Source organism: Caretta caretta, chromosome 13 (genome assembly GCF_965140235.1).
Source record: "Caretta caretta isolate rCarCar2 chromosome 13, rCarCar1.hap1, whole genome shotgun sequence".
NCBI lineage: Eukaryota > Metazoa > Chordata > Testudines > Cheloniidae > Caretta > Caretta caretta.
Window position 1 is genome coordinate 14,278,612 of NC_134218.1, and position 72,089 is coordinate 14,350,700.

General features: G+C 42.7%; 2 protein-coding genes across 2 annotated transcripts; one reads left to right on the forward strand and one right to left on the reverse strand.

Moving 5' to 3' along the window:
- Window positions 1-8,538: 8,538 nt before the first annotated feature.
- On the reverse strand, window positions 8,539-12,108 carry PFDN4 (prefoldin subunit 4). Its single transcript, XM_048820355.2, has 4 exons — window positions 11,966-12,108; window positions 10,852-10,959; window positions 9,588-9,731; window positions 8,539-8,965 (listed from the first exon to the last, which is right to left on the reverse strand). The coding sequence occupies exons 1-4, from the start codon at window positions 11,987-11,989 to the stop codon at window positions 8,834-8,836; spliced, it is 408 nt and encodes a 135-aa protein (XP_048676312.1). The 5' UTR covers window positions 11,990-12,108; the 3' UTR covers window positions 8,539-8,833.
- Window positions 12,109-31,893: 19,785 nt separating this feature from the next.
- Window positions 31,894-41,688, forward strand: CYP24A1 (cytochrome P450 family 24 subfamily A member 1). Its single transcript, XM_048820546.2, has 12 exons — window positions 31,894-33,224; window positions 33,425-33,615; window positions 34,313-34,406; window positions 34,890-34,986; window positions 35,601-35,692; window positions 36,487-36,598; window positions 38,150-38,295; window positions 38,847-39,013; window positions 39,221-39,299; window positions 40,098-40,292; window positions 40,414-40,525; window positions 41,507-41,688. The coding sequence occupies exons 1-11, from the start codon at window positions 32,949-32,951 to the stop codon at window positions 40,522-40,524; spliced, it is 1,560 nt and encodes a 519-aa protein (XP_048676503.2). The 5' UTR covers window positions 31,894-32,948; the 3' UTR covers window position 40,525; window positions 41,507-41,688.
- Window positions 41,689-72,089: the final 30,401 nt, after the last annotated feature.

Here is a 72,089-nt window from a genome sequence, read left to right on the forward strand (position 1 = left end):
CCTCCATTCTGTTGCTGGACTTCTGCCTGCATTCTCTTTTTACTCCTGCAGCTGGTTCCTTTGTTGTTGTGTTGTTTTTATCAGGGGGTGTTTTTTAGCTTAAGTTTAAAGAAGTTTAAGGAATGATAAGTGTATGTGGCCCCCCCTCTGCCCCACATACACACACACCCCCCTGAAAAGTCCCTCGCAAAACTCCCATTAGCTGCTCCTGTTCGCTAGCTCCTGAAGAGCGCCTTCCTGGGGCATTGGAGCAGAGCCCCCCCACCCCACCCCACCCCACCAGGTAACATGGGATGGGAAGGGGATAGGGAGAGCATGGGGCACCCAGGCTGGGGGTAGGGACAAGTCACATGGGGGGGTCATGTGGGGAGCTGGGCGGGAAGGAGTCACATGAGGCGGTCATGTGGGGAGATCACATGCCCCCCTTTAGATGGTGCACCCTTTGTGTCCCTCCCACAAGTCACCTCTGCTTGTGAAGATATTAGAAAGGAGACAGAAAGCTGACTGCCTAATGGGACAACTGGGGACTCCTTACAGATAAGAAAATCCCAAGACAGTGCAAAACTGGTTTAGCCAATTCTATGCCACCTAATCCCACCACTTCTCCAGGTTGGGGGATTACCAGGGATAGTAAAGGACATCACCAGCGTGATCAGAACACTAGTTATCCCTAGATGGTGGTATGGTCCCTACAGTTTCTTGGGGAGGAAGGATGCAACAGTGACTAGGGCAGTAATTTAGGAGTTGAAGACCTGGCTTCAGTTCCCTCTTCTACCACAGACTTCCTTCAGTGAGCCTGGGAAAGTTATAGTCTCTCTCTACTTCAATTCCTCATTTGTAAAATGGGGTAATTAATAGTATTGCCATACCTCACAGGGGAGTTGTGAGGATAAATACATTAAAACAAAAATTGTGAGGGGCTCAGATATCGTGGTGAGGGGCATCATATAAATACTTAATTTAGACAGACAGGGAACTGTTACTGCATACATTATTTAGAATGGCCCTTAAATTGCTCTAAAATATACCAGAGACCAAATCTGCCAGGATCAGGGAAGCAGAAAGAATGGCTTAGAGACGTTTCTCCGAGGTCCAAACAAAGGACATCTTGGCCAAACCTAGGAATCAGTCCTATTTTTTCTAATATTTTCAGTATATTAATTTGGCCACTCAGTAAATTTACCAGGGGCTGTAAAGAGGACAGTAGGTAATTTCTGTCTATGTTTTCTGTTGTTCATGAGAGATAAATATAGGTAATAGTAAATACCTTAATTCACTACTCTAATTGCCCACACAAATCTCATAGGAACCCATAGTGACCGGGCAATTTTAGTACATGCAAGAATTTCCCTGTGTAAAAGGTATTAGTCCTCAGACCGTCTGAGGTGCAGCATGGGCCACCAGTGGGCTGCTCCTGCCCTACTCAGAAATAATGCCTTTAGTCAGTGCTCCTTATGGGGTGCATCTCCTCCCCAAAACAGTATGACCTTAACTGAGCCTTTAGCTTCTTCATTTGTTGCTGACACTTCCCAATCATTCATGCCTGTATTTTATTTTTGCAGTGCACTGTGTGCAGCCTGAGCAGGTACTAACATTTAATTGCAGAAATCTTGAATTTTTCATTATGACTCATGCAATCAATACAGACTCAGACCTCCCTGTAAAAAAAATTCACCCAGGCCCTATGATGTCTATGTAAATCCAAGTGTTTTCTTTCATGAATCAGAATCACATTATCAGAATAATCTCCGAGTCATGCAAACTAAACTACTAAAAAAATCTGTCGATCTTCTAGAAAATGATTCAGTCCTCTTCGTGCTCTTTGAAGAGACAGTTAATACAGCAAGACCATTTACACATTACTTGTGCAGTTTTTACCAATTATCATTAACCATATTTGATGATAGAATATAACAAGTACTTTATTTTGTCATCCAAAAGTTACGGAATGGATGTGCAGCTGGACCTGATGGCATCCCACCCAAGGGGTTCAAAGGTGCCTTAGAATCAGCAAGAATCAGCCTGTATCAACTATTCTTATAAGTTTGAGCATAAGGCAAAGTACCAGCAGAAACGAAAGACAGCATCAGTGTCTCTGAACAAGGTGAAAGGATCTCACATCAAGTGTGGCAAATACAGGATAATCTCATTGTTATAGGTCTCTGGAAATATATCTTTTCCCATGTTAGACTTGGAAGGCTGCAGCAATTACTTAACAGACTTTGTCAACCACAGCAATCATGTTTCACTGTCAGGCAGTCAATAATGGATGCTATCCTTACAACTCTGGCTTCTGTTCTGAGCTGCATCGAGAATTTAACTGCCTGCTTCACGTAGCACATATTGACATCAAAGCAACTTTTGATTTGGTCAAGAGGTCAACACTTTGGCTCACACTGAAGCAGTTGGTGTTTCAGATGTTCTGCTAAATCTGATGCACAATCTTCATACTGGTACCAGTCCAAGAGTGCGCAATGTTTCACAGCTTTCACCATGTTTCTACACAACCTCAGTCATGCAGCAGGGATGCATTCTCACCCCAGCACCATTCTGTCAAGCTATCAGCTGGATATTAAGACTTGCCGCTCCAGGTTGGTCAAAAAGCATTTACTGACCAAGACTATGCTGATGCTGATGCCTTGCTTTTGAAGATGTCAGAAGATTTCAGCCCCTCCAAGGTCTTCAAGACTCCATCCACACGATGGGGTTGAATGTCTCATAGAAGACCAATGTCCAGAACCTTGGAGCTGGGCCACCAAAAACCCCTGGTCAGATGGGATGGAGTATTGTGGAGAGCACTGAAAAGTTCATCTACCTAGGCTGCAAGCAGAGTTCAAATGATCATATCAGATCAAACTTTCTTCAATTAATAGGTTCTGCTGCCTCCTGCATGAAGTCCATGTCGGGTTTATGGACCATCCTTGTACTGAGACAAAGTTCAGGATCTATCAAACCTGTGTACTACCTGTACTCCTATACGGGTCAGAAACCTGGACCCTCTTACAGGCGGACTTGGAGCAGTTAGAGGCATTCCATGTGCACTGTCAACACCAAATCTTGAGCATAAAATGGTTTGACTTCATGCAAAATGTCAGCATCTCACAAAGATCTGGCCTTCCTTCAACTGTTAACCAAATTCAAAGGCAGGATTGCAAGCACACCAGACTTTCAAACTCTCCATCGACACATGAAGGGAAACATGCACTGACACTGCCTGGTGTCACTCACAGGGTTGTCTAAGAGCTTCATGGATTCACAGGATTGAGCCACATCTGGGAACTTCACTACATGATGCCTGGTGCAATGCCATCAACCATGGTCACTCTGGCTGATGCAAAGGTCCTTAATAGACTATGCATGTTTGAGGATGATTTTTTCCATCAACAAACAGTTGCTCAATTAAGATTAAGAGAATATTCCACCCCAATCCATTTATGATATTGATTTTCTTCTAAAACTTGTAATTATATTTTATTATTACTGGCTATTTTTATGGCCCATATGTTCAAATACACACAAGTGTTACTACATTTCTAAAGTGCATGTGCAATTATTAATTTTCACATACAAATAAAACATGCAATTGCCTCTACGCTATAAAGAGTTATATGGGTGAATGTCTCATAACAAAAGCTGTTAAACTGAAACATGTTCCCATAAAACTCTGCAATGATACAGGGATACAATTGTATGTTATCTTACAGTTTTATACTGTTGCCCATCATCATAGTATTTAAGCTTCTTCCATGTAAAACATACGAACAATAGCAAAGTCTCTTTTGGACTGGGTATTCTGGAGATGATTCAGTGAAAGGTCTGAACAGGTTCCACATCTGGCACTATAGCTAAGCTAGAAGGTTTACACAGAAGCACAGATCAACCATTCCAGCTCCTTGCAAATAAAGGATTGCAACCTAGTATATATTTTAGAGATTTATCCAGGTTAGTTTGAAAAGCTGACAAGTTATTATCTTTAAAGCCAAAACTTGACAGATGATAGGAGCCTATACTGACCACAAGGAGTTTGGAAATGCTGAGCTAAAGTACTTGAGATACAGTGAAAATGTCAGTGGTTACAAGATATCATGAGATTTTAACCCCCCTTTGCATCATTCATTGAATTGGATTGACCTTTCATTGTCTGCTGCTCAGCTACCTTCCCTAGGGCAACTGCAGAAACAAAAAGAAAAGCAACCTCCATTGACATCATGACTAACACTAAGATTTTGTCATGGATATTTTTGGTAAAAGTCACAGACAGGACACGGGCAATAAAGAAAAATTCACAAAAGCCTGTGACCTGTCCCTGACTTTTACTAAAAATATCCATGACAAAATGAGGAGCTGGGCAGCTGAGGGGTGGGTGGGCACTCTGTGGGCCCTCACCACCTGTGGGGGTTTGGTGCTCCTGGGTCCCCCTCCACCCATGGCTTGGAGCTGCAGGGGTCCCCCTGCCTCCCCGCGACCGCTACCTCACAGCTCCCTGTTACTGTGGGAAGCAGCAGGGCTGAAGTTATGGGGGTCTTTCGAAGACATGGATTCCATAACAAAATCGTAGCCTTAATCATGACATGCAGAACTAAAACAATATGGTAAGTACATGGAAATAGTATTAATACTGAGCCAGAGCTGGACAGCTAGTTCAATCACCCAAGAACTAGAAGTCTACCCCACTAAACATAACATGCACAGAAAGCCCTTAGATTAAAATACTCCTTAGCATTTATACAGTACTTTTTATTGGCAAAATGTTTACAAATGTGATTCACTTGACCACCCAGAGAATGACAGTAAACAATTTGCATTCTGACAAGGATACTGAATAATAAATATTGTCAAGTGTAGCTAAATGATTCATGACATGAGCAAAAGTACACGGAGGAGCTGGGCTTTCTAAGGGAGCATGGTGGTGGTTTATATTCATATTATCTGAACAAGACAACTCTGAGGCAAACATTATTACAGATAAGAGAAATTTCACATCTACATAAAACTTACAAGATGAGGAGTTAGTTAGAATATATGCCAGCTGAAAGCCAATTACATATATACACACGAGAGGAAGAAAGATATTAAACAGACAAATAAGGGTCTAGCAAATGTTTCCAAGAAATCACTAAAGCTCTGTATTCATTTCTATATTGGCAATTTAAAAAAAAAAGATCTCCCACATATTTTATTTTATACAAATTTAAATCAAGCTATAGGCAGGGGAAGTATAAAAAACTCAGCCTGATTTGAAAAAAAAGTTAGATGCATAATTGCCTGACTGATTTGCAAGCATGATTACCCACACTGCATGAGCAAATTGGGCAATTGTGCGTGCAGATAGATAGATTTATGGCAGCTCATTTTCAGATTCACAGTGATGCAGAGCATACACTTTACATACAAAATAACATCATACCCAGATCTTCAAGCTACATGGAAATCAATTGAACTTCACAAGGCTTGAAGCAGGTTTGCTTTCCCTTTAATTGGCCTCAAATATTCCAACATCATGCTAAACTGGCAAGTAAGTCATCGGTAAAAAATGATGCAGTACACAACATTAATTAAAGCACCACCTAGCACAGAAGTTGAGCTCAGTAATCCCTAAAGCATGCAGAAAATAACTTCTGCGCCCACAAGCATGCTGTGATTTTTTTATTCTAAGGGCTCGAGCAACAACACAGCTACAAAGAGAAACTAATTGGGCTACTGCCATTCTATTAGGACCTTGCAGAATATTAGGAAAATTGTGGCAACACTCTTGGGTATACAAAGATGTTTGGGGGCTTCATCTGTTAAAGATGTGGAAGGTTATCATCACCTCCAGACAGTTACAGCATTAGGGTCTCTACAGTTCTTCAAAACTTTCATTGGTATTAAATATTTGACCCTTATTAGTTGCAGTTCTCATTTTTGAATGAGCCATCCCCACAGAAAGGCTACTAACCTGGAAACCACACTATCATAATGACAGGTTTCAGAGTAGCAGCCGTGTTAGTCTGTATTCGCAAAAAGAAAAGGAGTACTTGTGGCACCTTCGAGACTAACAAGTTTATTTGAGCATAAGCTTATGCTCAAATAAATTTGTTAATCTCGAAGGTGCCACAAGTACTCCTTTTCTTTTTACTATCATAATGGTTATTGCTTAAATACCCAAAGCCTGCAGGCTTTAGTACGATGAGTACATTTCTGACTGCAGAGGCTGCGCACAGGTCAGGGCTGTGCAAAGAAAAGATCTTCACGCTGGCAAATAGAGCTCATGACAGTGTCAACACCACATCTAAAGTTTTATTTTAATAAATTAACCTAAAGGCATTGTTCTGTGTCTTACTGTGAAGAAGGATTTTTGGCACTTCAATGCCATCTGCTGGATAGTTATCATTATGGTCCAAACTCCATGACTAATGAAATCAAGCTCTCATTCTTTCCAGTGGGGAATACCATGTAGCTTTAGAGATGTAAAGACAAATTTATTTGAAACACCTGCTTAAAAAGTCCAGTTGCTTTGTGTCTCTGTTCATAAAAGGAACTCCGTACACTAGCATTTCCTTTATCTGCAACCTTGCTCTGTTCAGCTCTCAAACGGCAGTATGTGTTGGATAGTAGCTTTATTTGTATACTGCAGATGCATCTATTTGTCAAATCCTTATTGTGATATACTGCCTTGCTTTACAATTATAAGAACCTTAAACACTACATTACAATCAACTTGAACAAAATTCCAGATTTTAAAGATTAACAACTTAACTCTTTACCGTTTGGATATAATACTCCAATTCTCAGTTAACACTATGCTAGCGAGATATTGCTGAAGTACATTGAACAAGGAGTCCAATATTTATGTTTATGAATAGTACTTAAGTCTAGGGAAACAGAAGCAATTTTTTTTTCACTTTCGGGTAGCTAGGAACAGAGCTGTACTATGCAACTGGGATACTCGTTTTATAAAAACACACCCATCCAATGCTCCAGCCAACTGAAGTCTCTCTGCTTCCCCTGGACACCTCAGAAACCAGAGCTCTCTTACACTTCCTGCCTGGAGTACACAAAGGTTATGCGATATAACCTGGAGTTCAGTAAATCTAGGACTTTAAAGACTCCTGACTGTAGAGATCATCCTCTCATTACAATGCTCATCTTGTAGTACCATCATGGTTTAAACACTCCACCGGCTTACTTAAGTGCCTTAGAAGAGAGCATTATAGCAAGAAAGAGGTGAGCTGAAATAACAAGGGCCCAACTAACAGTGCAACTAACTCTTGTGATTTTATTGTAAGTTTTGCATATTTTGGCAAGTTTGGCAAGCCCAGCTCCAGGAAATATGGCCCCAATCAAAAGATATGCAGTCACATTGTATGCCTCTAAGTCCCTACGTCAACCGTTTAGCCCTCACTGACACTTTCAAAACCACTGCTCAGCTGTTGCCTAACCCCACAGGTGCCTAGGAATGTAGGCACTTACGTTTCCACTGGCCAGAATTTGTAAAGCCACCCCACAGCTGCTTTGATCCCTAGCTCAAGCTGAAGCCCCAAAAGTCCTGAAGATTCTCAAACTAGGTGGGAGAACATCTATCTCACAGCAGAACACAATCCTGAAGGTGCATTCTGAGCATGCCGAAGACATGATACCTGTCAGATGCTGCAGGAAGAGGGCTGGAGGCAGGCCACCAACAGGTGGGGGAGCAGCACAGCACCACATGAGAGACCCAGGAGCGGAAGGAAACATAGGCTGAGTGTTACAGATGTCAATTGTGATCAAGAGACAAACTGTTTCAGTTGCTAGAAAATGGGTTACTGAAGCTGCCTAGGTGCCTACGCCCCTTGACTTGCCATTTCATTTCTGGTTAGTTTAGGAGGGTCTGTGCTGAGTTTGCCGGCTTCTGACGATCTCTCAGGAGGCTGGGCTTAAATCAGGGCTGAGGATTCCCCTAGGATGAAGGCCACCAGCTTTGAAGCTCTGGACGGATATGATTAGGTGAGACTCTCAGCTTTCTCTTTGTTTTTTATATTAAAGTAAGCTTCTAGTCCTCCAGGCTATAGAGAAAAGCTTGAAAACATGACTCAATGTACCCTACGGGCTCAAACACCAGAATAAAGTTTTTAAGGTAAGCCATTATAATAAAAACTAGATATTTAGTCTAAACAAAATGAAAATTAGTTTCGAGATAGCATAAGTCTGAAAGCATTGGATGGGCTACGGTGATTTTGGCAACTAAAAACTTTCCTTAACCTCAGTTGCCTCATCTGTGAGGTGGGAATGATACTTAATTTTTTATGAAGTGCTTTGTGATCCTTGGATGAAAAGCAGCATGTCATGGATTAATAAACGATCGTATATTGTGCTTTTCATCAATAGACATCAAAGCAATTTACAAAGCAGGTAAGAGCATCATTAAACATAATCATACTAAAGTATTATAGAACAATTGTTAACCATTATTGTCAGTGAGGACAGATTAAGCCAATATATTTGACTGCAGAAATTTCAGATTTTTAGCATTTCACACACTCTGGATAGTAATTTCCACAAACAAAAACAAGGGAAAAGTATGATATTTGCTTGACTTTATTATTATTTTAATAAAGAGAACGTAAAGATCTCAGTCTTGATGTGCATCAGCAATACATGGAAGGCTATTGCTTTTCCTGAAACAAATAAATAATTGTAGGTAAGCAAAATAAGAAAGCTTTCATTATATAGGTAGAACTCATGACTGGAAAGCTATAAAACAATAAAGGAGTAGGATTTTTTAAAAAACATTATTGGAAAGAAGAGAAATGTCAAGAGTCACATTTAATAAACCAATACAAAAAACTACATCCTGTGTATTTAAAAAAAAAAATTAACTGTCATCAGCCTCAAGGTTTATATTGTTTCCAAATTTTGCATAAAGCTGAACCTTCAGGTCAGATAATACCCTCTGAATTGATTCCACTCGAGATTCTAACGCTTCAATTTCTCCTTGTAAGTTTTTCTGGAAGACAAAATATTGGTTAATTAATACCAAAGCATGAGAAGCAAAGTTTCTCATTTGTTTACCTATAGATTACATATGTCAAGCAAACTATATTCCAATTATTTAAGAGGATTCCTGGACTGGGAACAGGACAGAATTCAGAGTTTTCAGTTGCAAGTTCAAATCCACGTCAGTAGTGACCAGAAACAATTACTCTCCACTAGCTGTTCTCGGCCACACGTTAAGTTTGTTGGTGGCATCTCTTCAGTTACTAATAGAGAGGTAGATCTACATCAGAAAATACGAGTGCATGCTCAGCAAAAGCCAAAGACTGAATCATGGCCCAGCACCCTTGTATATAGTCCCATCACTCCTCCAGATCAGCATAATACACGCTGATGAGGCAGCAGGGGGAACAATTGCGCTGTTATTGCCCATGCAGCACTTCTTCTGTAGCTAACTTGGAGATTTCAGACTAGAGTCATTATTAATATTTAACCTGGTACTATGTCAAAGATATTCAGAAAGAGAAAGGTTCTAAGCGACAGATGAACAGCTCATGACCATCAGAACACCCATCCTAATGCTAATCCTAATGTAGCACTGAATATATCAAAGGGACTTTCCCACCCTCACAAACCTTTGCCTCCTCCAGCATCTCTTGTGTCTCATCTTGGGAATGACTGATAAAGACATCACCAATCTGATAGGGTATCAGTATGGAATCATCATCATCAAGCATCATCATGTCATCGCATGCATCCTCCAAATTCTGAAGTTGTTTCTGTGAAGTCAAAACACAGTCAAAAAACTGGTCACCTTATCCAATGTGATTTATGCATTAACATCTACTTTATAATCAAAGCTATTCTGAGCTGTAGAGGCATAATCTGGAGGAGGATCAGCAGAACTGTCAGGTATACTTGGGAGAGACAAGGTAGGTGAGGTAATATATTTTATTGAACCAACTTCTGTTGGTGGAAGGGACAAGCTCTTGAGAGTCACAGAGCTCTTCTTCAGATCTGGGGCAGGTAAGGAAATATTTCTCTACAAACTGCACAATCAACTTGTGGAACTTGTTGCCATGGGATGTTGTGAAGGCCAAAAGTATAACTGTTCAAAAAAAGAAATAGATAAGTTTATGCAGGACTGGTCAATCAATGGCTATTAGCCAGATAGTCAGGGACATAACCCCATGCTCTGGATGCCCCTAATCCTTTGACTGTGAGAAGCTGGAACTAGATGACAGGGGATAGATCACTCCATTGCCCTGTTCTGTTCATTCCCTCTGAAGCATTGGCCACTGTCAGAAGACAGGATACTGGGCTACACAGACCTTTGGTCTGACCCAGTTATGGCCCTTCTTATGCCTGAGCTAAATACAAGCTGGGACAGATTGTTAAACATAAGGGGTTCACATATACTGCAGTAAGGCCACTTCAAATGAAGTCAGCAATTGTGGATTAGGATTTCAACGGAGTAGCACCATCATAACTCTAGAGTAATGCTGTGGGGAGTCTGGCCCAGAAAGTTTAGCAAAAGGTCTGAATAATCCTTGATTAATCCCCAGACGCACACCTATAACCACCTTTTTCCCCATAAATGACAATTAAGGGGTTCTAAGCATTGCACAAGTAGAAGATATATTTATCTTGAATGTGTTAGTCATTTGTGCTTCTCGCAGCATTACTTCCTATACCTAATCACTTTTTCCATCTTCATTTCCTTTAGCTATTTTCAAACTGACTTTATAGACAGACTAGACTCCAAAAGCAAAGCCAGAACCAAAGTTCTTCTACTTATAGTGCCCTCCAGCCCCTACTACAGATTTGAACCCCAATTCTGAGCTGTATCAAAGATAAGCTCAGTGCCCCTGACAACATGTCAGTAGATAGCAAAGGTACCTTTTTAACTTCTATTTCTTCTTTCAGCTCTGTGATCCTACTGGTATTTCTTGCAAATTTGTTAATTTTCTGTTGATCTTCAAAAGTAACATTGACATCTTCAGCAGCCTGCACAGGGGGGAGAGGTTACAGAGAAGATTGAATTGTTATATAATGTTTTTAGGGAGAATGAAGATGAAGTAATACTGCCAAGATTGTTAACTTTTAGGTAAAAAATGACAAACTTTATATTTCTCATAGTTTCTTTCCTAAGGACAGGTCTATACTAGAAAAGATTTGCCAGTACAGTTATGCCAGCAGATGCTCCTCCTCTGCATACAGCTTATATCGGCAAAAGAGTGATTCTACCAGTATAGCTTATACTCATTCCCCCAGTAGGATACTGACAAAAGCACTTTTATGCTGATTTAAGCGCATCTACACTGGGGCTTTTGCCTCTTGAGAAACATCAAGAAACTAAATTGCTCCCTCCCAATCATTTTTAGGCCAAGAGATTTCGGTGTAGACCTGACAGTAAAATAGTCAGTTACCTTTTAAACTGACCAGCACTGTGGAGAAAACATGAACGGGCACACGCAGGGACTAGGCCAAGGGACCCCCACCAAGTTGAAAAGCATGGGGGGGGGGGAGGGGCCATTCCTGCCTCTCCTGGGGCGGGGAAGCCAACAGGGAGCCCCAGCGCATACCCAGGGGTACCAGGGAAGTGCCCGTGGGAGCACACAACACACAGAGCAGCAGGAGGGGAGCGGCGGGAGGGATCAGTGCCGCCCCCCCAATGCCGGGGAAAGGATTGAGGCTCCCCTACAGACCCAGCACTCCCCGAGGACAGGGAGCGCCCAGCCCGAGGACAGGGCGGGCCACAGGGCGAGCCAGCGGTGCCTCCCGGGGCCGCTCAGGCAGCGCCAACCCCGCGGAGGGGGGGGAGGGGAAGCCTGGGGGGAGGAGGCGCAGAGCAGGCCCCGGGCCCCTCAGACGAGGGGGGAGCAGAGCGGCGCCAGGGGGCCCCTCGGACGGGGGCAGGGAGGCGGCGCAGAGCCGGCCCCGCAGCCGGAGGGGGACGCAGAGCGGGAAGACGGACTCAAAGTTTCCCGAGGCGGGTCCCCCCCGCGCTCACCGCTTTCTTCATGGTGGCAGCCATGTTGGACTGAACTACTGGCCCATCTGCGGAGGGGGAGATCCCAGTTACCAGCTCCCTCGCCCCGGCCTAGGTCGGTCCCGGCTCAGCCGCGGTGACGCTCCTCGCTCACTCGGCCGCGCTCGCCGACCCCCATCCCGACCGAGCTGGGAAGACCTCAAATCAAATAACGTATGAACAAGAACCTCCACACTTGGTACTTTCCGCTTAAAGGCGCTGTCAGCGGGATACTTATCCGCCGACAGAATAGGGGGCCTTAGATGCCGGCCGTGGCAGTTGCCGCTAGGTGGCGCTACGAGCCAGCACATGGAAAGAGGGAGCCCAGGGTAGCGCAGGAGAGCTTTACAGTAGTGTTCCCCCTCCCCCGCAATGCGCCCATCCACACCTGGGGGAAGCAGCCACAGTGACGCCCTCATTATTGGGAGGGGAGGGGGCGGTCGCCCAATGCACTCCCCAGGCTTGGGGGAACCAGTGCTTCACCCTTCTCCATGTCCCCACTCAGCATTCCATTTATTATAATGAATACGAATCAATTACATTAATTACAGTCCCGTACATAAAATATTAATAAAGGCTGCTGGTGCCAACGGCCTCTGCTGACTGCGGTAGCTGAGCGCCACCTGAATATTAAGGACATCTACCCTCACGTACTCCTCCGGGATCAGGAAGTGTTATCCCCATGTACAGATGGGGGTATGGAGGCACAGAGGAATGAAGCGACTTGGCCGAGGTCACACAGGAAGGCTGTGCCCAAGCCAGGAATTGGTCCCCGGTTTCTCTAGTCTTAGGCCGGTGCCTTAACCACAAGACTAGTCCTCTCCCAGGGGCATCTGTCTTGTGGAAATAACTGGAGGTGGGGGGAAAAGTTCTTCAACTGCATATTCCTTTCTGGAGAGACCTTGTGAACAAACAATAACCTTTTTGTTAAAACAGAGGGATGTTTTTTCCTAAATAGAAATAAGGGAAGTTGGCATTTGCACTGCATAATTGCCTCCACATGCTTTGGTTTATTTATTTAGCTTATATCACAGCTATGAAAAAAATCAGGTCACCATAACATTTCATAACCACAGCTGCGGGGGTGTGTTTTGGCTGCAGTGGACTCCTGACAACCAGTTGCTGTTAGTGCAATGCCCAACATTCAAGAGCCTGGAGCCTTGGTAGATGTGCATGGCTGATGCCGTGTTTGGCGAGCTGACAACTAGCCAAGGTTTTGAGAGTAATTTGACTGATGGAAAGTAGCTTTGGTGGGCTACCTCCCTAATATTTGCAAGAGATCTTGTGGATACAGCTGTGCGGTTTCCCTCAAGCCTCAGTTACCTTGACTTCAGAAAAGCATTTTTTTTTTAATTGCTACTGACTGACACAAAGCAGCCAGAGCAAGGTTTGAGATCTGGCCCTTGAAATTCTGCTACTGGTTAGTAGTCCCTAAGTGCCTAATCCTGCAGTCTACTGAGCACTGCCAGAGGGTGATGTTGTGTGTCTTCAATTCCCACTGATGTCAGAAGAGCAAGATAAATACTGTAGCACTAAAGATAAAAAATGGGGATTTCCAAGAAAAATGTTGTTCATAACAATAACCTTTGCAAATGTGTCTTTTCTGCAGCTGTTATACATGCTAGCCAAAAAGCTTTCAATGTAAGCTATGGCAAGAAGCAAAATACTTATATATTTTGTTATAATGTTCTTGTCTTTGATGTGCACCTATATCAATAGGAGTTGAAGGCAGTGGGATTCATGAAGAGATTTGATCTTGCAATGCCTAACACTTTTAGGTACCTAGAAATTCACAGGAACAACACTGTAATCCACAAAGCTGAGTTAGGCACTTAAGCTCCTTATATAACGAATGGGGAGAAATAAGCACATATGACTGTGATCCACAAAATCCAGCATGCTGGGTAGGGAGCTGCCTAAGCTAGTCAATGGGAGACACTAACTAGAAGGTGGATGCTAAGCCTCACTGCTCTCTTGGAGATTGGCAACTAAATACAGGCTGCAGGGAGGAGACACCTGTATCAACTTAGTGATCAATGAACAGGAACCTGCCACCTGGTATCCGATGACTTAACACCTATAGCTCTTCTTGAGCCAATGAGTTAGGCACTTGTCTCAGTTCACACAAAACAGGTGGGGTGCCTCTGCCCACCTTACAACTTTTTGTCCAGTGATTAGATAATGGGATGTGGGAGATCCAGGTTCAGTTCCCCTGGGAGGGTAAGGCTTTGAACAGGTCTCCCACCTCTCAGCAGAACATGCTACCTACTGAGCAATGGAACATTCTGATGGGGGTGGGTGTTTCCTCAATTTCTCCTGTTGAAGTTGTTGCACTCAGGATAAATAATGGTGTGTTGGAGCAGGGAGACTGGATCAAGGATCATCCCCCTCCCAGGTGGACACCCTAACCCTAAATGGGACTACAGAGTCATGCCCATTTGCTTGCTCTCTTTGGCGCAATGACTATTTTAGTATTTATTCACAGTGGATTAGAACATGTACAGCACTTTATTTACTGTAAGTAGTCTCAGTGAACTCAACTGGAAAGGACTTCCTTTGTACAAAAAGTTAAACATTTGAAACGGTTTGCAGGATATGAGTCTTAGATTTCAGGGTGTATTAACTGGCATATATAACAATTGCAGGAGACTCAGATATGCAAAGGTTATTGGAAGCAACCCTATTTACTGTTTAGTGATCCATTTTCCTGAGCCATCTTTCCTGTACATGTGTTCTCTCTTGGTTATTTTTAATAAAATAAATTAGGAAACCTTCAAAATCAAAAGAAGAAAATAATTATACAGACACACAAAAAAGTAACAAATAGAAAAGTATCAACGTGTGTATGGTTATGTGCCAACCCCAAAATTAGTGTTTTACAGTTCCCTAATACCTGTCATGCAGGGATTTCAAAACTCTCTACAAACATTAATTAATATTCACATCAACACTGTGAGGTAGCCAAGTAGGTATTAACTCCATTTCAGAGATGTGGAAACTGAGGCACAGATAATTTAAGGCCAACACTGTAGGTGCCCAGATTGAAGCATCTAAGGTATCTAATGTTGGGCACCCAATAATTGAGTATTTTGGAGCATAAGTGCTTAAGTAATGTGTGTTAGAACAACCAATAGAATCTAAAGCTACTGACTCCCCGCCCTGTGCTTCTGCCACCAGGCCATCCTTCCTCCACAAAAGGTTCATAAAAATGAATCCAGTTAACAAGTGATGCTATCCGTGGAAAGCAACAGATGGGAGTAAAAGTGGATGAAAATGCCCCAAGAGCTATAGACACAAGGAGCAATGGCTTACAGAAACTGCTCCCTGCTAACACCAAACAGTTGGGGCTCATTAGTTTTAGAAGAGACTTCGTAGCAGCAATGGAGAAGAGTTAATGCTTCTTCCCTCATTAGACAGGGAGATGCACAATAGCAATTCAGATGCCAAGTAAAGACAAGGAAGAAGTCTGATTCCTGTCCTGTTATCTGTGGGCTCCTCACAAATCCTCACAAATCCTGTGATTTTGAGAAGTTGGGATATTGTCTGCACTGGAGCTGGCCAGGAATTTTTCAACAAAGCTTTTTGTGGAAAATACAGATTCATCAAAAGAGAAATTGTCCATTTCAATGAATTACCGGTTTCTAAAAATTTTTGAAAAAAGAAAAGTTTCAAAATTGTTCTAAATTAAAAATATTCCATTTGTGGTTCAAAATGACTGTTTCAAAATTGGAGTTAGTTTGTAGTAAAAAGAATGTAAAATATATAAAATAAAATCTTCAAAATGTTTTGGCATGATCAAAATGAAACATTTCAATTGGCCCGATTCTCTCTCCTCAAAAAAAGAAGGGGAATAAAAAAGCACCATTTGCAAACATTGGTAAGATTTTTAACTTTTTGTCCCAATTAGTATGAGAAAAGTCTTCAAAATATTGAAGATTTGGGAAAGCAAAACCACTTCCAGCCACCTGTATTCCAGAACCCCTCCTTTCATTACACTAGTAGTCAGAAACCTACATCTCTGAATTCTCTGCAATGTGAACTTCCCAGAGGTGCCAGAGTTCTCTTTTCCCTTCTTAAGGGTTCCACCATGAAAGGGTATGATTTAGGTCAAAGCTATTCCTGTAGCTGCATTAGATGAATAACACAGTTATATCTGAGCCAATTTAATTTCCATCAACATAAAAGGATTGGAGTTAATAGCAACTGGATGTTTCCAAAGCTTTGAAACTGTCTCTTCTCCTACATGCTTAGGCAGGATTTGTGGTGAGTTTGTGTTGCCAAGATGAACTCACTGTTGTTCTTTCTTCTATAAGGAAAGGAAAAATTGTGCACAGATACAAGTTTCTAGGGGGTGGCATAAGATAAACTTATTGAACTCAGTGACCTAATTTCTCTTTCAGTGGCACGAAATGGCTCACTCTTTCTTGCTTGAGTTTTGTTTTTATATGAACTTACTCTCAGTTTGCAGGGACTCAGTCCATCGATCTGTCCTTTTAGTACTTATAACCCAACCACCCTTCAACTCATGCCTCCTCCTTGGTTCTTTGAGCATTTTCCCAGCCATTACTTGACCTAGCTTTTGGAGTACAACTCAGTGGGAAAGGAAAAAAGGGCACAGACAGAGTTGATGGAAGCTGGCTAGGGCCAGGTCTACACTACAGACCAAGATCAGTATAACCATGTTACTCAGCGGTGTGAGAAATCCACACCCCTGAGCAAAGTCATTATACCAACCTAACCCCCAGTGGAGACAGTGCTATGTTGACATGAAGAAATTCTCCCATCAGCCTAACTACTTAGAGAGGTGGATTGACTATGCAGATAGAAGAAGCTCTCCCATCAGTATAGTAGCATCTTCACCAGAGCACCACAGAGGCACAGCTGCACTAATGTAGCACTGAATGTGAAGACAAGCCCAAGGTCCCTGTTATAGGTTCCTGCCCCAAAGTGAGCCCCATGTGCACAGAAGTGACTCACCAGCCAAAACGCTCTTGTGGCTGGGTGTTGAGCCTTCCCCTTAGTCTCCCTCCTATTGGTCACTATATCTGGGTCTTCCATGGCCAGGTCACTTCAAAATTCAACCCTCAAGTCCAGCTGTAACTGATCACTACCCAAGCTGGCTTCTCCCAGCTAACCTCCCTTTATACAGTTTTCACCTGGGCCACCAACACATTCCTTCTACAGCCAACAGCATCACACTCATCTTTAACAGAGCAGTAGGCCCCAGGGCTTCTCAGTAGAAGACCAAAACTACAAACAAAAGTAAACACTACCAACATCTTTCACCCATCTCTGCACTCCCCTTTCCTCTTGTAACTCTCTGGCCCCCCAGACTGACTGCCTGCAGCCTAGCCCCTTGTTCCAGGGGATCCACCAGAGGAATGAACTCTACTCCTATAGTTCCACTCTCCAGCCACACACACCCCCAGCTCAACTGCTTTACTCCACAGCCACCCCCTAAACTGCTGGGCTTCCTCCTTTTTAAAGTCCTGCACCCAGCACAGGTATGGCAGGACAGGGCTAATTAAACAGTGCTGGTTAACCCCAGGCCACCTGCCCCTTAAAGATGCAGGCCACTGTGTTATAGTCTCATATACTCTTTATCCTGTCCTTTGAGATTGCAGGATGTTTTTCTCCTTAGGGATGGACTGCTCGAAACACCCCACAACAGCTGGATTTCTTCAGAAAAAGATTTATTAAAAACAGAGAAAATGGAATTAAAAGAAATCCTTTGCTTAGCGTATCTAGACTTACACCTCTCATAAAATAAACTAGATATAGCATTGTTAGCTTAGGCCTTGTGTGAGGGATAAAGGTTTTATTTCAAGGAGATGGCCAAGAGATTCTCAAGTAACATGGTTAATTGACCTTATTTCTCATAGTCCTGGACGCATGTTTCAATTGGAAAGAATAAACCAGTTCTGTGTACTTTTCATGAGTTCTATTAAATAGAATAAGTGAGCAGATATTAAGCAAAAATGTCACTAGGACTAAAACTATTATGACTTCAATAAAACTAATTAAGAATGAAACGATACAATGATCAAATCAAGGGCACAGTTAAGAGTGAATCAATAGATCAATCAGTTAACAATGATGTTGACTTAGATAATCATCATACCCTGGGAAAGAGCACTATTAATTCCCTAAAATTAACCGTTAAATCCGCCACCTAATCAGTATAATGTCTCCTAGGTTAGAGTGTAATCTGTGAGTTTTGTAACGCTCCCTCTGTTCTGAAATCACTTGGTAAAACTCACAGATGCCCTGGGGAGTAAGAAGAGAAGAATAGCCACAACGCTTCCTTAGCTCTCATCCCCTAACACCTCTACTCTACTTGTGCTACATTGATGACATCTGCATCATCTGGACCCATGGAAAAGAAGCCCTTGAGCAATTCCACCATGATTTCAACAATTTCCATCCCACCATCAACCTCAGCCTAGACCAATCCACACAAGCGGTCCATTTCCTGGACACTACTGTGTTAATAAGCGATGGTCACATAAACACCACCCTATACTGGAAACGTACTGACCGCTATAATTACCTACATGCCTCCAGCTTCCATCCAGGTCACCCCACACGATCCATTGTCTACAGCCAAGCTCTAAGATACAACCGCAATTGCTCCAATCCCTCAGACAGAGACAAACACCTACAAGATCTCTATCAAGCATTCTAAAACCTACAATACCCACCTGCTGAGGTGAAAAAACAGATTGACAGAGCCAGAAGAGTACCCAGAAGTCACCAACTACAGGACAGGCCCAACAAAGAAAATAACAGAACACCACTAGCTGTCACCTTCAGCCCCCAACCAAAACCTCTCCAGCGCGTCATCAAAGATTTACAACCTATCCTGAAAAAAGATCCCTCACTCTCACAGATCTTGGGAGACAGACCAGTCCTCGCTTACAGACAGCCCTCCAACCTAAAGCAAATACTGTCCAGCAACCACACACCACGCAACAAAAACACCAACCCAGGAACCTATCCTTGAAACAAAGCCTGATGCCAACTCTGTCCACATATTTATTCAAGTGACACCATCAGAGGACCTAATCACATTAGCCACGCCATCAGGGGCTTGTTCACCTGCACATCTACCAATGTGATATATGCCATTATGTACCAGCAATGCCCCTCTGCCATGTACATTGGCCAAACCGGACAGTCTCTACGCAAAAGAATAAATGGACACAAATCTGATATCAGGAATCGTAACATTCAAAAACCAGTAGAAGAACACTTCAACCTCTCTGGCCACTCAGTAAAAGATTTAAGGGTGGCAATTTTTCAACAGAAAGCTTCAAAAACAGACTCCAATGAGAAACTGCTGAGCTTGAATTAATATGCAAACTAGATACCATTAACTCGGGTTTGAATAGAGACTGGGAGTGGCTCTGTCATTACACATATTGAATCTATTTCCCTAAGTTAAGTATCCTCAACCTTCTTGTCAACTGTCTAAATTGGCCATCCTGATTATCACTACAAAAGTTTTTTTCTCCTGCTGATAATAGCTCATCTTAACTAATTAGCCTCTCACAGTTTGTATGGCAACTTCCACCTTCTCTGTATGTGTGTGTATATATATATATATATATATATATATATATATATATTCTTACTATATGTTCCATTCTATGCATCCGATGAAGTGGGCTGAAGCCCACGAAAGCTTATGCTCTAATAAATTTGTTAGTCTCTAAGGAGCCACAAGTTCTCCTGTTCTTTTTGTTGTACCAATAAATTAAAAACCAGCAGGATCTTATTAAAGAGGAAAAGGCAAAATACCACATTTATTGTGAATACAGAAAGAATCATAGTAAGCAGTTAGTTATAGTTATAACATTCCATTCAATCTCATATTTATTCACACATTCATTCATACACACACACACATACACACACAGAGGTTACAAGGTTGTTATCATAGTTACCAGCCTTAGAGTTGCTCAGGCCAAGCCACTGGCCAGGTGGCCTGGACATGAGGAGGGAGCAGGGCCTTGTCAGATGCTCATCTGATGCTCCTGAAAGTTGGTTTGCAGAATCAGACCCCCCCACAAAGTTCTCACTTTCTAGAGTCCATTTTTATAGGAATTTCTTCCTATGCCAGTCCATGGGAATTGCTTCATCATGCTGTTGCTAAATCAATCAGCAGATGGCACATTCCTGACGGCTCCGTGCTGCTAGATGTTATCTTGTTCTTTGGTTCTCCCATTCTTGAGGCTGTTGGGTAGATTCCAGTCTGCCCTCCGGGGGTCCTCTGGTTATTTCCACTTGACGCCTTCTTCAGCCGATGGACACTGGATTCTTAGGCTGGCACCTCCCTGATCATTCAGTTATTATCCACACCAAGCATCCATCCACATACATCCTCTATCTCTATTTTAATCACAATTGTTAATACAACAAAAGGGCGGGGAGTCTCTGGGTGCTGTTTCTGTTGTTACAGAGTATTGCTTTGAGTCTCTCTCTCTGTGAATTGCTTTGAGAACAGACTCTGTCTTAGAATGTACTAACACAATTAGCAGCTTGCAAGTTTCACACATAGAGGGAGAGAAACAGTACCAAAAACCAAGAGACCTCTTAATTACTAATACCCTGGAATTTAAACTATGGGGAATCAAACTCATTTGTGATTTTAATACAGATCTTCTTTAATATGATCCAACACTTTTTGCAGATACAGACTAACACGGCTGCTACTCTGAAACCAATAACAAGAGTGAGATTTAATGAGGAAGCATGTAGTAGTACTGAGGTTGATCTATGTACTGCTTTCAGACTAGCCAAATGGAGTTTACTGTTCCAGGGGATCCCTCTTGGTCAGGATCTAAAGCCACATTCTACACCAGATTTCACTGTAAAGACAGGATCTCTTGGTTGAGGGGTTTTTAAATTAAAGCAAAACAGCAACTTCCTTCAGGTATGGCCAATGTCATTTCTAAAAAATAGCTAATGGCTTAATCAGCAACATATACTCACTCATACATTAGCCCATTACAGTCTTACATGTTTACAGGACAAACCCTGTCTCTGACCTTTCTAATGTGAGCTCACAGATTTTCAGAGCATGCTCTGTCCAGAGAAATAATGTTTCTGTCCTCCCACAAAGAATCTAGCCCAATCCTGTTCAGACACAACAATTTGCTCTTGATGTGAAGGCAATGTGTTTTTCAAGCTTCTCTCTTTTCAGTGCTAGAATTCATTGCCATATTATGTGAAGTCTCTTTTCATCCCCAGATCAGTTTTTTTTTCTAACCACCCTTGAGCCAGATCATCCCCACCGCAATGGGAGGTTCCTTTTTTTCCAAGCATTAAGTGTAGGGCTTCAGGTCATTCTGCAAGTATCAACCTGACCCACTGAGCTCAGGCAACCCAAAGCAGGCAGAAAGCTCCCCTAGGGAAGCAGCTAGAGATTCCCCTTGTGCAGAGGAATTCTTTGGTGGAATAAATCTGTTTTGATGTCTCTACTCGACTCACATAGGAAACATGTTGGGGCAGGAAGTGGTGTGACCAAAGAGCTCTATGCTCCAGTGATTCTGGTCCAGTGGAGTGGCCCTCATTATAACTTAGTGCAGCCCTGGAGCTATTCTTCCTCACTCCACTGTGGCAGATAGCACCAGAATGAAAGACGTGCACAGCTGGCAGAAAAGCAGGTCTGTCTCTCCACTGCCCCATCATCTCAGGACATGCACCAGCCACTATTCAGCCAGACACAAGGCTCTGGGCCTATAACATTAGCTCTGTATCGCTATCTTTTTACCATCAATTTAATAAAGTATCAGCATTTCTCTGACAAGTGACTATAAAAACTGCATATTGTCTCTTAGTGACTCCATATCAAATGTGCTCAGTTTACCATTAAAAAATGTTTGTTTTTTTCTTATCTGCAGCCCCACAAGCTCAGCCCAGAGCCTGGGGTCTAAGAGTCAGTCTGGCTTCTTGGTTTGCCCATCATCACCAATAATAAAGGCTCAGCAGCTCAAATTAGCCTTCAGTTATATCTGTGCAATCCAACTGATGGTCTCAATGATACCTATGGAACTCTTTTGTTCCCACTGGGTTGTGCAGGTGTCCCTTAGTAAACAATTCTGGTGCAGGTGTCCCTTCGTAAACAATTCATATAAGAAGGGATAGAATCCATCTCCCTCTCCCTCAGCTGTGCTGTCTTTGTAGGGACAAAAAGAACAAAAAGCATTAAAAACTTATTCATCTCTGGATTTAAATATAGATGGGATCAGAAGGTCTGGTGAGTAAGCTGTCATTTTTGCACAGGCATTTTCAGAGTAAAACCTCACTCTAAAGCCATAATCTCCATTCAGTTTGGAAGCGTTCTAAACAATGCTCCCTTAAATGATACCCTTTGCAAGCACTGTGTCTGCCTGCCTCCAAGCCACTATGTATCTCAGGTTCTTTAAGACTGGTGCTCAGTACAGAGGATGAGAATTTGTTACTAAAAGCATGAATGGGATGGAAGAGAATACTACCAATATATTTTGGTCCCTTTAGCTAGTTATTACAAATCCACCTCTAAAGCCTTGTCTACAATGAGCTTTCCGAAAAAAACTCCTATCTTTGTTACAGCACCAGAGCAGCTCCTCTGTAATAGCAATGGTGGGAGCTGGTGTAGACTAAGTACAGATGTATTTACCATCTTGTAGTCTAGACTTGCTCTGAGCACTATAGATGACAGAATAATAAAAATGTCCCATCACGGGTTCTAGCACTACTTCCGCTGTTATAACTGGTCAAATTGTGCCAATGACAGTACAATGACTGGAGAGTTCCCCCAAAATACTAGTGTAATATGTATGGAATCAGCAAAATGAGTTTGACTCATTTTCTAATGCTGGTCCTATCCATTTTCTCCCTTTTTTTCTTATCTTTCTAGTAATTACTAATATACCCTCCCCATATATCCCAAGACATATCGTTGGATGAATTATATCTATTAGAGATGGGCTCTAGCTGCAAAAATCAAAAATAGATCCAGATTCCAAACATCCCATACATTTCAATTGTGCTTATTAGGGATGGGAAAATTAATTTTACCAAATTGGACCCTACCATGAGTTCTAGATTTATGTCAAAACTCTCACTCTGCAAGGTGGAGCTCTATATGGCTCGAACAAAATATGAGCTGTGGGTTGCTGTGAGTTCCTTCCCCTAATTGCCCTAGAAGCAGGACAAGAATGATTATTAAAAAAATCTTTAGTTTGTATACCACAGGCTGCTCTTTAATTAGAAATTCATGTCTAGCTAGCTAGTTATCATCAGAATTTCCAATGTGCCTACCCCTGCAGAATCTACATGCTACCTAAGTTTTCAAGCTGTTTTTTTATTTTAAACCCTCCTCCCTCCATTCTAAATTGTAGTGGGAAATGTTTCAAGAAAATGAAAATGTTTGTGGAAACCCAATTTTTTCAAAAAAAGGTATAGAGGTTTCACGCATGCTCTGTTTTCCCCAACCTTAGTGTAAATAATATTCAGCATATTTTAATCTGCAGAAGTTCTTTCTTACTTTTTTTCCACAGAATCCAGAATCCGGGAGAAAGTCTGTGACTCGTAGTGAGTATCTGACATATGCACTAATTTGATGCTTGACCAAATAAAGAGATAAATATGATAAGTATTTTCTCCATGGTGATATTTGTATTCAATAGTCATCTGGGTAGGAAACTAAAATCCCATCTAGAGAAATCCATTCATAAGCATTAAATTGAAAGAAACAGCAGGATCCCAGGAGGGTTTATCTGATGAGCTGTTTAGGTATTTGCTCTAATCCCTGATGTACATACACATGAATAGAAATAATCAGGATGTGGCCTGAGGGTATTGAGTTCAGTGTTGCCTCAGTGCCTTTTGGCTGACTAATGGTAAAGGCAGAGATAATTTTTATGTCTTTTTGTAGTTTTAATGGAAAGAATGATGCCAAAATACACTGTGCTCCATACAATTAGCAAATCAAAATTTTAACTCATTTATATGTGATCATGGAGATGTACTGCTGGAATAATAGTATCTTTTACATGTTTATAGAACCTTTAATCTCAAAATCGTTTACAGACTAAACACAAGGGTGTTGCTTCATCTACCCCTCGGGTGAAATACAATGCCACATAATAGTGTAGTACAGAAAGTGAAATGTCCCTGATTCTTTTGACTCCGCAGGAGGAAGTTACAGAGGCCAAATGTAATTACCGATTTGGAATTTGAACGGGGGTGTTAACTGTCCTCCTCTTTGAAGAGTCATAAATGATCACAACTATGATTTGCATGTCATTCAAAAGATGACAACTACAGCAGCACAGTGGCTCCTAACAGTACATTAGGGCTCTGAGTCAGTATTGAACTCAGAAGGAAGAGTGTTACCTCTTATTACCAGCATAACTTCTTGAAGAATCTTACTTGCCCAAGTCTCAGGGGGGCTAAGCTTGTGAGAGCTACTAAGTCTGCATATTTCATGGAAATAAGCTATAAAAGTATCCTTCACAAATACATTATAAACCATCCTTACAGGAGGAGTTGTTCAGAACAGAGATGAAGGGCATTTGATTGTATTAATGCAAATAAGTTTCAGAAAGGCATTCTCTTACAGTGTATTTTATTTTTTGATATCTCAACCCAGCCTCCTAAGAACAATATACTCATTGTCCTTGCTTTGCACATTAGCTAGTACCGTCCTGTAAAAATGTATCCTTGAATAACTTCAGATTAGTAACAGCATGAGTTTGCTTCCAAAAGATTCTGTGCGGTGTCAGGCTTGCCTGAATCAATATCATCCCTCAGACTGAAAGTAAAATATCTGCACAAACATTTCAGGCTCAATCAACAAATCCTGTAAGTCAGCTGGTTCAAGTTTTTGCATAACTCTAGTACATTTATTCAACAGAGCTAGGGAGTGGCTACATTTGTTGTGCCGGGTTACAGATAGGACATTAATGCAACGAGTAAAGGCCACTCAGTTCATTAAGATAAACAGTTCATCTCATAGACTTGTAGTATGATACATATATATTGTTCAAATTTTAGGGACACTTTTTCCTCATAAAAATAATACATATTTTTGAAGAGGTTTCCTTTGCCTTTTATAAACACTTATGTCACTGCTACCATCTTAGATTATGAATGACCAAGATTTTTTTAAAAATCAGAGAATAATTTTCATAAATGTGCAGTACAAATATGCACCCTTTAATTAGCAATTTGCTAATTTGTACAATACAGCTCCTAAGGTTACAGGAAATGCACATGTAAAATGGCCAAATAGATAGCTAAATGGTCCTGTGCGTGAAACTGCATACATAATTGCACATGGAAATTAGGCACAGAAACACAATCATTTTTAAAAAACAGGAGTACTTGTGGCACTTTAGAGACTAACAAATTTTTTACTCCTGTTCTTTTTGCGGATACAGACTAACACGGCTGCTACTCTGAAACCAATGATTTTTAAGTTCACTGTTCTGAAAATCTGAGTCCAATCTTGCTTTTCACTATTCAGGGTTTTTACTTTTGGCATTTGACACATCATGGACAGTAAAACTAGTTTGTCAGTTACCGACCATAGTTCGTTTTCTGTTGATAAGAAGTTGGGTTTGTTTGTGGGGAAGAGGGAACAGTTAGAGCACCCTCCCTTGAATGACACTTTTGTTTGAAAGGGCTGGGAAGATCCAGTGGAACTGCATGCCCCTTCCTCATTGGAGTGAAAACAAATGATTTAGAATGGTTTTCTGAAAACAGAATTGTGTCAAAATGTCTGTTTTTGCATCAAAAAATAAGCGGGTGGCCTAGTGGATAGAGCTGTGGTATGGGAGACTTAGGTTCAAGTTCCTGTTCTGAGTCTCTCTCCTTCGTGACAAAAACTATGTTGAAACCAGTACACCTCCACAAAACCTTTCAAAATTTTCCAGTCAGCACTAGAGCCATCTTTCACCCCCTCACCACCACCAGGCCTCACTGTAGTTTGCTTGCATGCCAAGGGCCTGTCTGAAAGTTTTACAAAGTGTGAATTATGCTGTTTTGCACAGGAAAGATTTCTGTAAGACCTGGTCTACAGTAGAAGTTTTGCCACCATAGCTTTGTCAGGAGTGTGAAGAAAATTACACTCCGAACCAACATAGCTATGCTGGTAAAAGCCCCTAGGATAGATGCAGTTATACCCACAAAAAAGCCCTTTTGCCACTGCAGTTTATTTCATTCAGGAAACTGGTATCAGTTCTACTGGTACAGCAAAAGAACTCATTACAAGCTACATCTAAACTAGGGGAATTTGCCCCTATAGCTATACCTACAAACCTTTCTCATGTAGACAAAGCCGAAGTTACACCTTTTGGCAAAGAACCCTTAGTTCTTTTCCTTCTACACCCTGTCCTTTTGAGCCACAGCTCATAAATTACACCAATTTAAATTTCTTTAAACCCACTTACTAATGTGTATTTTACACCATTTTTCCTGTAAGGTCAGAATGTGGCCCACTGTGTCCTCAGGGAAACTATCAGAATGGATCGTAATATTAAGAAAAAGAGCAATCTAATTTTCCATTCAAGGGCTCCAATCTGTCATGTTAACATCTGCAGTCAAGGGTTATGGTTATTATTTACACAGCAACATAAACAATGATTTACAAGCAAATAATAAAAGATCAGATCCCTGCCCCTTGGGACATACAAGTTAAATTAGATTGAAAATACAAAAAAAATGATCACAGACCACAGCGAAAAGGATGGGTGGGGTAAGTACAAACAGTAATCAATGGGAAGTGAAGCCTGCTTTTATGGGAGGATGTTGATCAAGAAGTAGGTGAATGAAGACAGACACAAGGATGGATTTAATCAGCGGGACACAACTTTATTTACTTAATACCAGGAAAGGGTTCCATACTCCCCACCTCTCGTGTTTCTCAAATACCAGGCATTTAAGTGCATCCAGTGCAGAGTTGCAGAGATCCCATTTAACCAAACAATCCAGAATGCCAGGTACATTGTCCTCAGCCTATCACTAGAACTCAACTCAGTTCTGAATCCCCTCACCTTTACTCCTTTGAGGGGTTGGTAGAAGGGTACCAAAGGGGGACCACTGTCTGCAAAGACTTCAGGTCTCCTCTTCTTCAATAGTCACAAGGTTCATCAACAAAATCCTAGATCTCTATTACCTCTTGGAGCTGACCCTTTTGGCCTTTATCCACGGTGGACACTGGCTGCACATTGCAACAAACTAAACAGTCTTACAAATTCATAATATAAATGTTTAAGTCCTACTCTTTGCTGACCAAATTGTGCCTCCATGAACTGTGATGAAAGTGAGCTCTGCTAATTTGGCCCAAAGGGAAAAATTCCTTCCTGATCCCAAGGCAATTGTTCAGACCCACAATATCTTAAAACACAGCTTCTATACCACAACTGCAAGACTTAAATTAAGTCTTAAAATCATATTAATTTTCTTGACCTATGGATTTATTCAGTGATTTGAGACTCTATGTTTTCTTCAAAGAAGAATTTTACTACTGTTTCCCACGTGATGGGACTGCCAATTATGTGTATTTCGGATGTGACTGTAAAATTTGGATTTCATATACTGATTAAACAGTTTATGTTGAAAATGGATATGCTATTTTGTTATACCGCTCCCAAAACCTAATTAAAAGCAATTTTGTTAACACTGGCACATCTGCCCTGGCTATGGGACTTGTCATATGAGATTCAGAGAGAAGAAAAGGCAAGTTTTCTCTAGCAAAGGAGTAAGCCTAGCAGAATATGGCTCAAAAATATTTTTTACTCCTCTTCAAAGAGTGTTTCCCCCTCAAGGGCCAAATTACACCATCCTTTCCACAGTGTAATGCAGAGATGCATAAAGCGTCTTTTTGTTTGCAACTCTTTACACCGCTCAGCCCTCAGAAGCAGTAAGCTGCTTGACTATGCATGCATGCAGAGATTTCAGAAATGATCAGCTCCCTTTTAGGCATCTAAATAAGGTCTAGAGTTTCAAAAGGGCTCAGTGCCCAAATACAACCAACATGTTGAGCTCTTTTGAAAATCTAGACATTTATAATGGTGCCTGAATAAAATCTAGCTTATAATGTCAACCTATGTTTGTAAATGCTTTCAACCTGCTATGTTTGGCTACTGCAGGGATGCTCCTTGTAAAACCTCTTTGTTTACCCACTCAGTCTATAATATGACAACACAAAGTTACTCTGGACAGTAGTAAGAATTAAAAACAAGAAATTATGAGTGAACTCATGCCCCCTTGAAGTCAATATGAGTTTTGCCATTGACTTCAGTGGGGCCATGGTTTCACTCAATAAGTCTTGCTTCAACTGCTCTGGTCTCACTTGCCTGAACCAAAGCCCATTAAAGTCAGTGGGAAAACTCCTACGAACCTCACTTTTAGATCAGGCCCTAAATGAGGAATGTTGTATCATGTACTTTGGAATACATTTAATTTATTTATTATTTTCATTTTCATAGATAAATTCAAAGAGTAACACAGCTATTCTTGAACTAAATGGATCTCTCAATCAAGCCATTTTTTGGTGAGATCCCTGCAGGAGGGGAGGGAAAGAATAGCTGTTGTTTTAAAATACTCTTAGCACTGCATTTTAACAAAATTTGAGACAATCATTAGCTCTTGCAGATCCTGAGTTTGCTAAGCCTCGGATATAGTGACTTTCCTGCCAATGAACATCACACCCATACAACTGAAATAAAACCCTTTTCCATTACATCATTCAAAAACATCTTAACAGAGGAGTGGATTGCACATTAACACGGTGGTTTCCTCCCTCAGATTAGCCAGAATTATGGAAAATTTGACCAGTCTCATCTTCATTTCAGACTCTTTCTAAGAAGATAATTTTTGCAGCCACCAAGTTGTGACCGTTTAAATAAGTGAGTTCAATGTTCTCAGTCTGGTTCCTAAAAGACAGCTGGCCATGTCACAAAACCACCAACTCAGTGGGCACTGATTGTCCTTTTTGTTATCCTTCTCACCAGAAGGACCAAGTATCACATGTGGCACAGAGACTAAACTCCCCCACCATTTAGACCTGGAGCAGGAGGTGTTTTGAGTGGAACTGGTTGAAAAACAACAACAAATCACACAAAATTATCCACTTTTGCCTCCTTCCCTCTTTGGGAACCCTTTGACCTGCTCTACTTCTGAGGCATCTTGGTAAGGCATGTATTGGGCATACTCTGATTCTGTGGCTAGATCACGTCATTCACCAGAGTAACCCATCGAGTGTCTTTCCTCTGCAATAAATTCACTAAAGGTGGAGGTGAATGTGGTGTTTTGCTTTAATGTTTTAAAGAATTCATAGTAAAACTCAGGGGCTATGTTCTGTGTCTTTGCTTAACACTGCCCTCGTTGTGTTGTTGCTGTTTTACTTCTGCAGCAATCACTGGTTTCCCCCTCTCCCCACCCCCTTCTATTTTCTTCACTGGTCTGATTATGAGATACTTGAACAAACATTCTTTATACACTGATCTCCGGTGAGATCTCATAGGCAACCCCCTTGTCTCCAGCTATTTCTGTCTGGTTATCCCATGTACACTGTAGCCATCCCCAGACTCTTCCATTTCACAGTGAGATAGAAAGAGGCAGAAGGGGGAATAGACATTAACACATGAAATGCAACCGGAGATAAAGTGAGGTAAAAAAGGGATCAAGCCTCTATAGTTTAGTGTCTGCCCTTCACACAAAGCCTCTGGATTGCACGTGACTCCCTCACTCACAGCTGCAGTTGCAGCCTCCGTGGCTCTTGCCCTGTAAGAGGGGGAGAGAGAGGAGAGATGAATGCACACACATACACGCACACTCTGAACTGCTTCACCTCTGCTCACTGCCTCCAGTGCCAGGCCCTGGCTTGAACTGCTGCCTCAGGGGTGGGATAGCATAGTGTATTATCACAAACTGCTTCACATCAGATTTTGCTATAGCAGCAGTATCAGAAACGGCTTCTTATCAGGGAATTTTCTACTGGTAGAAAAACCTGACACTGCAGGTGTTCAATTTTTAACTGCCCTGGCTTGTTCATAGGCATTTTGGTAGCAAATTATGAAGGAGGCGGAGGAAGGTCTCTGTGTCAGAATTTGCTACTCGCTTTTATTTATTGCTTTTTTAATTTTAGACATTTTAAATCTGAATTTAAAATTTGGACATAAATAAAATATTTTTGACAACATATAAACATTTTAATATAGTGATTCAACTCTAAGTTTTGTTTGGTTGCATGTATATTAAAATATAAATGTTATAATTGTTATTAATGTGTATAATGTCAATATATTAATAAAATATGTGTCAACAAAATAATTATTAAAATATAAGACTGAGTTAGTCACATAAGTATTACATATAAATTCCTATACATAGCATTAATCGGAGTATTTCAAGCAGATATACTCTTTCATTATTAAATGACTTTGAAAAGTAACCAATCAATTTAAAAACAGTGACAGAGAAATAATTCAAAATATTATTGGAATAAACTCATACATTATTATATTTTTAAATTTTGCTAGAATTAATGCACGTGCTTTTATTTTTCTCTATACATATGATCTGTACCCAAATTATGACTATTAGCTGCATTTCAAATGTTAGTATTAATTACTAATTGTCATTATTAATAGAAGCCTGATCATTATCCTGATTTTTCCATGATGTCCAGGCGTATACATTACTTTCTGGATACTGGACTGTGACCTTTATTCTTATGCTCTGAAAAGTTATTTTCTGTTTCCTAATCTCTACAATATGGTATGCATATACTTCATTTTTTTTCTCTTTCTCTCTTGACATCATCATCATCATCTGCCCTTCAGACAGTTGATATAGTTGCAATAGATACAGCAGCTCTCCAAGCAAACAACAAAATAAATATGATTGAATCTGTTTTTTTTATAATGAGAAAAGTTATGGAAATAGAAATTCAACTTATTGGTGAGATATGACATTTATTTCAAAAATGAAATGTCATAGAATTCTTTTCATTTTGGACAGCATATTGAAAATCATAAAAGATACATCTCTCCAGTTGTCTTAAACTGCTCCTTTCATGCTGGTAATTATCATTACTGTAGCCCATTATTTTGAATGCTTTTTCAAACACTGCAGGGAACATAAAGCGATGAACTGCCATGAGGCTATATGCAGGTATGTCACACCTCCCTCAGCTGACTAGGACACCAAAACACCAAAGACAGCTATGGTAACCATGAACATGTTTAGGCTGGTGTATGTGTAAAATATTTCGCTGCTCCTTAGGCAGCTCGGGGCAGACCCCAGATAGGGAGGATCTTCCCTGGGCAGTAGGCTACACTGTGCCTTTACTAGCTCAGCCCCCAGGGAGAGAGAGCTGAGACGCACCATCCATCCAAGAACACAAACCCCTCTGCCACCCAGACTCAACCAGAGCAGTTTGGTAACTTATCCGCTGCCCCATCCCAGGTTTCTCCCACTCTTCCGGGCATCTCTTTTCCTCTCTTCTCCCCTGCTCCTGCCTCTGACATTATCTATCTAGCTGACTTTCTGCTTCCCCTTCCTTCACCTGTTTTACCATCCTCTGGAGGCTTTGGGGCCTCTGTCCCCTCCTCCCGCCCTTTCTAGCTGTAAGCGGATTCTGGCAGAGTCAGGGCAGCGCCTTCAGCGGATGTTGCTGCGCGCTCAGCACCGGCGCAGGGCGAGAGAGGCACGGTCTGACAATACACTCAGTGACCCGCAGTCAGCTGACCCCTCTAATGCACCGCCCGCCCCGCCGCCGGGTCCCGGGGCCACCGGAGTCCCGACCCGCCCCGCCCCGCCCCACCCCACCCAGCGCTCCTATTGGTCCCAGATTAAAGTCCAACAGACATCCCCAAGTGCTATATATACACATCTCCGCCAGGCTATGGGAAACCACAGAGCGCGAGAGAGGGCAGCAGCATCTCTGGGAGAGTAGCTTGCAGCCAGCACCCCTCTGCCACCTGAGAGCCAGGGACCCTCTGCCACCTGCAGCCAGCACCCCTCTGCCTCCTGAGAGCCAGGGACCCTCTGCCACCTGCAGCCAGCACCCCTCTGCCTCCTGAGAGCCAGGGACCCTCTGCCTCCTGAGAGCCAGGGACCCTCTGCCACCTGCAGCCAGCACCCCTCTGCCTCCTGAGAGCCAGGGACCCTCTGCCTCCTGAGAGCCAGGGACCCTCTGCCACCTGCAGCCAGCACCCCACTGCCTCCTGAGAGCCAGCACCCCACTGCCTCCTGAGAGCCAGGGACCCTCTGCCTCCTGAGAGCCAGCGCCCCTCTGCCACCTGCAGCCAGCACCCCACTGCCTCCTGAGAGCCAGGGACCCTCTGCCACCTGCAGCCAGCACCCCTCTGCCTCCTGAGAGCCAGCGCCCCTCTGCCTCCTGAGAGCCAGGGACCCTCTGCCACCTGAGAGCCAGGGACCCTCTGCCACCTGTGAGCCAGGGACCCTCTGCCACCTGAGAGCAAGGGACCCTCTGCCACCTGCAGCCAGCGCCCCTCTGCCTCCTTAGAGCCAGGGACCCTCTGCCACCTGAGAGCCAGCGCCCCTCTGCCTCCTGAGAGCCAGGTATCCTCTGCCACCTGCAGCCAGCGCCCCTCTGCCTCCTGAGAGTCAGGGACCCTCTGCCACCTGCAGCCAGCGCCCCTCTGCCATCTGTAGCCAGCGCCCCTCTGCCTCCTGAGAGCCAGGGACCCTCTGCCACCTGCAGCCAGCGCCCCTCGGCCACCTGTAGCCAGCGCCCCTCTGCCTCCTGAGAGCCAGGGACCCTCTGCCACCTGCAGCCAGCGCCCCTCGGCCACCTGTAGCCAGCGCCCCTCTGCCTCCTGAGAGCCAGGGACCCTCTGCCACCTGCAGCCAGCGCCCCTCGGCCACTTGCAGCCCCGCAAGGCCACGTGTCTCTCCCGGCCAGTTTCCTCCGACCAGCCCCTTTGCACCCACACCCCTAGTCATGAGCTCCCCCTTGAAGAGAGCCCCGCTGCTCAGGTCCTTCCTGACGCTGGGAGATGCCAGCACGCAGCAGCAGCATCCTCAGCAACCCAGGCTGCCCACGTCCTCCGCCTGCGCCTTCCACCCTAAGGCGGAGGAGGTGGCGCCGAGCGTGCAGGCTCCTCACTGCAGGGGGCACCCCCTCTCCGCCCTGCCCGGCCCCACCAACTGGCCCCTGCTGGGCAGCCTGCCGGACGTCCTCTGGAAAGGGGGGCTCAAAAAGCAGCACGAGACGCTGGTAAGCATAACCATCAGCTGGGGCTGGAGGGGAGGCGAGGAGAGGGTTCCTGGGCTGGGCAGTGGTGGCTAACCCGCGCGCCTGGCGCCTGCCTTTCTCCAGATGTCCTTCGCCTGGGGCCAAGCATATGGGAGAGGGGAGGGGATGGGCTGTTCCCTGCCCTCACCTGGGACTTTCCGGCTGCTGTCTCCTCGCCCTAGGCTGATTACCACCGGAAATTTGGGAAGATTTTCCGCATGAAGCTGGGCGCCTTTGACTCCGTTCACATCGGAGCCCCCTGCTTGTTAGAAGCTCTGTACCGGAAAGAGAGCGCTCAGCCCCAGAGGCTGGAGATCAAGCCCTGGAAAGCCTACCGGGACTACAGAGACGAGGGCTACGGGCTGCTGATCCTGTAAGTGGAGCTGGGACTCGGAGCATCTCGGAGCGGGGGCGGGGGGCAGGGAAGATCACCTGAGCCACAGCCCAGTGAAATCCGTGAGCGGGATGTGAGAAATAACTTGCTGCACTGTTTGAGCCCGTAACCTCCCTGCTTCACTGCAAAGATGAAGACAGAGACCGTGCGGAACCCGGTGAAATCAAGGATACAAAGCCGCACAGCTGATAACGCTGCCAGGCATGCTGTGTAAATAGAGCAAGGTGCCAGCAATGTGTTCAGAGGCTGGAACATCGATCTTGTTTGCAATGCCTCTGCCTTGCTCAAGGCACGTCCCTATTCCGGCAAAAGGAGATTTCCAGCCTGCTTACACTGCAGTGATGCTATAAACCTCCCACTATCATTAAACGTGTAATATTTAGTTTCCATTCAGACTAGCTATGCTTTAGCTTCTCTTTGCATCCTTACCCACTGGAAGCTATTTCCTCTGAAGTGATGACATGATCATTAACCAGAGATAATTGTACTTAGTACACATTTTATCTGTTTCTTATTCTTTTTTCCCTACTTTTTAATGGGATGGAGTATTGATACCTTAATGCTGTTAGCAAATATGCTTCCAATTTGCAATCGTTTGATTAAACCTGCAGCATGTTTTGTTGGACAGCTTTGCTTTGTTTTTAACTTTGCTCTTTTTTGCTGTTATTTAATCTAGAGAAGGAAAGGACTGGCAGAGAGTCAGAAGTGCCTTTCAGAAGAAGTTAATGAAGCCCACAGAAATCGTGAAACTGGATGCCACAGTCAATGAGGTACTTCATGCTGAAGGATGTGTGAACTGTCTTTTCCTCTTCAGTTTAATCATTTTGTATGCAACTAACTCTTACAACAACATTAGGTAGTACACTTTTTAATATCACTCAGGATAAAACTGTACACAAAGACTATGCAAGAGTCTGATACCAAAGCAGGACAAACTGAGAAGCTGATGGCTAAGGCCCTGGTCAACATCTTGATACCATAAGAAGCATCGAGAATTGCTGTGGCACTTTGCAGTAGTCTTCCCTTAAACGTGTTGCTTTAACTACTCTGTGCTTTGGTCATCTATTCTGATACAAATCCACCAGAGTTTACAATTGTAACTCCCCTCTATAGAATAATCTTTTAAAAATATTTATCCACTGCTTTGAGATTCTCTCTGTTGAATTTGAAGAGTACTAGATAAGCAGTTCAAACGCTCTGCTTAGGATCGAGAAACTAAACTTGTCTCCAAATCTTTTTTTCCCATCATTTAGGTCCTGGTGGATTTCATGCATAGAATAGATGATCTTTGTAACCACAATGGTGAAATTGAAAACATATATTCAGAATTCAACAAATGGTCCTTTGAAAGTAAGTTTTCTTCTTTATAATTGAAAATTACATTCATATTAACACCTGTTAGGACATTTAAATTTGGACCAAATGTTAGCGACTATACTATAAGCAACAATCCTGTGCTAGTCCCACAGGGTTGGATTAGATATGTCTAAAAGGTCTCCTCCATCTCTAACTTCTGATTTTATGATGTTTGCTAACAATGGCAAAAAATTAGATTTTTCATAGTAAAGCTCTGATGGAAAAAAAAATACATATGCATCTTTAATAGGACATTCAAAATCCCCTTAGATGTGCATTAGGGAATCCCAATAGCTCATTTGGCAAATAAGGTGATTGTGACATGCACAGTAAGGGATGCCACTTAAAGGGCAAGCCTTCACTGGAAAGAGCTCCAGTTCCCATAGGTGTCATGACTAGATTTCCCTGCTGCAATATGGAGCCACACTGAGTCTGAACCAGCCCGTACAGAGGGAATCTTGAACTACCCTGAAGTACCTAGGCTTTTGTTTGTGCCTAAGAATGTATCTTAGAACTAAGAATATTTTTCAGAAGGGTAATTGAGTAAGTGGTGGATACTAGTCTAGATGCTGTTGGGTAACTATATATATATATATATTAAATGACAGGTATCTGCTTGGTATTGTATGGGAAGAGGTTTGGACTCCTGCAGCAGGATGTGGGAGAAGAAGGCCTGAACTTCATCAAGGCTGTAAAAACGGTATGGAGAAGGCTTAGGCCCAGATCCTCAAGGGCAATGAGGCACCTAACTCCTGTTGAAATCAATGGGCATCAGGTGTTTAAATGGCTTTGAGGAGCTGTACCTTAGTCCTTAAGCACGTTGCTCATCATCTGCTCTATCTACAAACACAGTTCCTGAAACAGAGTACCGTTGGTTTTTTTTAAATCAATGCAGTGAATTAGTTAGTTTTATTTTGTTGCTTCACTACCTAATTTCCAGGGCATATAAGAAAACAAACACAAATTCCAGGCACATTTTTTCAAACCCTGCCTATACGCTTACAACTTTGCACTGGCAAAGCCACATATTTGCATGTCCAAAGCAGATAACTGGATATCTAACTGCCAAATTTGCCTTTCGACTAAACTGTACCAAAAAAAGGTATAAAATAATAAACCAACCCTAGAAACATGTTTGGGCTACTGATTAAATCTTTTCTCTATAGAATAGGCACATATGATGCAACATCATTACCTTAGTTGGGGAGTCCCGCCTATGTGAGATTGTTAAAATTGCTCATTTGCATGTGCAGATATAGGGGATTTTGTGCATAACAGGTGCATGCTTACTCACTTTTTGCAGCACACTTGCTGTGGTCCTAGTTCAAATGTGAATCCTTTCTGTCCAAGATAGACACCCCATCAGAACCACAATTTTGAGTTACAGTAAGAATTTTTTTTCTTTTTGTTAATCCACTTTTTTTTCACAAAGCATAATTGGTTGGTGATAACTCAGAGAGAACAAAGGTGTGTTTTTTTTCTTCTTCATTACAGATGATGGGTACTTTTGGGATGATGATGGTGACCCCAGTTGAACTTCATAAAAGTCTGAACACAAAAGTCTGGCAAGCTCATACCAATGCATGGGACAATATCTTCAAAACAGGTAATTTTTAAATACAAATCCCACATGTTTATGAATGCTGGGAATTCCTACTAGGAATTCACCCACTTATAATTGTTACTGCATCGCAAAGCTACTGATTGCTGACCGTCTCACAAAGTGCAACAGAAGACACTTTTGCTTCTTACTCCAAACCTCTTCTACTCAGAATGTGGGAGCACTGTTTACACACTCCCACCAAGTTTACTTGACTCTGACTTAGTTATGACTAACAGTTTGCTTTGTCTGTAAACACATGATGCATAGGGAAAACCCATCAGTTTGGGAAAGGCCCAACAGTATAATTAGTGGTCCCACTTTAGTCTCTAAAGAAAGGTAAATAGACTGAAAGCAGGATATTGTATAAAACTCAGTACATTTGAGAGAGGTAGGCAGGAGAGTGTACTATGTTCTTAACACTGTTCTTGAGAGACAAGGAGTTAGCATGCTACAGAGAGATGTATGCTAAGAGTTAAAGAATTATGATGGAGCTGAAATTCAATAACCTTATAAATGCAGGTTCTGAGACCCCCCCAAAGTGACAGAGCACTGTATGGTTCTTTTGAACAGCTCTTCCTGTTGGTTTTGGTTCTATGGGCCTTTGAAATTAACAAAAGTTATTGTATCCTCAAATATTAAGATGGGGTTTTCCCCCTTTCAGCAGCCTGTGAATATTCAAGTTAAAAATTAAGCAAGGTTTTGTAGCTCAGATTATTGTAACACTGACCGGAATATTTATTCCCACAATTATACAGTGATTCATATTTAAGGTTCATATCTGTTGTATGATAGAGGAAAATATACACCCCTTCACCATGTCCAGTTTGGTGCATGCTCATTTCATTGCTTTTTAATCTGTGTGTTTTAAAGAAACAAACTATAAAAACTTGTTTCATTCATAAGGGGCAACTTCTGATACCCTGGCTTGTGTTGAATAATGTCTTTCTCATAACTAGTCCCAATGAGGCTACTCATGGAACAAAAGTTCTACTCACTGTGAATAAGGATGGCAAAAACTGGCACACTATGTTCAAAGAAAAATGACTTTATCAGTTTGGGATCTGGTATTTACCGTCACAGGATAAACACATTGCAAAGTTTCCAGTAAAAAACAAAACAAAACAAAACAAAAAAACACCTAGGATATTTTTATGCTAAAATGCCCAACTCTCGTCGACTTCCAAATCCCATTGTCCACTTTGAAAACCAAAGCCAATGAACTTTATCCTTAAGTGAGCTACAACCCATGTATCCATAGCTGAATGTGTAGCTTACATCAAGGTCATTGATTTCTTTCATATGTCTACAAGGCAGAATGCCTTCTAATATTCAGTAGTTTCTTCTGGCCATCCCTGATTTTATAATGGAGGGGGTGTGGTTGTTTCAATGCAGGAAGGGATACTCACACAAAAAGGGCAATATTAGTTTGGTGGTGGTAGTGGTTCAATAAACATTGTCTCCTCTCTCATGATCACTGGTGTAAATATGTTTTTCCTTTAAGTTTTGATGAATTTTTAGTAACTTTCTGATCACTCCCTCCCCTTCTATCCCCAGCCAAGTGTTCAATTGACAGCAGACTGGAGAAATATTCTGACAATCCCAGTGAAGATTTCCTGTGCGACATTTACTTTGGGAGTCAACTCTCCAAGAAGGAACTGTATGCTGCTATCACAGAGTTCCAGATTGCAGGAGTTGAAACGGTAAAACTGGTTTGTTTTCAGCAAGTTTTTTGTTTTGTTGTAATGCTGGCATTGTTGATAGCTATCACATTCCGGACTGAGGGCCATTCTGTACATTCAGTGCACATCAAGATTACACACATGGAGCTGTGAATGTTTGTTGTTAGTATCATTTTTAATATGGGCATCCTCACAATCACTGAAGTTAGTATCATAGCAGTTACCTAATTTTCCAGGTCAATCAAACCTTTCTGCCAGTAAGGGCAAGATATCAAATATCTAACAGTGAACTAATGCTGCATAGTCACTTAAACTGAGTTGCAAGTATGCATGCGCAATTTTACCTAAAAGAACGACATGGTGATATTTTTTACATTCTTCTTTCCCCAGTTCTTGTTCTCTTTTAGAGAACAATGGGCAGAAGGATTACATTATCTTAGGCTTAGGCAAGACTGAAGAGTTTTCCAGTGTAAGGCAGAATGTTGGCCATACTATGCACATAATATGGATAGTCATGTTGCTTGATGTTCTGGTGTCTTAGTCATCAGTGTTCTCTTCTGGTCATGTTTCAGACTGCCAATAGTCTACTGTGGGCTCTGTATAACATTTCACGCAATCCACACGTTCAACAGAAGCTTTTCCAGGAAATACAGAGTGCAGTGTCTTTTAATGAGAGTCCAAATGCTGAGGACCTGAAGAAAATGCCTTACCTAAAAGCATGTCTGAAAGAATCTATGAGGTAGAACTCTTTAGATAACTTCTGAGTAAAGCAAAATGGGCTCTGTTTGATCACAATAGCCATCTAATATGCCATAATGGGGAAAGGTATTCTAGTGGGTATAATAACTTCAAAATGACCACTTAGGTGTTCAGAGTAAAATATTGCCCATACTTATGAGGAGACAAAATCATGGTAGATTAATTCAATTTATGTATTTTACTGTAGGATAACACCATCTGTGCCATTTACCACTCGCACTCTTGACAAAGAAACAATGCTTGGGGACTACGTGTTACCTGAAGGGGTGAGTAGAATTTTTTAATGTAGGTAGCGTAAAATAAGTATTTTACAATATAATTATCGATACAGGGTAACCACTCCAGTCTGCAAACGACTCTTTGTCATTTGCTGGTTACAGACAAGTTCCCATTGCTGAAGGTGGTGATAAACTTTTATGAAGCATTCAGAGAGCATAGTCATGAGCTAATACCTAAAAAGATGAAGGAACAGAATGCTGACTTAATGATAAAATATTAAGATTTCCCAGAAATTGAAAACCACTGAAATGTAGGATAAAATTAGATTAATGAAATTAATGCCTGAAATTATAAAGGGGATAATCTCAGACATTCATTTTTCATTCTTCTCAGTCTACCCCTCCCCACATTCTGCTATTCCTTATTTTTCATCTTCAATTGGGTAGTTCTCAATAGGCTAAAAAGCTAGCATGGAAGAAGTACAATAATTCTCCATCTAATCTCCTCTCTTAAAATCTGTCCTGATGCAACTTCACTGGCTTCAGTGGAGTTGCACCTGCTTACACTGGAACTAAAGTTAGGTCATATTTCCAAAGAATTTTAATGTTGATTCCAGGACATTCTTCATATTTTCTGTTATTTCATATCTGCTGGGTGGCAGTGTCTGTCTGCTCTTTGAAGATTGTTTCATCCACCCAGAAAAGTCCTACAGTACATTACTTTTTTGAGAAAATAACTTTTGCTTCACTTTTTTTAAACAGCTTTTTCCATTCATACAAAATGACTCACTCAGTTATTCCAAACCTGTTCTTAACGGAACTTTTTCCTACTACTTTTGTTTCCAGACAGTGTTGATGTTAAACAGTCATGCCTTGGGATCCAATGAAGAGTACTTTAGAGACTGGACTACATTTAAACCGGAGCGTTGGCTTGAGAAGAATATAATAAATCCTTTTGCTCATATTCCTTTTGGCATTGGGAGGAGGATGTGCGTTGGGCGTCGCTTAGCTGAACTACAACTTCATTTAGCCCTTTGCTGGGTAAATATTACATCACAACATTCTTTAAACAAGTAACTGGTCTGATTATATGATTAAAAAATTAGGCTAGTGAGCCAAAATCATGCTTGGCATTCTGTAACTCATGTTTTTGTCTTTATAGCTTGTTCGCAAATATCAGATTGTTGCAACTGACAATAAGGCAGTAGAAACTCTGCATTCAGGAATACTAATCCCCAGCCGAGAACTTCCCATTGCATTTAGAAGACGATGAGGTAAAGTGGATAAGTGCCTTTGGGACACAGTAGACTCTGCTCTATGTAGTTGTATGCACTACTAAATTCAGTGCGGCTGTTCAGGCATAACAGAGCAGATTTTGACCTGTACAATCTAACATCATTGCATGAAGAATCATATTTCTTAGAGGTCATTATGCTTCATTGCCTTTACATAACTCTTATAAGCTACAAAAGAAGCTAGGAATTGCATAATAGATTGATATAGCTTTCCAGCCTTTGACTGTATTAAGTACAATGGGCCACAACAGTCTGCTTCTGTCCTCCAGACTGATAATGAAAACCCACCCGTTTCCCCCCCCCCCCAAGTAAACATTCATTAGCTGGAATCCAATAGATGTTTTTCTTCTGCATTTCAAGAAGGCATTATCCTGAAAATAACATCAGATTTTTCCAATGTATTAAATCAGAGTGTTGGTCCATCTAGTTTCACCAATGGAAAACAGTTGATCCTGACAATAAAGGCAAAACACACCAAGACAAGCAATAGAACTGCTTGATCTTCACTTGCATAGCACTTGAATTATTAAAAAAGGTGGGCCAGTCCAGGAGGCTGGATTCAAATTAGAGTTTCAGATTCAAGGTCAAATAAGGCTACGCTTTGATTTTGATGGTGCCAAAGTATCATTAGTTTATGTGAGACTTCAGCTCCAAATAGCCAAGATACTATAAAATCAGCTGTACACTGTCCTGATTTAGCTTGTACTAAAGCCAAATGTAAATTGGAAAATTTGGTTTCTTGTGGATTTAGATCTGAGCCAGAACCAAGCGCTCAAAATAGGGTTTAAATGGAACTTAAGTGGCATATAGGCTGTTTACTATAGGCTGTCTACTGAACAAGAGCAAAATTCACCCTATGTGAATTAAGTAGGGATATTAACCATATTCTACGATGTGCTTAACATATAGTTAGATTGTACAGAACTGTTCATTATATGAGTGGACTCTCTGTTTATCCAGATTGTCTTCTGTGGACTAAGGACCATGCTATTGCTGCCTTTTCTGGTGACAGCACATGTGAATCTGGAATGCCAAAGCCAATAGGCACTAACCACTGGGGAAATCTCCATGGACATGCCTTCAGCAATGCACTGATGAGAAGGACAGAAATACAGAATCAATAAAAGCTCATGTAGTCCTTACACTGTATGACAATGTGTCAGTTAGCAGGTTTTTTGAAATGCATTTCACAATCCTAAAATGAAAGAACAAAAATATTGTGAATCTTTGCTTCTGTGGCACCATAGACCAGCAAAGTTGAGGAAAATTCATTGTTTGAGAGCTTTATAGTGGACTGTGGAACTCAATATTGGGCGCCAGTCAGTACTGAGTGAAGGGTGTTACCAGCTGGAAGTTGTTCAGTGTTTGAGAAAGGAATTAGGCTCAATCCTGTGTGTGTCACAAAGGGTACCTGGGAATAATCAGGCATTAGTGAGATGGTCCTGCTAGGTTGGGGGTGAGATGGGACAGTGTGAAGTCTTTCCCAGGCTGTTCCAGTTTTGTGGATTCAGTTGAGGATTTCCATCTGCAGGGCTGTCAATTTGTGACCTTTTAACAGAAGAACTAAAGAGGAAAATAATAGAAGTACATTTCCCCCTTAAAGGGTTTTCCTCTTATAAAGCATAGAATAAGATCAAAGCCATTTAGATGGACTTGTCCATGTATTTGAACCCTGCTTCTGTGTGATGCCTCAACCTTAATTGCACTGCACCCCCCTTCTGACAACAAAAATTACTACATGACCCCAGAAGCGGGGACCGAAGCCCAAGCCCCACCACCTGGGCGGGAGGGCCTGTAATCTGATCTCCATCACCCAGGGCTGAAGCCAAAGCCTGAGCCCCACCACGCATGGCTGAAGCCCTTGGGCTTCGGCTTTGGCCCGGGCAGTTGGGCTCCGGCTTTTGGTTCAGCCCTGGGCCCCAGCAAGTCTAACATCAGTCCTGGTGACGCCATTAAAATGGGGTCCTGAACCACTTTGGGGTCCCAACCCACAGTTTGAGAACCTCTGCCCTACACAATACTTGAAAATGGCTAGGCAGCTAATGTGCTGTGACTGCTGCTTATTACACTAGTCATAATCTCTCACGGTTTCTTATGCTTCTGTTCCCTCACCTGCCCCCATCCTTTCCAATTTGTGTCTCATTACATCCTTAGATTGTAAGCTCTCTGAGCCTGTGACTGTCTTTTTGTTGTATGTGTAAACAGTACAAAGCACTTAACTAGGGCCTTGAGGAGTTACTGCAATACAAATTAAGATCTCAACAGGGGCAGCATTTTGTCAGGTGAGCAATATAGAATACATGTATTTTTCAGATCTTAAAGCACCACAAACAATTAAGAACCTAAATATTTCAAAGGGGGTTGTTTATTGTGGAGATCATAGTTTGTAAAACTACACATGGATTTCAATATCTGTACCAATGGATCTGAAGTGGTATTGCCCTGCATGTGATGCAACACCTAGTAACTATCATGGCTCACTAGCATATTTCCCCTTATGTCGTTAAGGTGTACCTCATTTCTAATACAGAGTTTGTATATTATATAAATTGCTTTCATTTAAAAAAGGAAGCCTATTTTGTAATTTGTATACTTTGAAAAAACGTAAAGTCTTAATATCTGTTTGCCTCCTAGAAAGGCTTGTTTCCCTTTCTTTAGGAGCTGGTTATGTTCATATTTCAAAGAACTGTATTATAGTGTATAAAGAAACTTGTGAACATCCTGCTCTTCCCATGCAATTTTGTAATAAAATAGTGTTTTTTTTCCAGAAATAAAAACAGTCTTCCATTCTTATTAAACACTTGTATTAATATAATAAATATGGTGATTCTTTCATTGTATTTTTACATAAAACAGTTTCTCTAGCTTAGTGAATAATTACTTTCCCCCACTCCGGAAATCACTAATTATCAGTGGTGGGGTCCTATTTATCCTCACAGAATATGACAAAATCTGATTCCACTGTATCACACACAGAGCTCTGGTAGAGCTTCCTCTGGCTTCACACTCAACAGGCTGTTGTGTTTGAGGCCCACCTCACTGGGCATTCTGTGCTTTAAGCTTTCTGAGTCTGAAAAATCCAAGGTCTGCCTCTGTCAGGAGTATCGAGGCACACGCCTGGGGTGCGGATCCTCTGTCTACCATTCTCTTCTGAGAGCTGAGACACACACATGCCAAGGCCCTGAGACTAGTTCTGCCCCCTCACACTTCCCTTTAGCTTAAGCATATGCCTCCTCCAGAACGCCAACTGTGTGGTCACTCTGGGTTAACAGTTCACCTCTTCAGGGGTATGTGATAGCAAAACAAACAGACACATGACCTTTGCACAGGATTCTAAAACAAATTACTTTTTACTTAGATAGCACAAGACAGACAACATAATAAACAGACCAATATGCATTATCCTGCCTCAGTTTCTTCACCACGCTGGAGAGTTCTTTGGTCTTAGGACAGAGACTTAGGTCTTAGGACAGAGACTTCTGAGGTGGCCAGGATCCTTCTCCTGCAGTGCATAACTTCTCTTCAGAATTATGGAGTCTCTCTCTCTCTCCCTCCCTGGTCCTCGTCCTGCACTTAGGACGGAAGAACCCAATGCACAGCTACAGACTAGGGACCGAATGGCTAGGCAGCAGTTCTGCGGAAAAGGACCTAGGGGTGACAGTGGACGAGAAGCTGGATATGAGTCAGCAGTGTGCCCTTGTTGCCAAGAAGGCCAATGGCATTTTGGGATGTATAAGTAGGGGCATAGCGAGCAGATCGAGGGACGTGATCGTTCCCCTCTATTCGACATTGGTGAGGCCTCATCTGGAGTACTGTGTCCAGTTTTGGGCCCCACACTTCAAGAAGGATGTGGATAAATTGGAGAGAGTCCAGCGAAGGGCAACAAAAATGATTAGGGGACTGGAACACATGACTTATGAGGAGAGGCTGAGGGAGCTGGGATTGTTTAGCCTGCAGAAGAGAAGAATGAGGGGGGATTTGATAGCTGCTTTCAACTACCTGAAAGGGGGTTCCAAAGAGGATGGCTCTAGACTGTTCTCAATGGTAGCAGATGACAGAACGAAGAGTAATTGTCTCAAGTTGCAGTGGGGGAGGTTTAGATTGGATATTAGGAAAAACTTTTTCACTAAGAGGGTGGTGAAACACTGGAATGCGTTACCTACGGAGGTGGTAGAATCTCCTTCCTTAGAGGTTTTTAAAGTCAGGCTTGACAAAGCCCCGGCTGGGATGATTTAACTGGGAATTGGTCCTGCTTTGAGCAGGGGGTTGGACTAGATGACCTTCTGGGGTCCCTTCCAACCCTGATATTCTATGATTCTATGATTCTATGGTCCCTCAGTTAAATCAGACACCCCTGATACTAACACATATTCATCTCTTCCTCTCTCCAGCCCAAAGCTTTCTGAGAATCTCAAGTTCATGTCCCACCACTGACACCTGGATCATTTATTCTTCTTCTGGGGAATTTCCATTCATCACTTCCCCTTCATTGCAGAGAAGTTGTAGGAACTAGTCTGATAATTGTGATATAACCAAAGTGATATATGCCATCATGTGCCAGCAATGCCTCTCTGCCATGTACATTGGTCAAACTGGACAGTCTCTATGTAAAAGAATAAATGGACACAAATCAGACGTCAAGAATTATAACATTCAAAAACCAGTTGGAGAACACTTCCATCTCTCTGGTCACTCGATTACAGACCTAAAAGTGGCAATACTTCAACAAAAAAACTTCAAAAACAGACTCCAACGAGAGACTGCTGAATTGGAATTAATTTGCAAACTGGATACAATTAAATTAGGCTTGAATAGAGACTGGGAGTGGATGGGTCATTACACAAAGTAAAACTATTTCCCACGTTTATTCCCCCCCCTCCACCCTCCACTGTTCCTCAGACGTTCTTGTCAACTGCTGGAAATGGCCCACCTTGATTATCACTACAAAAGGTTTTTTCCCCCTTGCTCTCCTGCTGGTAATAGCTCACCTTAAGTGATCACTCTGGTTACAGTGTGTATGGTAACACCCATTGTTTCATGTTCTCTATGTATATAAATCTCCCCACTGTATTTTCCACTGAATTCATCCGATGAAGTGAGCTGTAGCTCATGAAAGCTTATGCTCAAATAAATTTGTTAGTCTCTAAGGTGCCACAAGTACTCCTTTTCTTTTTGCGAATACAGACTAACACGGCTGCTACTCTGAAACCTATCTGTTTTAAAAGACCCAGAGTGCCCACCAACCAACTCTTTCTAAGGTTCTTTAACACTTCTGCATTATCAGTTATTGTCCACATTTACTGAGTCAAAAAGTTTAAAAGACAATGGATCAAATTCTGCTCTTGGCTGCATTGGTGTAAATCAAGAATAATTCAGTAGGGGTCACTCCAGATTGATGCTGTTGTACCAGAGTGTTTGAGCTATGATGATCATACATGTCCTGTCCCCCAGATTTCTCAACCATATAATAATTACTGACTTGGAAATTTTTTATTCCTCGAGCTTTGTGATTTTTCAAGTCTCTGAACAGTTAATTAATCTGCTAACTCCAAGTGACCTTAGCATCAGTTTACCCAGAATGTTCCTCAGTTGGTCAAAGACAGGAATATTTTGCAAAGAAGAGACAAAAATATATCAGGCATCAACATTACAAGGAACTAGGTAAATGTCAAACTAGGCAGATAATGAATGACCAGGCTAGACATTCATATTAAGAAATCTCTGAGGAATTCAGGGCAGCTAATTCTCATATTCCAAAAAAACAAAAAACAAAAAAACAAAATGAAAAAATGGGATGGTTCCAAGGATTAACAGTTGGCTCTTGAACCTTTCACCTTTAGGGCACCTGTTTGAACATAATTGACCCAGTTAACTGTTTGAGATGATTCACTGTTTGTGGATACTTATTAACTGAAAGCCAATACCATCTCCTGGCAGCTTGGTATCTTTTTCCTCAAAGGAGTTAATGGTGCCATGCCCTTATCAAGGGGAAAAGGTATTTAGATTCTAAAATAAATGGTGTTATTTGGCACTTGGGTTAACATTCCCAGAGATGAGAGAGTGGTAAAGGAGGCCGAGTTAACTTTTGGGACCCAGAGGTGGTTCTTCCAGGTAGGTTTCAGGTGCACTTGTGTGGTGATTTGGAAGAAGCTAGAGCTATTGTTAATTAAGCTGTATGAGTGCAACCCATGGAGGTATTTAGACACTTTTTAGGCTCCACCGTGATCCACAAAACTCCCACTCAGCTGCCACCTAACCCAGTAGGTGCCTAAGTTTTGCCTCTGAGCATGAGCACTACAGCTTGGGCACTATCTCCCAGCTGAGCATGCACACTGCTGCCTCCTGATAGGGGTCCAAATGCCAAAGCTCAGATTGATTCACAAACCAGGAAAGATAGGTGTTTGGATGCCTAACTTGCAAGAGGGGCCCCGATCCAGTAGGAGTTCTCAGAGGGTTCCTACTGGATCGGACCTCTTAGGGAAGTACATAAAAATCAGCTTTGGAGTTGAGGAAGAGCAGGAAGACCTCCCTTATCACCTTTAACCTACTATAGGTTGAAGTCCCTCCTCCTAAGTGGGGAGCAGGGGTTTGAAGTGGGCTCTACCACTTCTTAGGCGAGTGCCCTAACCACTAGGCTATGGAATGACTCTGTAGCCTAATGGTTAGGCTACTAACCTGAGTGGTAGCAGATCCCTTAGGAGAAGGCTGGGAGACTTTAACTGAGGGTCTCCTACTCCTGGGTGAGTACTCTATTCACTAGGCTAAAGATTATAAGGGAGGTGATCCTCACTCCAACCCACCCAGCTGTTTTGTTTCAGACCCAGATGCTGAATGCCTGTCTTTCCCTGGTGCATGGATCCCTAAGCAGAGCTAGGCACCTCCCTGCAACCCAGACTTAGGCACCTAGCTCCAGGAGAGGGACAGGGCGTAGCACAACCCCCTCTCATCAGCATCTCTCATTGGCTAATTTAGGTCGCTCCCTGCCAAGCATGCTGGTTTTGTGGATTGCCTTTTAAGGTGCCTATCTCTCCCCATTCATTGTATAGAGAGCCTAGGCACCTCACAGAAGTTTTGTGGATTGCAGTATTGTTCCTGTGATTTTTCTAGGTGCCTAAAGTTAGATGCCACAAGACTTCGCATTGCAAGGCCTGAGTTTCTTCAAGGATCCCATCCTACCTGTTTTTAGGCAAATAAAGAAGTTCAGTTTTCAGGGCCACCAGTCTGGTGCTTTTAATGATTATGTTTATTTTAAATCAGGTATTATACACTATTTTACATTTTTAGTGAAGCAGTCACACCCTTAGTACTTTGTACTAGCCTACATTTTTCCTACTCGAAAGTAAATTTATTCCTTTGAAATAAACTCCCATCCATGTTAATGTTGACTTTAATGGAAGTATGATCAAACTCATGTTCTATTTGACTGCCAAATAATCCAAGTTATTTCTTGAAAATTCTTCAAAGAAATGTTAATGGCTAAAGTTTGCTTCAGGTCAAAGATCCTGATGAAGCAAAGCACTTAAGCACGTTTAATTTTCAAAGTGAGTAGTCCCATTGGCTGCAATTGGACAACTCATGTTCTTAAAATTGAGCATATGCTTAAGTGCTTTGAGCATATGCTTTGAGCATATGCTTTGTTGGACTGGGGCCAAAATAGGAACATTAATTGACTTTCCTCTAATTTTAACAGACACAGACCCTAAAGACTTTGCAAACAAAGGGCCAGACGTTCAGCATTAAAGACAGTAGAGCTATACTAACTTGCTCCAGCTGAGAACCTGCCCTGTATTGTCTAAATACACACATCCCCAAAGATGTATGAAACTCAGCAGTTAACTTTCTGCTCCCCGCCCCCCCCCCTCCCCATGTACATATGTGCCATGCATCTTGGATTAGAATCTGATCACAGCTACTAAGAAAGAAGTGGATATGGCAAATAGTCAACTTCTTAGTGTTATAAGAGTAGTAAACAATGTCACCAGATAAGAGTGATAAACAATAATGTCACCAGTTATGAAAGCAGTAAGAACGTCTGATCATCTTCCAGAATAACATTCCATTCTTGTGTGCTGTCCTTGAATTAGTTCTGGGGAAATAATTCATAAGGAATCATTTATCTGGCAAATTTGGGTTCTCTTTCTCTTCACAGACCATCCATAAGCCGATGACAGTTTTTCCTCAAATTATTTATTTCAAACCACAATTTCTGGAAAAAATCCTTGCTCTATCAGGTAGTTTGCAAGCTCTTCCTTTTGAGCTTTGGCTGTGTAAAATTCAAAGTTTGAGCTGTGTGGATTAGCTTTAACTAGGCACATAGAGGAGCGTAACTCCTGCAACCATCTCTCGTGCAGTTTATACATTCAAAATTCACTGTTCATGAATATCTCCAGGCTTAAAATTTGCTGTTTCCATGAACGTTCCTGCCTGTAAACTTATTTGCTAACATATTTCTGGGAAATGAACACAAAGGAGTGTAAATTTGCAGTTAAAACAAAGTCAGCTGAAATTTTGAAAACTCTTCACTGAGAGCTGCTTTGGAACCTTAGCATCCAGGCCTCAGCAGACTAGAAAGTAGCTCGTCTGCTCCAAGAGCAGGGTATGACCTATATTGTGACCCAGCTTCCCACTCTGTGCTGGCTCCCTGGAGGAAGTAGGGGAGTTGGAACCAAGACTCCACCCATCCCCCCCTCCACATCCACCCACATAGGAGGATGAGTCTGAGCCCAGTGGTAGCTGCTTTCCCCTGCATGTGGGCTTTGGTGGTACAAGCAGACCACAAAGGAGAAGTAAGGGGCTGGTTATGCCCCCACTCACTCCTGTGCAGCTGGGCTCATGTTTGAGGATCAACTCCTATGAAAGTAGTAGCAAAGGGCAAATTCCACAAAAGTATCTAAGCACCTAAGCCCCTGTTTTGGCTCCGCTACGGAGCACAAAACTCTCACCAAGTGTGGTAAGTGCCCAAACTCACTCAGCGCCTACGTTTTTCAGGGTAAAAGTTCCCTAGATACCTATGCTCCCAGTGGCGGATTTAGAGTTAGTGGGGCCCTGTGCGCAGCTTCATTTTCGGGCTTCTCCCGCAGCCAAGAAAAAGAACATTCTCTCTTATCTCTTCCCGCCCCAGTTTTTCATTCTTTTTTCCTTCGTCATCCTCCTATATTATAAGTAATAGGAAGTAAATGAAAATAAAGTGAGGTACCTTGATTGGAGCAGGGGGCTGGGGTGCGGGAGGGAGTGCAAGGGTCAGGCTCTGGAAGGAAGTTTCGGTGTGGGATGAGGGCTCTGGGCTGGGGCAGAGGGTAGGGTACGGGAAGGGTCGGGGGGGCAACACTTACCTTGGGTGGCGCAGCTCCCAAAGCGATGGGCACACCCCTCTTGCAGTGGCTCCTAGGTGGGGGGGAGAGGCAGAGGGTTTCTGTGCACCGCTGCCCACAGGCACCACCCCCACAGCTCCCATTGGCTGCAGTTCCTAGCCAGTGGGAGCTGCGGAGTTGGTGCTCAGGGCAGGGGCGACACGTGAAGACTCCCCATCCCCCTCAGGGGCCACAGGGACATGCCGGCAGCTTCCAGGAGTGGCGTGGCACTAGGGTGACCAGATGTCCCGATTTTATAGGGACAGTCCTGATTTTGGGGTCTTTTTCTCATATAGGCACCTATTACCCCCCACCTCCTGTCCCGATTTTTGACACTTGCTATCTGGTCACCCTACGTGGCGTGGAGGGAGGGAGGCAGCCCGGGCAGAGAGCCGCCTTAACCCTGCTGTGGGCACATCTCTGAATGCCCCTTGGGGCGAGGGCGGTAGCAGGTCTCCATGCACTGCCTGGGGCGGGGGCAGCATGTGGAGCCGCCCCCTGCCGGGGGCACACAGAAACATGCCAGCAGCTGGCCACTTCCAGGAGTGATGTGAGGTCACCGGCCACGGAATGCAGGCAGCCTGCCTGTGCCCTGCTGCACCGCCAGCCAGGACTCAGGGGCAGGTTGTCAGATGAGATTTGTCCTGAATTTTGGGCCCCCTCCCCCGTGTCATTTTGGGTCCCGTGCCACTGCACTGTTTGTTTCATGGTAAATCCGCCAGCATAATGCTCCTGACTCTGAGCACGCACACTGCAGCTTCCCTCTACTCGTCCAGACACCTATCTCCTGCCAAAGTCACAGAGTGATTGATAAAGCAGGGGAAGATAGGCATTTGGCCACCCAGCTTGCATAAAGGGGCCTGATCTGGTAGGCATGCTTAGAAGACATCTAACCAGTCAGGAGCCACTCAAAATCTGATCAACAGCAGCAGCGGTGCCCACCTGAAAACTTTTAGCCCAGTGATTAGAGCACACAGCTGTGAAGTCAGAGACTCAAGTTCAGTTCCCTCTTTCTGGTCCAGAAGGGAGAATGGATCTGAACAGGCATCTCCCACCTCTCACAGGAGTACTCTAGCTACTGAGCTATGGGATATTCTGCAATGAGACTCCCTCAGTGTCTCCTGTTGTAACTGTTCTACTGAGATTATCTAATGAAAGTGTCAGTGGGCCAGAAAGAGAGAGAATGGGAATGACTGTACCCGAATGGTTAGGGCAATCATGTGAGTCCAGGTTCACTTGCTCCAACCACTCTTTCTTTGTTTGTCCGCAGTGGAACAGCTTCAATAGAGGAGAGACTGATGGGGCACCTGGTAAGTGCCATAGCTCAGCCTCCTAAGAGGTGGAAGACCCCATTCACATCCTTTCTCCCTCCCTGCCAGAGAGGGACAAATTGAACATGGGTCTCCCACACCCCAGGTGAGTACTTTAACCTCTAGGCTGCAAGTTATAGGTGAGCTGTTGCACCACCACGCCCTCCTTCCCAGCACGTTGTTCCATCCACATGTATTTGAAAGCCTTGAGATGAGAGGTGATTTTTATTACGGCGTGCTGTATTTTGCTTCTGGGAGCTGAAACTGTAAGGACTTATTTATGGTGAGGCAGCAGGTATTCTCATTAATTCTCTACCAAGCAAGAACATTGTTTGAAGGTAGTTCAAAGAGATTAGAGATGTACCAGCGTGTGGGTGGCTTTATCAATAAGCAAATTCCAGACGCTGGCTTTGGAAAGAACCTTTTTCAACCACAAGTGTTATGAAACCCAAATTCACTGACATCTACACTTGGCTTTTTAAGTGTTAACTGGAAGAAGTGTGAAAAATACAGAGAAAAGCTGAACTGTTCTATGACTAAAATAATCTATGACCCGACATCACTGAAGGTTCAGCTATTACTTTCAATTCTCTATTAAGCTTTCTCCATAGTCACTTCCCCTCTCTGGGCTTCAGTTCCCCATCAGTACAATGGGAATACTGACCCCCAGAGGTGAAAGTAAGCTGGTATGATCCGGTACGGCGTACTGGCAAGAGCCAGTACGCCATGCTGGCCCGGCCCGGCTTCCCCAGGCTGGCGCTTTAAAGGGCCCCGGGCTCCCTGCAGCGGCCCGAGCCCCACTGCTGGAGCCCCTGGGGTAGTGGTGGCAGGGCTCCGGTGGTGATTTAAAGGGCCCAGAGCTCCGCTGTGGTAGTGTTGGCCAGAGCCAGGGGCCCTTTAAATAGCCCCTGAGCCCCGGGGCTCCCAGCTGCCTCTGCAGCTGGTAGCTCCTGGGGTGATTTAAAGGCCCAGGGGCTCCCAGCCGCAGCTGGAGCCCTGGGGCCTTTAAATCTTGATTAAAAGGGCCCAGGTATTTAAAGGCCCCTCCTCTTCTGGTCAAGGCCACACCTCTTCTGGCCAAGGCCACGCCTCCCCCAAAGTTACTTTCACCCCTGCTGACCCCTTGCTTTGAGATCTGCTGATGAGATGAGCTAGGTATTATTCTGAGATCTGCTAAGTAAGAGCTATGTATTATAAGCACTTTCTCCAGGGCTGGATCCCATGGGCTTGATTCTGTTCTCATTTACAAAGGTGTAAATCAGGAGTAAATTCACTGAATCTAATGGAGCTACACTCGTATAAGACTGTTGTAGTGACAGGAGAATCAGACCCTATACATTCTTTATGAAAGGCCATCCAACTGGTATATCTTGAGACTATACTAGGGACCTGGTTTTCCACCGAATTGTACCAGTATATATTTTCCAGAAACACCTGACCACTCATATATGAATTTTATTGTCCACTTGTTCTCCATCCAGTCATCCAGAGTTACTTTAGCACCCTGTTTTTAATTCTGTTACCAAAGGTGCCATCCATTCACATCTCTTACCTATTAGTTCCCTTGGACATGTAAGTGCTGTCCTATGGCTTTAAAACAATATTAAAATTGAGATGAAATTCAGCTATAACATTTAGATCCAGAATTAAACCTTGCCAAGATTTGCAAATATTCACATCCTGGGTTTCATTTTGGGCCCATCTCCATGCTGAGAAGAACAAAAAGGCTTCCTTATGAAACACAAAATACCTTGCTCCAAGGGACAGTGTCAAAACAAGAGTGGAATGGAATGTATTTTACAATCACAGCAAATTATACTTTGCTTTCTTGGGCATGTTCCTGCTGACAAGTTAGAACGCTTTGCCTTCAATTGTTAAACGTGTTCAATGAACTCAGAGCAAACCAAACTAAGCCAGTAACTTAGATGCAGTGTATTGTGGCAATAGAGCAGAAATTGAATCAAGGAATGACCTCCCGTTCCATAGATCACTGGAAATTAGTATGCATAGAAGTGATACTTTTAGCCTCTGCCATCATACTTCAATGCCCAGGAGCCTGGTAATATATGAAACAAAGCACAATTAAAATAGGATTCATAATGTTGTTGGTCTGGCAACCAACTGAGTGTTCCACATTAAAAGGAGGTAGGGGAGAAGGAGAGGGATGGTCCAGGTCTTGCTTGCTTTGCACCAAACAGTAGTTTCACTGTTAAAGGGAATATCCACAGGATTAAGACACGCACAACTTGCTGTAGATAAGATGGGAAAATGGTCTCTACATTTAGAGGACGCAAGGCCACAAAGCAAACCATACTCTGCACTTACCCAGATACTCAAATTCCTACCATAGAGCCAGATTCTGACCTCAGTTACATCAATGTAATTCAGTAATAACACCATTGGGCTAGATCCTCAGGTCTAGCTAAACCCTAGTTGGTGCAGAGGCAAATGAGGCTGTACACCACCTATATGCCACCCCGATGCTGGGCCAAGCCAAAGACTGAGGGAGTTCAGCCCATGATATGAGCAAGAGCAGCCTCAAGACTCTACACTATTGAGGAATTTACAGCTGACCACCTAAGCCAACTTTAAATCTGCTTTGCACAGCTGGAACAGCATAGGTGGGCCCAAGGTTCTGGCCTGTTGGCTCCATGAAGGAGATAAGAACACTTTCTTTTACATTCAGCTTTTGCTGGGTTCAGGAGATCCCATATTCTGATACTCAAGGCAGAGACCTTTCTTATCTCCAGGCTACATTTGCAAGTTGGTGGTGTAAAAAAAAAAAAAAAAACAGTCAGCTCCAAAGGTACCTTGTGAAATGTGAGTCCACTGTCTTAATTTCAAGGAATGAGACAAAGCTTCAAAGTGCATAAAAAAAAAAAAAGACCAAGAGAGCTCTTATTTGTAGTAACATGTTGCTTTATATTTCTCAACTAATTGGACATCCTAGACCTATTATTAAGCCATTACTGGCAGCCTCAAGAGCAGCCTCTCCCTGATAATTAATTTACAAGTGGTTGGCATGCCACTGGGATATTTTTAATCGTTAAAGGCTAAACCAAAGAGCATCTTTGATTTTCCACTCAACTGAAAAACGTTGCTCAACTTGTGAAATAGTGAAATCTCTGGATGCCTTCAAAGAATGCAAAAGACCCATTTCTTTTTAATAGCCAGCATTAACAAACCAAACATGTTGTTTCACTTCTGTGCACATCTACTGTATGTGAAGCACCATTAAAGGGCATATGTGTTTTGTTGGTCCTAGCTACAAGTTCTAACTTTGAAAAAGGAGCCGATGTTTTTCTCTTTAAAAATACAGGTGACACAGATATTCATCTTGCAAAATGTTCACTAGAGGTTTATAGATTACACTGTCAGAAGGGACCATTGTGATCATCTAATATGTTGTCCTGTAAAACATAGGCCGTATGACTTCACTGAATTAATTCTCATTTGAATTATAGCATATCTTTTAGAAAAAATATCCCATCTTGATTTAATACTTTCCAGTGATGGAAAATCCTCCCTAATCCTTGGTAAATTGTTCCAATGGTTAATTATACACATTTTTTAAACTGAACTTATTTCTAGTCTGCAATTTGTCCAGCCTCAACTTCCAGCCTTTTGATCTTGTTATATCTTTGTGCACTAGATTGTAGAGCTCTCTATTGTCAAATTTCTTTTCCCATGTAGGTACTTCTAGACTGCGATCAAGATACCCCTTAACCTTCTTTTTGTTAAGTTGAACAGATCCTGGAAGCTTTCAATACCAGCCTTCTCCTCCCCCTCCCCATTCTTGTGGCTTTTCTCTGAAGCCTCTCCATCATCCTTCTTGAACGGTGGATGCCAGAATTGGACACACTATTCCAGTAGCAGTTGCACCAGGTGATGAACATGTATTTATATTAGTATCTCACAACCATTAGTACTACAAATGACTGGTTTGTACAGCACCTTTTGCAAGAATCAAGATGTTTTACTCTATTGCAAACCATGGGTAAGGTGCTACCATGGGGACACAGGCCTGCTTTGGGAAGGCTGTAGAGGTGTGCTCTCACTGAAATAGCTTTTGGGAGGCATTGGGCCTCAGGCAACCATTATGTTTCCCACAGTTGTATGAGATGCAGTGGAAGAACGACCCCTGCACCAACCTCCGAATGGCCAGTGCATGTTGGGCCATAGCTCTGGCTCCTCCTCACATTTGGAATAGTTGGTGATCACAGGATGCTGGCAGGGAACAATCTAGAATGCATGGAGCAGAACTGCAACAGGTCCCTGAGCAGGCAATCCTTTACTCTGTTCCCTCTATGCACCCACACAAAGGCCAAAGCCATGCACAGCCTATAGGTAACTGCCGTCAAATTCAGTCATCCCAGTGCAGCCAGCTCTGGGGTAGGATACAGCTGTAGTTAGTGAAGCTGTATTCCTAGTATTGTTACGATAAGGACAAGAGGTGATGCTGTGTATTAGTATCAACAAACCCACTTAGACACAGAATGCTAGATGCTCAGCCAAAGTGCATTCATAACAGCTGAGGAAAAAGGGGCAACTATCAGCCAGCTTTACTTTTCTCCAAACCTAGGACCAACCCACAGGTGAGTGAGGGCTGGACCCTGCAATAACTAAAGGCAGCTCTAATTTACACCTGATTATCCACAACCCAAAACAGCTGTTCAAACAGGTGGCCAGCTTGGAGGGATACCCTGGCCTTACCCCAAAGCCACTTTTTTGTAGGAATAACCCCAACATGCTGGGAGTTAGAAGAGGAGTGACTTGGGAGCTGCCACACCCATACTTCACCACCTGGGGATTCTTCTTACACAAGGGGAACCCTCAGGATGCCAGGTAACCTGGATTTCTACCAGCTCAGTGCAAAGCAAACCAAAAATTAGACCCAACTGCCCCATAGTGACTGGCCCCTTTAAAGGGACATTGTAGCCAGCTGCACCTGTGGCATAATTAATTAGCTGCTTCTCAGCATGAGAGCGCTGGACTAATTGGGGTCAGGTACACCTGGGCCTCATAAAAGGGCTGAGAAAGCATACATTAGGAGATGAGTTTTAGGGAGCATGTTGGGTTTCTGTAAAAAGTTCTGGAAGTAGGTTCTGTTTGGCTCTAGGGAAGTATCTTAGGAGTCAGTGCTTTATCCTGTAGGAAGACTGAAAAGTAACCCAGAAAGAAGTGGGAACTGAGTTTGGAGGATGGGTTGAAGAGGAGCTCAAGTTGGATAAAAGTACTTCTGGTTTGTTTGGAATCTTGTTCCCCTGGAAGGGGATTGAACTTTGAGAGTGACCCAGCTGGAGGGCTGAATTATGTCTCCCTCTGGGAGACACAAAAGCTGTGTGAGGGAAACTGAGGCAGGGATTGCCTGAAAAGATATGTTTGACTAGCAGGAGGTGCTACAGGGCAGGCATCCCCCTACAATATCATCCAGTTTATGAACTAACAAACGGATTACAACAACTTTTCATGCAAGAGTCTCACAGTTCTTTAAAAGCCTCATAGTAGCCTTTGGTTTCCTGTTTGGGAGGGGGAACAGATGGGGAAAGGCAGGGCCTTGGGGCAAAAGGGGAAGGGATAGGACTAGCTGCCCCCAACGGCTGGCTCACCAGCTGCCAATGCTTATAATTGACTGTGGAAGCACTTGTTAACTGATTGGTAGCAACATAGAAACATATTAATCTTCTCTGACACACTGACAGTAATTTATTCAGGGAAGGGAATATTGTACTATTTGATAATGAAATCCCAGGTATACTTTTAAAGGGCAAGCAACCCAAATACCTAGATGATACTTTGTCTTCAGGAGCAAAGATGGATGGCGGTGAAGATTGCAAAAAGCAGAAAGTGTGAAAGCTTCACACATCTACAGCCAGAGGGTGGTGTCAGGAGCACATATGGGTGGGTAAAGATTCTGGAGGTAGCAAGTGAGAGAAGAGAGAATGGGAGGGAGAAGACAAAGGGAAGGGACATGGGCTTGAAAGCCAAGACTGACCTTCCTCTCCCCTTTCTGCCACACAACCCATTTGACTAACCTTACTTTCTGTGGCCCCTTACAGCTGGGCCTTCCTTTCCGGGTCGTTAATGCCGCCATTATCCCATCCTTCAAGTTCCTCCATGTGGCCTATGAACCCTAGACTTCCCATCAAATAAGTGTGAGCTAAACAGTGAAAACACTAAAGAAAACTATGTCCCTACCCTACAGAATAAACGTACAGAACCACCTGATGTGCTGCTTATCTCTTGCTTTTTGTTTCTCCACCCCACTGTATATTTTCTATTTAAATCATCTGTTTTGCCTTTATATGTTGTGGATGAAGTATATGTTTTGCACTGTGCCCATTGTAAATAATAAATATGTTAGTGTTTGTACAGGGCTTTGAAGACATGAATAATAGTAATAATAATATGGGTAGAAGAATTCAGATTTACCAGGAAGTTGCCTATTCCCACAGGACTTCTTTCTCTGATCAGGATAATCGCTGGTCCAGTCACTGTGCAAGAAGTGCTAAAGCCTCTGTCTTTAAGGTCTCCCCTACAGCCTCAGTATCACGTCATCCTTATCGGGCACAATTCAGCAACAACACAAAGCTGTTCTGAGTGTGGTAACTGTTTAGGAAAACTGTTGATTCCTCCTTTAAAACTCTCCCTTCATGCTTAAAACTTGTAATACACTGGTTCCCCCCCTCTTCATTAATGATCACTGAAAGCACAAGAGGCATCTATCTTACAGAAGCTTGGTTACAAGATAGTAATAACATTTCTCTGTTTGAAAGCCCTAGTGACTTACACATCTAAACACAGAAACCTCCTTGATCTATTTAATGTCTCCTGCAGCAAACTTTTGATTCACCTAATTAGCTTTCTTGCCCAGCAAGACTATTTTGTCAGTGTAATTTAGCTGTGAATTAGAACCTTATTAAGTACAGACTTGATCATGGAAGCGGCCATTTTTATAGCTTTTCCTGATTGTAAATCCTAAATTCGTTACTAAAAGACATTTAAAATATTAGGCACACTTCTCATATACATGATCCTGATCCTAAACCTACTGAAGACCATACAAAGCCCTCAATGATTTCAGGCCAGACCAAGACTAGACTTCTATCCAGTGTTATATCTTGTTGTCTATCTGTTGACACATCTGAAACCTCAGGGGCAGGCAATGACACCCTCTTTCTCTTACACACACAGCATGTAACCAAGGGACTGCAATCCTTATTCATGTGAGTGGTGGAGTACTTGTGCAGGTTTGCAGGATCATGGGGGGAAATCTGCCTTCCTGAGTTATGTTTCGTTTGGAACCTGATTATGAGTATGTTGATAGCCAGTTTTATTATATCCTTAACTTGCATAGAAGCAACAAATATTATTAAGTCATTAAAGAGGGGATATTTTAAATATCCAACAACAGCATTTGACCCTATGTTGCAAAAGGAAGCATTTTCTTTTATAAGCTCTGAATGTATTGCCCTTTCATTTCATGGTGTCTCCTTGTTGTGACCAGGTGAAAATCAAGGATTAATCACTTCTCACTACGATTCCTAGTTTTCTCAGTCAATCAAGTTCCTTCTAGCTCTTCCCCTTTCCATCCAAATAATCCCAGTTTTTGCCAGGCTTTCAGACAGCACGTGCCAGTCCGGACATAGCCCTACCCATGTTTGCCATCATTCTCTAGATCTTTTCAGTCTTTGCCATAACTTTCATGATGTGAGGTAAGCAAAACTGGGGAGAGTAATCAAGATGAGGACAAACACTGCATACACACCACTGAATTGTCACATTGTGACTGTAATGCCTATGTTTGTTCAGAGGTGTACTGCCCTAGCAGCCCAATGTGCAGGAAGGTGGGGGATGTACATGAACCTGTTACCCTCAGTGCACAATATGTTAGGACTGATACAGGAGGAAACATGCCAAATGTCTTGAATCTTCCTCAAGGAGCTGATGAGCAAGCAGTATGCTGTGCATGTCTAGACAAAATGATGATTCATGACCCGTGCAACTTCTTGCTGCAGCAGCTAGTAGGGGAAAAGGTGGGATATAGCCACCATGCCTCTGTTCTCCATTTATTTATCCTTGCTTTTTCTCCAGAGTACTTTCTGCTCTTCATTTATTTATCCTTGCTTTTTCTCCAGAAGATTATGAGAAGGAGTTAGCCAAACGTCCATCCTGAAGTATCTGGATCAGTTCTTAGATGTGATGCTTGTGAAGGAACCAGAGTACATCTAGTTCAGCACGGGCCTGGAGACAGAAGCTCTGGTTTCTTTACTGCGTTAAGCACTGCAGTTCCAGATAAGAATGAAAAGAACTAAAAAAGAGTCATGGTATATTGTCATGGCACAAATTACTTGTGACTACTCTTTATCATAGCTATAGATAAACAGCTTGGCTTATATTAGAATGCACCCAGAGACTGCACGTGTATCTGAGCACTGAGAAAATATTTTGGATGGCCTCGGATTAAATAAACACAAAAGTGCTACGGTGAGATTAAATAGATGGGTCAAAGCCTCCTTAACTATCATAATCTTTATTCAGAAGAGATAAGCACTGACAGTAGGAAAGCTAGTTTATGACCTCTTCATCTCAGCTGCACAGGAACTATGAGGCTTTACACTGTGTTATCAACCTTATTTTAATTTCAGCCTTATTCTGCTTTTAGTGCTGGTTATAAATGCAAGAGATCTCTCTTTCTGACACCCAGGAAGGTTTGGTGGGATGACAGGCTGGTTAATAACATAGGGTGGGATGGGATGACCTACATCCCCTTCTCCACAAGTAGTCCCTGGAGCACATGAGGGAGGTAACGTTATAGACACATCTGACTGTTTCTTCAATCTGCTTTGACTTTGTAAAAAGTAATTGAGTGGGTATAACCTAGATGTATCCTACCTAAAGTGTCACCTGCAGAGTTTTCCTGAAATTGTTTCAATGCCCATTGAAGTCAACCCTAAAAGAAAACTGCAAGGAAGCAATTGTATTTGTGGAACACCCATCACCATAACTTTATGGGCAGTTGCCCTGTGTTCCACATAGAGACAGAGATTCCATGATTTCACCATCCTTCCATCTTATTCTTTTCCACTAGGTCTATGCATTTGACTCCTACAATGCATTCATGGCTGATGTCACTCTTCTCTGCATCTCTGGCTATCAGTTTTCCAGACTTGGAGAAGATGCTGCTGTTGCACATAGGATTTGTATACTTAAGAGCTCAATCCTGCATACCCAAAACACTCACCAGTTTCACTGGGAGTCTGGAGTGTGCAAGAATGCATCTCTAGGTCCTAAATGGGCAATTTCTAACTACAGCAGAAAATATATTGGGCTGAATTTTGATCTCAGCTGCTCTGGTGTATCTCTGTAGGACATCATTGACACCCCTGAATTAACACAGCTGCAACAGAGATCAGGATCTGCCTTAATGAACATTTTTAGCCTAGTTTTGACTAAATGGAAAGTCGGTTGCAGTGAAATATTAACTACTTATATATCAAAACCTTCTGACCCTGTCCTTGAGCCACATTTCAGCCTACTGGCAAAAATACTAAAATTTCACAGTAGAAGAACTGTAGTAAACAAACCACGTGTTGAGCTATTTTTGATCTGGGGAATAATACCAAAAGAGAGGCTAAAAACAGAACAGACTATGCACCAAAAATCATAATTTATTCAGCAGTTTAAAAGGGAGCTGAAGTGTGAATGCTCTTGAGCAAAGCTTTTTAGCATGACAAAGTTATATAGTTAGTATAGTACATATTATTAACTCCGAAATTAAAGTTCTACTTGGATTGGACTTTTGCAATTCTATTTTTGGCTCACTTTTATAGCAAATGGCACCAGGTGAACTTGCACCCCTGACAGTCTCATGGTGCTATACTATTAATAGAAAAAAAGTCTTTAATGAGCAACTGGGATCAGTGCATGATAAACATAAACACGTTTCTTCACAACATCTTTTCGTGAACTTTATTACTTGGTACCTAGTTTTTTTTAAAATAGACTGTTCCGCTTCGATCCTTCAGTACAAAGCTGTAGGTGGCTGCACTGCCCCAGAGTTAACAAGAAGGCAGACTGTGACTCTGAGACACGGTGTGCTACCTGGTTTCCCTTTGCTCTGTGGGGGAAGTACACTTTTCTAGGCTTATAACTGGGGTAGCTTACTTTCCTTGTTGTGTTAGCTACCATACCCTGCACATTGCAGTGTGCACATCCCAAGCTCTGCCTATCCCCTGCCCCATCCCATCTGCTTATGTGAAAGGAAGGGGTGGAATGTAGCAGCCTTGTGGAAGCTACTGTTGTCCCTACACTGTTTCCTGTGATCCAGATTGTGTCATGATCAACGGAACTGGAATTAGTGGGCCACTGGAGCGACTCTTACTGAGTCAATCCCCATGGAACAGGAAATATGGGGAGTTTAGGCTGGAAGCAACTCAACCACATGGACAGCAATGCACAGGGTTTAATGAAGTTTCACTTGTTCAACTTAAACTGCGTTTGGCTTCGTACTGTGTGAATGAAACATGGTGGCAGTGACAGAGCTGTGAGCTCTCTGCAGTGCAGCAGCTAGCGCCATAAGCCATGGACCTTGGACTGAAGCCCCACCCCACCCCCGAGCCCTGAATTTTGCAGGCACAAACCTAGCCCAAGGATGGTAGAGGGAGGAGTTCAAGCTGTACAATGACCTGGTCATGCAGGAAAATGACAACACCAGGAAAGTAAAACTTAGCAGGGTACAAGGCAGGGAGATATGGACCACTTTGAAGCTCACCACTGCCTCACAGCTGTCCTAGGAGCCCTGGGGAACTGTTGCTCCCCAAAGCAGAACAAAACGGTGGAGCAACACACTAGAGACCAATCTGAAGCAAAGGGAATGGCTCCCTATGTTACTGCCTTATGCACTTTGCCTGCTTCATGTAATTTTGGGTTCTTGTCAAGACTCCCTGATTCGGAACAAGGATAGTCTCCAGCACTTGGGAGCATTACCTCTGGGAAGGCAATCTCATGTTAGACAGATGCTCAGACATGGAGTGTGCAGTGGAAGCCTCAAGAGAAATAACGTCTTAGGAGACACAGCACCCCCGAAAGTACAACCTATGAGACAACAGCAAAAAGCAGGCGGCCAAGGTCCTCTACCCATAGTGAGATGCACTTACTGTGGGAGACAGCATGAGTGGATAACGAAGTGCCCTACACTAAGACAGCATTGCAAGGAATGTGGCAAGTTGAACTATTTTAGGAGTGTATGCAAGAGCAGAGGGAGGTCTCAGAAAGATTCAGTCAGACATATACAAGAGGAAGAGGGCACATCAACAGCAGTGATGACATCTCGACTCTCTCCTTGAGTCTGATATCAGGTTCAGGCTCTCGGGACAGGAAAGCAAGAAGGGACAATACCAATCTCAGCATACGTTAACTGGGAAAACATCCTGTGCAAGTTCTGCTGGCTAACAGGGCCTCTTGCAGTATGATTCTTTGGGGGGAACTGGATTTTTGCACATCCATTACAAAGACCAACACAATCTGAGGCTGCATTAGCAGAATCCATATATCAGTTCACAAGGTAGGATGTTGAGTGGGACTGGGCAGGTCCCCAACAGTAAGCATTTGACATGCTGAAACAAACAACAGACACCCCTGTCCTGAAGTACTATCAGCTAGGAGAGAAACTGACCCTCTAGCCTGATGAATCGATGGAAAGATTGGGTGTAGCGCTTATGCCAGCAGAGCCCTGCCAGAGACTGAACAGATATATGCCCAAATAGAAGAAGAGCTTCTGACTCTGGTATTTGTAGTGTTTCAATTCCATCAGTACAGCTATAGCCACCTAGCAGTAGTGCGATCAGCCCTCATCCCCTGGAGACAGCCATGGTAAAGCCCCTTCTTTGTGCTCCAGAGTCTGTTGCACACATTGATGTACCTCCAGTGTTACCAGGTAGCATTGAAATATTATCCAGGGCAATTATTGGTGTTAACTGACACCCTGAGCTGGACATATATACCCAGCATCAGTGAGTTGGGGGAAAGGGTCAGGACACTGAATCTATTAACACCATCTCCCAGCTTCAACAGCAAAGCTGATGGAAATCAAAGAGGCAATGGAAAAGGACATCCAACCACAACACAAAAGTGATGCTAGTAGTCTTTTAAGCATCCGGCAAGCCAGGTACTACTAGGATTAGAACTGGATCTTCAAATTAAAGATGAGCTGAGTATATAGGAAGGAATCATATTTTGATGACAGAGAACTGCCGACCCTGCTTCAGGCCAACCTTAGGTAACCCAGAAAAGATACATGCCTCACACCTGGCATGTGACATTGACAGCTGCCTTAGATGGGCTGAAGACTGTGTTTACAGGCCAGAATGAATACACAACTCTGCTCCTTGAGAGAAGGTCATGCGATAACCACCAGCAGAAAAAACCTGTTACTACAATAGTTGCCAACCTGACCATGGCAAAAGGTGGGAACGGGCTTATTTATTTTCAAAGAAATACAGTACTTGATTACATTGAACTACTATTCAAAGTTTGAGAGATCGATGCCCTATCTGATTCAAAAAGCAAGTCAGTGATTGGCAAACTGAAGGCCCACGTATTGCAAGATATAACATTCAAGGTACTGTATTCACGGACAACAGACTCAGTTTGCTTAGGAAGAATTCAAGGAATTTGCATGCAAATAGGAGTTTAACCACCACACCACTTCTCTAGTATCCCCACAGAGTAAATATAAGGTGGAATCAGCTGTGAAAAAAGCTAAGAGACTGTTACACAAGGCTGTTTCTTCTGGTTCAGAACTCTTGTTAGCATTTTGGGAATACAGGAATACTCCATCACAGGGGGTGCCAAAATTGTTCCATCGGTGCCTGTGGTGGACTGAGGACCAAAACCCTGCTACCCATGAGGGGACTTCTGTTGCAGCCAGAGTGATGGAGTCACTGCTGAGAGGAGATGGTCAACAATCAGAGAAAGCAGGCACTAGGATATGAGAGGTCAGTCAGGTACCTACTAGCTTTGGGTACAGGCACTCCTGTGAGGATCCAGTCATTAGAGAGACACCAAAAGGAGGAGTGGGCTAAAAGAGTTGTGTGAGGTTCAGTGGCACCCAGTTCATATCAGGTGACAACTCAAGAGGGACAAATGACCCAAAGGAACAGGCATGGGTGGCACGTGAACTGCCAGCTAGGGAAGACTGACCCCCAGCCCTGCCCCTTCTGCCCAAGGACCCGCCCCTTCCACCACCCCCCATCAGAGCCCCGAGACCCGCCTCCGCTGCTGCCAGCCCTTGCCCCAGGCTAGTGTCCCTCCAGCCCACCCACCACTGGCACAGTCTCCCCCAGCCTATGATACCTGCTGCCCATGGGAACAGGTGGCACTTATGAGCCAGCAGATAACACCCAGAAAGAGCTTGAGATCAGAGAACAGAGAGAGGAAGAGAACCGTCCAGAGGCCAACCCAACAGGGAGGGAGGAGATCTGACACAGAGAGTTTGCTAGACTAGGAGATGGGACCGGGAGAGAGAGAAAGAAGGGGGAGAGAGGTCATCCCAGGTGTAGTCATCTGCTCAGATTTGTAAAATAGGGAAGATACATCATGATCAGTGAAACTGGAGTCAGGCGGCCAATGTTCCCTGGAGGGACTGATATTGAGGGGACACCAATGGAACAGGGAAAGTTAAAGCTAGGAGCGACTCAGCCACATGAACAGAGTTACCCACAGGGTTGAATAAAGTTCTACTTGTTCCACACAACCTGCATTCAGCTTCAGGCTTTTTGTCTTCAGCTTGCAGGGCAAGGGGGTCATAGGTGACCCATTACTCCCTTGAGCAGGCTACCTGGGTTTCAGTCACAATCTGGCCCAGAATGCTACACAGACATTATAGCGATATTAATAATCCAACATAGATCTATTTTAAAAAAATAGAAATAGGCCCAAACTGCCTAGCTGGGATCTAGTTCTGTGCTTTCCTGCAAACAGGAGGTGTTTTATTTGGGTCTTTGGTGCCCAGTGCATCTGGGAAGTATGGAAGGACAGTGATTCAATAAGAAAGCAATAAATAAGATGCCAGTAATTTTAAAACAGCATGGCCTAGATCCTTCTGTTATTTTTTAATGTTGCACAATGATGACATTGTTAGTGTTGCAGATAAGAATGCTGCTATTCACCATACAAGTAACCAACAGTGGGCATAATCGCTGTCTGGATAAACAGCATATGTCAGCCATTCTAAACCTTAAGAAATGAGCTGAATAGTAGCTCTATGTGGGACAAGGCAGTGGGGAAAAACTGGGATAAGAGAACAGGAAAATATGTATATGATTTCAGAACGCTGCAAGTTTGACTGACATGTTTACTTCAAAAGTGAAGTGAGAAAACAAAGTGAGGATTTGCCTCGTGATCTATTTCCAAAGGCAAAGTTCAGATGTGCTGAATTATGTCAGGTCATTCTACTTTAAATAATGATTTGTAGAACAGTTTTTCTACACCTATGCAGTGCTTTTGCTCTCACTCACACTGGCTTTCATGTGAATGGAGTTATTCCTGAATTATGCTGATATGGGACAGAATCATATCTGTGAAAGCTTTTCCGAACTGGAGTGAGACACAGGTCATAAAAGACACATATAATAGCTAAATGTGGGAAAGGCATTCCCTGCTCTAACAAATTAAACACCTTTTCTCATTATTAGGAAAATATAGGCCAATATTTGTTCCCACTACAGTGAGAATTTCCCCAGTGAGCCAGTCTACACAACCCCCTTGCAGTCCTCCACGTAGCTTGGGGGAAAGGACCATACTCCAACTGTCATAGCTGACATAACATGCTCTTGGGGGATATGGCAGCTGGTCAACTGGTTCTCTTAACTAGGATGTGGAGGAGTGTTAGAATGTGTTAGCTAATGTGGTCTCAAACTTTAGTACCATTTACTAAGATGGTTGAGGTAAAGCCCAATGCTTGAACATGTTAGCTAACTCCACATCTTAAATTGTGAGTCAAGGCAAATCCACAAAGGTGGTTTAGAGCCACATGTCCCCTCCCTCACCCCAACTACCCCAGCTGCACCAGTATAGGTCAGAGCAGCCCTCAGACTGTTCTAATCAACAGTGGGAGACTGAGCCAGCTGAGGATCAGAAAGCTGTAGAAGTGGCCAAAAGCCCCTTTGCTCCCAACCATCCCCTTCTCCTCCAGTCCTGCTAGAGCTTTAGTTGGCTCAGATCAGAGAATCTGGTTGTTAGTATACTAATATGTTTAAGTTACTCATTTGTTGTGTGTAAAAAGAGGAATCTAGCTGGGTGCTGGTTTCAGAGGGGTAGCCGTGTTAGTTTGTATCAGCAAAAACAATGAGGATTCCTTGTGGCACCTTGGAGACTAACAAATTTATTTGGGCATAAGCTTTCGTGGGCTAGAACCCACTTCATCAGAGGCATAGAGTGAAAAAAAAAAGTAGGCAGGTATAAATATACAGCACATGAAAAGATGGGAGTTGCCTTACCAAGTGTGTGTGTGTGTGTGGGGGGGGGGGGGTCAGTGCAAACGAGGCCCATTCCCAACAGTTAACAAGAAGGTGTAAGTATCAACAGAGGGAAAATTATTTTTTGTAGTGACCCAGCCACTCCCAGTCTTTATTCAGGCCTAATTTGATGGTGTCACGTTTACAAATTAATTCCAATTCTGCAATTTCTCACTGAAGTCTGTTTTTGAAGTTTTTTTGTTGAAGAATGGCCACTTTTTAAGTCTGTTGTTGAGCGTCCAGGAAGATTGAAGTACTAGGGCATGAAAGCTTCTGCCCAAATAAATTTGAACCCTTCTGTATTTGCATGTTCAGTTTCTTTATAAAATTCACCTACCGTTGGCTGAGATAGTTACCTGAGGATTCTTTCACCATGCAGAGCTTGCACCATGCACCAACACAGAGCTTGCTTTGTACCTCTACTCCACCCTCTGTGGAGCACTCTTATGTAGGGGACATGGCAGAGGGAAAGAAGATATGATCACAACGTCCTGGCTGGTGGAATGACACCTTTGAGCTATAGGGAGCCACATGCAGTTTAGAGCAACAGCCCACATGGGAGATGAAGTCTGGCGGGGAGTCCACCTTATAGAGGAGAATGGGGACAAGAGTCACAGCTGCAGTATTTACAAATGGAAATATTTTGAGTTTGGGGCAAAATACTTCAATTTATGGGTGTTAATTTTTTTGATGAAAAATAGAAATTTTCCTCAGGAAGCACACTTTTCATGAACAACTTTATTTTATCAAAGCTCCAATTTTCTACTGAAAAATAGTTTTGGCAAAAATTTTCACCATCCCTATTCTTTACACATAAACCTGGGCTTCCCCCTCCTGCTAACTGCAATATAATCCTAGTAGACAGCTAAATTATCTTTTTATACACACACACACACACACACTCTTTTTCTCCTTTTATTTATTTCTGTAGTAACATTTGTGGGAGACCACTTACTAGAATTATTTGCAAACTGGCCCCAAACTGTGACTAACAAACTTCCAGGTTAAATTCTCAGCTAAAAAAAAAAAAAATCACATTGTCCAAACAGAAAACTGAAGTGTCGCATGACTGCCCCAAAATTTCATTACATTGTCACCTGGTTTACGTACTGCACAAACAAGTGGTGCGTGTATTTGCTTTGCACTGGTGTTTGTTTCCTAGGAAGGAGACAGCTATAAATAACTCTTGAAAGGACAGTCAGGCAAATACAAGACCAATATTCCAGAATGTATTACTGTACAATAGCCAAACCCACTAATGCCTGTTTACTAAAGGAGCTGTCTGTATTTCCAGCCTACGCTTGATTGGAAACATTCAGCCACCAGCGAAAGTGTTGCCCAATTAATTACTCTAATATAATTATAATATTATATATTATATATTAATATCTAATATATTATAATATAATATAATTCTCTAATATAACAAGGAATTGCATTTGTATTTGACTACCTTAGAAAACGTTAATAATAGTCTAAAGGAAGTCTCCCTGAGATGTTAATAATTACCTCCAGGTCATTGGAGCATCCATGCCTACACATTGCCTATCCTTGTGTGGTAGCTCTTATTACTCAGTACTGCAACCTCACTTTTCTGTATAGACCAAAAACCCAGCTGTCACTCACACTGACAAGTTAGCAGGGATAGAGTTCTGTGTGAGAGAGTATCCACCATCACCTGTACACAATGTGAATTCAGGATTACAGTTATTTGGGGGTTTCTCAAACAATTTAGCTGTTTTAATAGCAAGAAAATTTTTTTTAAAAAAAGTGTTACATATCTACCGGCAACATTCAGTGGCTTCTGTCCATCTGTTGTAGTAGCCAGGCAAGGTACTAACACCACACCATCTGAGGACTCTAGTCTATGACCTTAATTACAAAAACAAGAAAGGAAAATATTATTTAAGGCATTCTATAAAATACAAATGACTCCTGTGGAACTGTTGTATTGTCTGTCTCTCTCTGCCACCCTGGTCTGATTTTAGGTATTAGGCAGGCTTCTTCACACGCAAACTGTGTGTGTAGTTCGATGGTGTTCTTATTTAAAATGGCTACACTTCTACTTGCACAATAGAGGCCTTTTTTTCCAGAGCTCACTGAAGTCAATGGGACAGTTTCCATTGACTTCAAAGGAGCTAGGATCAGGCCTGAAATGATTCCATCTTTTGGACACTTGTCCCCTTGTGCACAGACCTATTTTCTTATCACTCATTACACACACTCTCCCTCTGATTGAAGTCACACTTTAACTATAAATACAGTAACTACTCTGTCCTCTTTAAACCCAGGCCACAGGCTAGAGTATATAGAACAGTACAGTATTTTTCTGACAAGCGATAGCTAATCATTTTATACAACGGGCAACAATACCACTCAAAACAATTGGAAAAGATACCATGAAAAACATACTGCTTCCCTTTTAGACCCTTTTTTGCACTCTGAGCACACCATTCTAATGCAGTGATAAAAAGGCTGTGTGAGTCATCTGTCCAATCTGCTATGACATTGTGGTGAGTTAACACTGACATATGAATCGCATTAAATAATTAACCTCAGCTGAAAACTCCAACGTGCACCTTATGACCCCATAGCTGGAACTCCTAGAAAACAAGTTTTAACAGCAATAAACTTTTTTTCTCTCTTTTTTTTTTTTGAAGGCAGCTTATCATAGAATGAGACTTGTTAAAAGAGTAATTTTCTGGTGCACAAACCAAATCTTTACTAAAACAACAACGATATAAGAAGGTTCAGCTTGTGATCTTGTGTGCATTGATGTCGTTCTAGTGAAGTGAGTGGAGTAGCACCACTTTACACCAGGTCAGGATCTGGCTCTATATCTGCAGTAAAAATTTACAGCCCAGATTCTCTAGTGCATGATGATTACTTTGTGCTGCTTGGCTGGTGCAAGGGGATCATAGGGTTTGTTTAACTGGCAAGGTGAGACTAGCCAACTCTGGCTTCTATTCCCTAACTCCTCTGTTTTATGTTAAACAGTTAATAATAATGCACATGCTAGAACTAGAAGCTGACATGAAGCTGCTTTCAGACTAAAAAAAAAATAAATTATGTAATAAGGTGACTATTTCTCCATAGTCTGAAGACAACTAAATAACAAAAATGCCACTTTCAGTTAAATATTTCTATTTGTATCACATTCTACTATCTCTGTCTCTCTCCCCATCCCCTATATACACACACACATGGTTTTGCAGCTTAGCACAGTTGTTTCTAGTTGAAACCAACTGAGGGGACAGAAAACTGTTTCCCAGGAGGGCTGGGGAGATCCCTGGACTGGTCTGAAAACAAATTCAGCAGCCAGCTACAGAGAGTAGAAAGGCAGAGTATCCCATTTCCAATTACAACAAAATACCCAGAAACCAAAAAAATAAGGCCCTTTACTTACTGCATGCTGCCACAGGTGAGAAAAGGCACAAATATTTTTGTAGTAGGGCAGAGGCTTGCTTGGTATCTGGTAATAGTGGCAGGACAGGAATATTATGAGAAGAGTTGTATAGCATTTATCCTGAGACTCAAACCCTTGCCTGCTTCTAGGATTCATTACAAACCTTAATTAAGGCCAGGTTAGATGAGTTTCAGGTAAGTGTAGGCCAGATGTCAAGTGTACATAGGCCAAGCTTCAAGGTAACATACATAAACCAATTTTCCAGATGCCCTGGATTGCATTCCTAATAATCCTGGGGCTGAGTTTCAGGCAACCAAGGGCAAAGTCTGAAGTTAGCCTGTAGCTGACTGATAGCTTCGGGTGAAAAACTCTGCAAAACTATGGTTTTGGACTGATTCCAGGAAAAACTCAGTACTTTTGGCTGAATTTCACTTGAGGTTTTGAGTTCTTTCTAATCTGAATTACATAAACTAACGCTCCAAAAAAATTACACAAAGGTCAACATAGTGAACTGCAAATGAAACTAAACATGTTTTTGATGGCTCTATTCAAAAGCCTTTCCTGTAGAGTCAGAAGCATGGGCCAAACATAGGTGGAAACTCCATTTGCACAGAATAAAGTCAGTTTACTCCACTTTTCACAGTTTAACAGCGTTATAGTTACTAGAACTGAGTGAATAGTAAACAAAAAACAAAACAAAACCCCACAGATTCAAAAGTGACAGAATACCATTTTCTCAGGATATTATGCTATACCTTTGATGGAAATACTATGGAAGCAAAGGTAGAATATTAATGTGTTCCTTTGCCTGTCAATATATAGAATGTTCTTACAGCTCAGTTATCAAGGGCGCAGTCTGAATTCTCAGAACAACCAAAACATGGGAACATAAGAATTGCGTACTGGGTCAGGCCTGTGGTTCATCGAGTCCAGTGTCCTGTTTCCAATGATGGTCAGTAACAGATTCTTCAGAGCAAGGTTCAAGAAACCTTGCACTAGGCAGATGTGAGATAATGTGTTCCTCACATTGTCTCCTCCTAATCCTTACCTGAAAATTGTTTTAAACCCCAAAGCATGAGGTTTAATATCCATTCCAAAATTGGTTAACGAGAATATCCAGAGTTATAATAGTTGGTTATCCAAAAAGATGTCCGATGTTTTTTGGAATATTGCTAAATTATTGGCTCAATGGAATCGTGGTTCAGACTATGTTTGTGTGATGGGTGCCATCTTGGCCGACTGGGCTTTGAACCAGGGAGCCTCCAGAATTAAAAGCACAGTATGAGATAAAACAACTTAGCTGGGGCCCTAACAGACTGATAACATCAGTGGATTGGGCACCCCGTGGCCAGTGGGTTACACTTGCTTTAGGGTATGTCTACCCTGCAATCTAAGGTGTGATTGCAGTTCAGGTGGACATATGTGCACTATCTGTATCCATGTTAGCATGGCTAAAAATAGCACTGTAGATGCAGCAGTGTGGGCTTTGGTGTGCGCTGTACAAACCTATTGGGGACCCTGGGTAGGTACTAGTATTGCTAGCTCGTGCTGAAATCTGCAGCCCCCTATCTACACCTCTATTTTTAGCGGCCAGCATGGGCATGTCTACCTAAGCTGCAATCACCTTGGATTGCGATGAAGACATATACTTTGTCAAAACTTAGAACAGGGCTCTTCTTTGTGTCTGTGCCACAAAGCTCAGTTTCCTTAACAATATTACTACTTTGGACTTGCTATGCTTTCCCATAAACAAAGGGCAAATATTTTCAGTCCAAAATACTTTGTTTGTTTGTTTGTGCATTAAGGAAAACAACAAAATAAAGGGGGGAGTAGTCTGAGTGAGAGCATGGTACGTGCATCTGCTTTGTAAACACGCCACTTCAGCCCTGCCTCAGAAAATAGCAGCTGCCCTGCAGATTGGCAGACTCCTCACAAATTTAATGGTGCGGTGCTGAGAAA

Bases quoted from the DNA above. Each gene is read 5' to 3' on its own strand.
- CYP24A1 (XM_048820546.2), top strand. From the start codon at position 32,949: ATGAGCTCCCCCTTGAAGAGAGCCCCGCTGCTCAGGTCCTTCCTGACG. The intron at 33,225-33,424 runs GTAAGCATAACC...TCCTCGCCCTAG, and splicing joins AAAAGCAGCACGAGACGCTG to GCTGATTACCACCGGAAATT. The intron at 40,293-40,413 runs GTAAATATTACA...TTGTCTTTATAG, and splicing joins TTCATTTAGCCCTTTGCTGG to CTTGTTCGCAAATATCAGAT.
- PFDN4 (XM_048820355.2), bottom strand. From the start codon at position 11,989: ATGGCTGCCACCATGAAGAAAGCG. The intron at 10,960-11,965 runs GTGAGCGCGGGG...CCCCCTGTGCAG, and splicing joins CTGCCACCATGAAGAAAGCG to GCTGCTGAAGATGTCAATGT. The intron at 9,732-10,851 runs GTACCTTTGCTA...TTGACTTCACAG, and splicing joins AAGAAATAGAAGTTAAAAAG to AAACAACTTCAGAATTTGGA.